The sequence below is a fragment of the Hyperolius riggenbachi genome, chromosome 8 (assembly GCF_040937935.1).
Source record: "Hyperolius riggenbachi isolate aHypRig1 chromosome 8, aHypRig1.pri, whole genome shotgun sequence".
NCBI classification, from domain to species: domain Eukaryota; kingdom Metazoa; phylum Chordata; class Amphibia; order Anura; family Hyperoliidae; genus Hyperolius; species Hyperolius riggenbachi.
Genome location: NC_090653.1, coordinates 1,496,180 through 1,567,853, shown reverse-complemented (window position 1 = coordinate 1,567,853; position 71,674 = coordinate 1,496,180).

Sequence of the window (71,674 nt, the reverse complement as noted above, 5' to 3'; positions counted from 1 at the left end):
AAAATAAACATGTTTCTATGACCCTAGGGTATGACTTCTTTGGGATAGGGACCCCAAACTCATCAGTCCTGAGCCCCCTAGAAGTCAAAACAAAGCCTGAAAATTTGGGGCTGCTCAGCCTTACCATTCGTCAGAAATCTCTGCTTTTGTACCTCAATACATAGGCCCTTATGAAAGCCTATGAGGGATTTTAGCACGTTTGAACCCCCATAACTCTGGTTTGCAGGGTGGTAGAGACCCTACACTTGGATTACAAAAAAGTCAATATCCTTTCTAACTTCCTACCAAATGCTGTGAGCCTCAGACGTTTCTATCGACCATGGCAGCGATTTACGTTTGTTACCAGTAGAAGTGCAAAAATAAACATGTTTCTATGACCCTAGGGTATGACTTCTTTGGGATAGAGATCCCAAACTCATCAGTCCTGAGCCCCCTAAAAGTCACAACAAAGCCTGAAAATTTGGGGCCGCTCAGCCTTACCGTTCGGCAGAAATCTCCACTTTTGTACCTCAAAACATAGGCCCTAATGAAAGCCTATGGGGGATTTTAGCATTTTTGCAACCCCATAACTCTGGTTTGCAGGGTGGTAGGGACCCCACACTTGGAGTACAAGTAAGTCAATATGCCTTCTATCTTCATGCCAAATACTGTGAGTTTTAGATGTTGCTATCAACCATGGCAGCGATTTACGTTTGTCACCAGTACAAGTGCAAAAATACATGTTTTTATGACTCTAGGGTATGAAATCTTTGGGGTAGGGACCCCAAACTCACCATTCCTGAGCCCCCTAAAAATTCCAACAAAGCCTGAAAATTTAGGGTCGCTCAGCCTTACCGTTTCGCAGAAATCTGCACTTTTGTACCCTCAAAACCTAGTCCCCAATGAAAGCCTATGGGAAATTTTTGCACATTTGCACCCCCATAACTCTGATTTGCATGGTGGTAGGAACCCCAAATTTGCAGTGTATGAAGGTTGTCATTTCCTCTACTGACATTCCAAATATCAAAAGTCTGGGATGTTCCTAACAGAAACAGCCTTTATTCATAATTTCCAATTTTGGGGTGCAATATCTCCAGTTCTCGGGGGGCTAGTAACCCCAGATTTTAAATTAATGTCGGACAATCCAGCCTCTACCTATGTACCAAGTTTCAAGAGCTTGGCTCATTCCTAACAGAAACGGCATCCAAAACTAACCCGTCCCCATAGACTTACATTGAGTGGGACGTTGGGACATTTTCTTCGTTTTCCCTATAACCCTGTGGAGCGGGCCAAGCTGGCACAAAATACTTGTAAGAATTTCCTAAGTCCCAACCCTAACCCTAACACTAACTTCAACCCTAACTTCAACCCTAACTTCTGAGTCTAACGCTGAGTCTAACGCTGAGTCTAACGCTGAGTCTAACGCTGAGTTCAACGCTGAGTCCAACGCTGAGTCTAATGCTGAGTCCAACGCTGAGTCCAACGCTGAGTTTAACGCTGAGTCCAACGCTGAGTTAACGCTGAGTCCAACGCTGAGTCTAACGCTGAGTCCAATGCTGAGTCTAACGCTGAGTCCAACGCTGAGTCTAACGCTGAGTTCAACGCTGAGTCCAACGCTGAGTCTAACGCTGAGTCCAACGCTGAGTCTAATGCTGAGTCCAATGCTGAGTCCAACGCTGAGTTTAACGCTGAGTCCAACGCTGAGTTTAACGCTGAGTTAACGCTGAGTCCAACGCTGAGTCTAACGCTGAGTTCAACGCTGAGTCTAACGCTGAGTTCAACGCTGAGTCTAACGCTGAGTTAACGCTGAGTCCAACGCTGAGTCTAACGCTGAGTTCAACGCTGAGTCTAACGCTGAGTTCAACGCTGAGTCTAACGCTGAGTCCAACGCTGAGTCCAACGCTGAGTCCAACGCTGAGTTTAACGCTGAGTCCAACGCTGAGTCTAACGCTGAGTCCAACGCTGAGTCTAATGCTGAGTCCAATGCTGAGTCCAACGCTGAGTTTAACGCTGAGTCCAACGCTGAGTTTAACGCTGAGTTAACGCTGAGTCCAACGCTGAGTCTAACGCTGAGTTCAACGCTGAGTCTAAGGCTGAGTCCAACGCTGAGTCCAACGCTGAGTCCAACGCTGAGTTTAACGCTGAGTCCAACGCTGAGTCCAACGCTGAGTTCAACGCTGAGTCCAACGCTGAGTCCAATGCTGAGTCTAACGCTGAGTCCAACGCTGAGTCTAACGCTGAGTTCAACGCTGAGTCCAACGCTGAGTCTAACGCTGAGTCCAACGCTGAGTCTAATGCTGAGTCCAATGCTGAGTCCAACGCTGAGTTTAACGCTGAGTCCAACGCTGAGTTTAACGCTGAGTTAACGCTGAGTCCAACGCTGAGTCTAACGCTGAGTTCAACGCTGAGTCTAACGCTGAGTTCAACGCTGAGTCTAACGCTGAGTTAACGCTGAGTCCAACGCTGAGTCTAACGCTGAGTTCAACGCTGAGTCTAACGCTGAGTCCAACGCTGAGTCCAACGCTGAGTCCAACGCTGAGTTTAACGCTGAGTCCAACGCTGAGTCTAACGCTGAGTTCAACGCTGAGTCTAACGCTGAGTTCAACGCTGAGTCTAACGCTGAGTTAACGCTGAGTCCAACGCTGAGTCTAACGCTGAGTTCAACGCTGAGTCTAACGCTGAGTCCAACGCTGAGTCCAGCGCTGAGTCCAACGCTGAGTTTAACGCTGAGTCCAACGCTGAGTCTAACGCTGAGTCCAACGCTGAGTCTAATGCTGAGTCCAATGCTGAGTCCAACGCTGAGTTTAACGCTGAGTCCAACGCTGAGTTTAACGCTGAGTTAACGCTGAGTCCAACGCTGAGTCCAACGCTGAGTCCAACGCTGAGTTCAACGCTGAGTCCAACGCTGAGTCCAACGCTGAGTCCAACGCTGAGTTTAACGCTGAGTCCAACGCTGAGTCCAACGCTGAGTTCAACGCTGAGTCCAACGCTGAGTCCAATGCTGAGTCTAACGCTGAGTCCAACGCTGAGTCCAACGCTGAGTCCAACGCTGAGTTTAACGCTGAGTCCAACGCTGAGTTCAACGCTGAGTCTAACGCTGAGTCCAACGCTGAGTCCAACGCTGAGTCCAACGCTGAGTCCAACGCTGAGTTTAACGCTGAGTCCAACGCTGAGTTCAACGCTGAGTCCAACGCTGAGTCCAATGCTGAGTCTAACGCTGAGTCCAACGCTGAGTCTAACGCTGAGTTCAACGCTGAGTCCAACGCTGAGTCTAACGCTGAGTCCAACGCTGAGTCTAATGCTGAGTCCAATGCTGAGTCCAACGCTGAGTTTAACGCTGAGTCCAACGCTGAGTTTAACGCTGAGTTAACGCTGAGTCCAACGCTGAGTCTAACGCTGAGTTCAACGCTGAGTCTAACGCTGAGTTCAACGCTGAGTCTAACGCTGAGTTAACGCTGAGTCCAACGCTGAGTCTAACGCTGAGTTCAACGCTGAGTCTAACGCTGAGTCCAACGCTGAGTCCAACGCTGAGTCCAACGCTGAGTTTAACGCTGAGTCCAACGCTGAGTCCAACGCTGAGTTCAACGCTGAGTTAACGCTGAGTCTAACACTGAGTCTAACGCTGAGTTCAACGCTGAGTCTAACGCTGAGTCTAATGCTGAGTTCAACGCTGAGTCTAAAGCTGAGTCCAATGCTGAGTCTAACGCTGAGTCCAACGCTGAGTCTAACGCTGAGTTCAACGCTGAGTCCAACGCTGAGTCTAACGCTGAGTCCAACGCTGAGTTTAACGCTGAGTCCAACGCTGAGTCTAACGCTGAGTCCAACGCTGAGTCTAATGCTGAGTCCAATGCTGAGTCCAACGCTGAGTCTAATGCTGAGTCCAACGCTGAGTCTAACGCTGAGTTCAACGCTGAGTCTAACGCTGAGTTCAACGCTGAGTCTAACGCTGAGTTAACGCTGAGTCCAACGCTGAGTCTAACGCTGAGTTCAACGCTGAGTTTAACGCTGAGTCCAACGCTGAGTTTAACGCTGAGTCCAACGCTGAGTCCAACGCTGAGTTCAACGCTGAGTTAACGCTGAGTCTAACACTGAGTCTAACGCTGAGTTCAACGCTGAGTCCAATGCTGAGTCTAACGCTGAGTTCAACGCTGAGTCTAACGCTGAGTCCAATGCTGAGTCTAACGCTGAGTCTAACGCTGAGTCTAACGCTGAGTTCAACGCTGAGTCCAACGCTGAGTCTAACGCTGAGTCCAACTCTGAGTCCAATGCTGAGTCTAACGCTGAGTCCAACGCTGAGTTTAACGCTGAGTCCAACGCTGAGTCCAACGCTGAATTAACGCTGAGTTTAACGCTGAGTCTAACGCTGAGTCCAACGCTGAGTCCAACGCTGAGTCCAACGCTGAGTCTAACGCTGAGTCTAATGCTGAGTTCAACGCTGAGTCTAAAGCTGAGTCCAATGCTGAGTCTAACGCTGAGTCCAACGCTGAGTCCAACGCTGAGTCTAACGCTGAGTTCAACGCTGAGTCCAACGCTGAGTCTAACGCTGAGTCCAACGCTGAGTCTAACGCTGAGTCCAACGCTGAGTTTAACGCTGAGTCCAACGCTGAGTCTAACGCTGAGTCCAACGCTGAGTCCAATGCTGAGTCCAACGCTGAGTTTAACGCTGAGTCCAACGCTGAGTTTAACGCTGAGTTAACGCTGAGTCCAACGCTGAGTCTAACGCTGAGTTCAACGCTGAGTCTAACGCTGAGTTCAATGCTGAGTCTAACGCTGAGTTAACGCTGAGTCCAACGCTGAGTCTAACGCTGAGTTCAACGCTGAGTTTAACGCTGAGTCCAACGCTGAGTTTAACGCTGAGTCCAACGCTGAGTCCAACGCTGAGTTCAACGCTGAGTTAACGCTGAGTCTAACACTGAGTCTAACGCTGAGTTCAACGCTGAGTCCAATGCTGAGTCTAACGCTGAGTTCAACGCTGAGTCTAACGCTGAGTCCAATGCTGAGTCTAACGCTGAGTCTAACGCTGAGTTCAACGCTGAGTCCAACGCTGAGTCTAACGCTGAGTCCAACTCTGAGTCCAACGCTGAGTCTAACGCTGAGTCCAACGCTGAGTTTAACGCTAAGTCCAACGCTGAGTCCAACGCTGAATTAACGCTGAGTTTAACGCTGAGTCTAACGCTGAGTCCAACGCTGAGTCCAACGCTGAGTCCAACGCTGAGTCTAACGCTGAGTCTAACGCTGAGTCTAACGCTGAGTTCAACGCTGAGTCCAACGCTGAGTCTAATGCTGAGTCCAACGCTGAGTCCAACGCTGAGTTTAACGCTGAGTCCAACGCTGAGTTTAACGCTGAGTCCAACGCTGAGTCTAACGCTGAGTGTAATGCCGAGTTTAACGCTGACTCTAACGCTGACAGGAAACATGCTCCACAGTGCCACCTCTGTCCCTGAAGGGCTCTAAATCCAGGGATTCCCCTCTAATTAGACAGATACTCAATTCACCCCCTGGTGGCTATAGGCGGTATAGAAAAGCATCAAAACATCACTTTCTTCGTTTTCCCTATAACCCTGTGGAGTGGAGCAAGCTGGCCCAAAATACTTGTAAAAATGTCCGAAGTCCCAACGCTAACATTTCTATCGACCATGGCAGCGATTTACATTTTTCACCAGTAGAAGTGCAAAAATAAACATGTTTCTATGACCCTAGGGTATGACTTCTTTGGGATAGGGACCCCAAACTCATCAGTCCTGAGCCCCCTAGAAGTCAAAACAAAGCCTGAAAATTTGGGGCTGCTCAGCCTTACCATTCGTCAGAAATCTCTGCTTTTGTACCTCAATACATAGGCCCTTATGAAAGCCTATGAGGGATTTTAGCACGTTTGAACCCCCATAACTCTGGTTTGCAGGGTGGTAGAGACCCTACACTTGGATTACAAAAAAGTCAATATCCTTTCTAACTTCCTACCAAATGCTGTGAGCCTCAGACGTTTCTATCGACCATGGCAGCGATTTACGTTTGTTACCAGTAGAAGTGCAAAAATAAACATGTTTCTATGACCCTAGGGTATGACTTCTTTGGGATAGAGATCCCAAACTCATCAGTCCTGAGCCCCCTAAAAGTCACAACAAAGCCTGAAAATTTGGGGCCGCTCAGCCTTACCGTTCGGCAGAAATCTCCACTTTTGTACCTCAAAACATAGGCCCTAATGAAAGCCTATGGGGGATTTTAGCATTTTTGCAACCCCATAACTCTGGTTTGCAGGGTGGTAGGGACCCCACACTTGGAGTACAAGTAAGTCAATATGCCTTCTATCTTCATGCCAAATACTGTGAGTTTCAGATGTTGCTATCAACCATGGCAGCGATTTACGTTTGTCACCAGTACAAGTGCAAAAAAACATGTTTTTATGACTCTAGGGTATGAAATCTTTGGGGTAGGGACCCCAAACTCACCATTCCTGAGCCCCCTAAAAATTCCAACAAAGCCTGAAAATTTAGGGTCGCTCAGCCTTACCGTTTCGCAGAAATCTGCACTTTTGTACCCTCAAAACCTAGTCCCCAATGAAAGCCTATGGGAAATTTTTGCACATTTGCACCCCCATAACTCTGATTTGCATGGTGGTAGGAACCCCAAATTTGCAGTGTATGAAGGTTGTCATTTCCTCTACTGACATTCCAAATATCAAAAGTCTGGGATGTTCCTAACAGAAACAGCCTTTATTCATAATTTCCAATTTTGGGGTGCAATATCTCCAGTTCTCGGGGGGCTAGTAACCCCAGATTTTAAATTAATGTCGGACAATCCAGCCTCTACCTATGTACCAAGTTTCAAGAGCTTGGCTCATTCCTAACAGAAACGGCATCCAAAACTAACCCGTCCCCATAGACTTACATTGAGTGGGACGTTGGGACATTTTCTTCGTTTTCCCTATAACCCTGTGGAGCGGGCCAAGCTGGCACAAAATACTTGTAAGAATTTCCTAAGTCCCAACCCTAACCCTAACACTAACTTCAACCCTAACTTCAACCCTAACTTCTGAGTCTAACGCTGAGTCTAACGCTGAGTCTAACGCTGAGTCTAACGCTGAGTTCAACGCTGAGTCCAACGCTGAGTCTAATGCTGAGTCCAACTCTGAGTCCAACGCTGAGTTTAACGCTGAGTCCAACGCTGAGTTAACGCTGAGTCCAACGCTGAGTCTAACGCTGAGTCCAATGCTGAGTCTAACGCTGAGTCCAACGCTGAGTCTAACGCTGAGTTCAACGCTGAGTCCAACGCTGAGTCTAACGCTGAGTCCAACGCTGAGTCTAATGCTGAGTCCAATGCTGAGTCCAACGCTGAGTTTAACGCTGAGTCCAACGCTGAGTTTAACGCTGAGTTAACGCTGAGTCCAACGCTGAGTCTAACGCTGAGTTCAACGCTGAGTCTAACGCTGAGTTCAACGCTGAGTCTAACGCTGAGTTAACGCTGAGTCCAACGCTGAGTCTAACGCTGAGTTCAACGCTGAGTCTAACGCTGAGTTCAACGCTGAGTCTAACGCTGAGTCCAACGCTGAGTCCAACGCTGAGTCCAACGCTGAGTTTAACGCTGAGTCCAACGCTGAGTCTAACGCTGAGTCCAACGCTGAGTCTAATGCTGAGTCCAATGCTGAGTCCAACGCTGAGTTTAACGCTGAGTCCAACGCTGAGTTTAACGCTGAGTTAACGCTGAGTCCAACGCTGAGTCTAACGCTGAGTTCAACGCTGAGTCTAAGGCTGAGTCCAACGCTGAGTCCAACGCTGAGTCCAACGCTGAGTTTAACGCTGAGTCCAACGCTGAGTCCAACGCTGAGTTCAACGCTGAGTCCAACGCTGAGTCCAATGCTGAGTCTAACGCTGAGTCCAACGCTGAGTCTAACGCTGAGTTCAACGCTGAGTCCAACGCTGAGTCTAACGCTGAGTCCAACGCTGAGTCTAATGCTGAGTCCAATGCTGAGTCCAACGCTGAGTTTAATGCTGAGTCCAACGCTGAGTTTAACGCTGAGTTAACGCTGAGTCCAACGCTGAGTCTAACGCTGAGTTCAACGCTGAGTCTAACGCTGAGTTCAACGCTGAGTCTAACGCTGAGTTAACGCTGAGTCCAACGCTGAGTCTAACGCTGAGTTCAACGCTGAGTCTAACGCTGAGTCCAACGCTGAGTCCAACGCTGAGTCCAACGCTGAGTTTAACGCTGAGTTCAACGCTGAGTCTAACGCTGAGTCCAACGCTGAGTCCAACGCTGAGTCCAACGCTGAGTTTAACGCTGAGTCCAACGCTGAGTCCAACGCTGAGTTCAACGCTGAGTCCAACGCTGAGTCCAACGCTGAGTCCAACGCTGAGTTTAACGCTGAGTCCAACGCTGAGTCCAACGCTGAGTTCAACGCTGAGTCCAACGCTGAGTCCAATGCTGAGTCTAACGCTGAGTCCAACGCTGAGTCCAACGCTGAGTCCAACGCTGAGTTTAACGCTGAGTCCAACGCTGAGTTCAACGCTGAGTCTAACGCTGAGTCCAACGCTGAGTCCAACGCTGAGTCCAACGCTGAGTTTAACGCTGAGTCCAACGCTGAGTCCAACGCTGAGTTCAACGCTGAGTCCAACGCTGAGTCCAATGCTGAGTCTAACGCTGAGTCCAACGCTGAGTCTAACGCTGAGTTCAACGCTGAGTCCAACGCTGAGTCTAACACTGAGTCCAACGCTGAGTCTAATGCTGAGTCCAATGCTGAGTCCAACGCTGAGTTTAACGCTGAGTCCAACGCTGAGTTTAACGCTGAGTTAACGCTGAGTCCAACGCTGAGTCTAACGCTGAGTTCAACGCTGAGTCTAACGCTGAGTTCAACGCTGAGTCTAACGCTGAGTTAACGCTGAGTCCAACGCTGAGTCTAACGCTGAGTTCAACGCTGAGTCTAACGCTGAGTCCAACGCTGAGTCCAACGCTGAGTCCAACGCTGAGTTTAACGCTGAGTCCAACGCTGAGTCCAACGCTGAGTTCAACGCTGAGTTAACGCTGAGTCTAACACTGAGTCTAACGCTGAGTTCAACGCTGAGTCTAACGCTGAGTCTAATGCTGAGTTCAACGCTGAGTCTAAAGCTGAGTCCAATGCTGAGTCTAACGCTGAGTCCAACGCTGAGTCTAACGCTGAGTTCAACGCTGAGTCCAACGCTGAGTCTAACGCTGAGTCCAACGCTGAGTCTAACGCTGAGTCCAACGCTGAGTTTAACGCTGAGTCCAACGCTGAGTCTAACGCTGAGTCCAACGCTGAGTCTAATGCTGAGTCCAATGCTGAGTCCAACGCTGAGTTTAACGCTGAGTCCAACGCTGAGTCTAACGCTGAGTTCAACGCTGAGTCTAACGCTGAGTTCAACGCTGAGTCTAACGCTGAGTTAACGCTGAGTCCAACGCTGAGTCTAACGCTGAGTTCAACGCTGAGTTTAACGCTGAGTCCAACGCTGAGTTTAACGCTGAGTCCAACGCTGAGTCCAACGCTGAGTTCAACGCTGAGTTAACGCTGAGTCTAACACTGAGTCTAACGCTGAGTTCAACGCTGAGTCCAATGCTGAGTCTAACGCTGAGTTCAACGCTGAGTCTAACGCTGAGTCCAATGCTGAGTCTAACGCTGAGTCTAACGCTGAGTCTAACGCTGAGTTCAACGCTGAGTCCAACGCTGAGTCTAACGCTGAGTCCAACTCTGAGTCCAACGCTGAGTCTAACGCTGAGTCCAACGCTGAGTTTAACGCTGAGTCCAACGCTGAGTCCAACGCTGAATTAACGCTGAGTTTAACGCTGAGTCTAACGCTGAGTCCAACGCTGAGTCCAACGCTGAGTCCAACGCTGAGTCTAACGCTGAGTCTAACGCTGAGTCTAACGCTGAGTTCAACGCTGAGTCCAACGCTGAGTCTAATGCTGAGTCCAACGCTGAGTCCAACGCTGAGTTTAACGCTGAGTCCAACGCTGAGTTTAACGCTGAGTCCAACGCTGAGTCTAACGCTGAGTGTAATGCCGAGTTTAACGCTGACTCTAACGCTGACAGGAAACATGCTCCACAGTGCCACCTCTGTCCCTGAAGGGCTCTAAATCCAGGGATTCCCCTCTAATTAGACAGATACTCAATTCACCCCCTGGTGGCTATAGGCGGTATAGAAAAGCATCAAAACATCACTTTCTTCGTTTTCCCTATAACCCTGTGGAGTGGAGCAAGCTGGCCCAAAATACTTGTAAAAATGTCCGAAGTCCCAACGCTAACATTTCTATCGACCATGGCAGCGATTTACATTTTTCACCAGTAGAAGTGCAAAAATAAACATGTTTCTATGACCCTAGGGTATGACTTCTTTGGGATAGGGACCCCAAACTCATCAGTCCTGAGCCCCCTAGAAGTCAAAACAAAGCCTGAAAATTTGGGGCTGCTCAGCCTTACCATTCGTCAGAAATCTCTGCTTTTGTACCTCAATACATAGGCCCTTATGAAAGCCTATGAGGGATTTTAGCACGTTTGAACCCCCATAACTCTGGTTTGCAGGGTAGTAGAGACCCTACACTTGGATTACAAAAAAGTCAATATCCTTTCTAACTTCCTACCAAATGCTGTGAGCCTCAGACGTTTCTATCGACCATGGCAGCGATTTACGTTTGTTACCAGTAGAAGTGCAAAAATAAACATGTTTCTATGACCCTAGGGTATGACTTCTTTGGGATAGAGATCCCAAACTCATCAGTCCTGAGCCCCCTAAAAGTCACAACAAAGCCTGAAAATTTGGGGCCGCTCAGCCTTACCGTTCGGCAGAAATCTCCACTTTTGTACCTCAAAACATAGGCCCTAATGAAAGCCTATGGGGGATTTTAGCATTTTTGCAACCCCATAACTCTGGTTTGCAGGGTGGTAGGGACCCCACACTTGGAGTACAAGTAAGTCAATATGCCTTCTATCTTCATGCCAAATACTGTGAGTTTCAGATGTTGCTATCAACCATGGCAGCGATTTACGTTTGTCACCAGTACAAGTGCAAAAATACATGTTTTTATGACTCTAGGGTATGAAATCTTTGGGGTAGGGACCCCAAACTCACCATTCCTGAGCCCCCTAAAAATTCCAACAAAGCCTGAAAATTTAGGGTCGCTCAGCCTTACCGTTTCGCAGAAATCTGCACTTTTGTACCCTCAAAACCTAGTCCCCAATGAAAGCCTATGGGAAATTTTTGCACATTTGCACCCCCATAACTCTGATTTGCATGGTGGTAGGAACCCCAAATTTGCAGTGTATGAAGGTTGTCATTTCCTCTACTGACATTCCAAATATCAAAAGTCTGGGATGTTCCTAACAGAAACAGCCTTTATTCATAATTTCCAATTTTGGGGTGCAATATCTCCAGTTCTCGGGGGGCTAGTAACCCCAGATTTTAAATTAATGTCGGACAATCCAGCCTCTACCTATGTACCAAGTTTCAAGAGCTTGGCTCATTCCTAACAGAAACGGCATCCAAAACTAACCCGTCCCCATAGACTTACATTGAGTGGGACGTTGGGACATTTTCTTCGTTTTCCCTATAACCCTGTGGAGCGGGCCAAGCTGGCCCAAAATACTTGTAAGAATTTCCTAAGTCCTATTTCAACTCTAACTCTAATGCTGACTCCAATGCTGAGTCTAAAGCTGAGTTTAACGCTGACTCTAACTCTGAGTTTAATGCTGAGTTAACGCTGAGTCTAACGCTGAGTTTAACACTGAGTCTAACGCTGAGTCTAACGCTGATTCTAACGCTGAGTCTTACGCTGAGTCTAATGCTAACCCAAGCCTAACCCAACCCTAACTCTACCCCAACTCTAACCCAACCCTAACCCAACCCTAACCCAACACTAACCCAACCCTAACTCTACCCCAACTCTAAAACAACCCTAACCCAACCCTAACTCTAACACTAACCCAACCCCAACCCAACACTAACCCAACCCTAACTCTACCCCAACTCTAAAACAACCCTAACCCAACCCTAACTCTAACACTAACCCAACCCTAACCCAACACTAACCCAACCCTAACCCAACCCTAACTCTAACACTAACCCAACGCTGAGTCCAACGCTGAGTTCAACGCTGAGTTAACGCTGAGTCCAACGCTGAGTTAACGCTGAGTCTAACGCTGAGTTCAACGCTTAGTCTAACGCTGTGTCTAACGCTGAGTCCAACGCTGAGTTTAACGCTGAGTCTAACGCTGAGTCCAACGCTGAGTCTAATGCTGAGTCCAACGCTGAGTCCAACGCTGAGTCCAACACTGAGTCCAACGCTGAGTTCAACGCTGAGTTTGACACTGAGTCCAACGCTGAGTTTGATGCTGAGTCCAACGCTGAGTTTAACGCTGAGTCCAACGCTGAGTCTAACGCTGAGTCTAACGCTGAGTTTAATGCTGAGTCCAACGCTGAGTCCAACGCTGAGTCTAACGCTGAGTCTAACGCTGAGTCCAACGCTGAGTCTAATGCTGAGTCTAACGCTGAGTCTAACGCTGAGTCCAACGCTGAGTTAACGCTGAGTCTAACACTGAGTCGAACGCTGAGTTCAATGCTGAGTCCAACGCTGAGTTTAACGCTGAGTCTAACGCTGAGTCCAACGCTGAGTCTAACGCTGAGTCCAACGCTGAGTCCAACGCTGAGTCTAACGCTGAGACCAACGCTGAGTTCAACGCTGAGTCCAACGCTGAGTTTAACGCTGAGTCCAACGCTGAGTCCAACGCTGAGTCCAACGCTGAGTTAACGCTGAGTTAACGCTGAGTTTAACGCTGAGTCTAACGCTGAGTCCAACGCTGAGTCCAACGCTGAGTCCAACGCTGAGTTAACGCTGAGTTAACGCTGAGTTTAACGCTGAGTCTAACGCTGAGTCCAACGCTGAGTCCAACGCTGAGTCTAACGCTGAGTGTAATGCCCAGTTTAACGCTGACTCTAACGCTGACAGGAAACATGCTCCACAGTGCCACCTCTGTCCCTGAAGGGCTCTAAATCCAGGGATTCCCCTCTAATTAGACAGATACTCAATTCACCCCCTGGTGGCTATAGGCGGTATAGAAAAGCATCAAAACATCACTTTCTTTGTTTCCCCTATAACCCTGTGGAGTGGAGCAAGCTGGCCCAAAATACTTGTAAAAATGTCCGAAGTCCCAACGCTAACATTTCTATCGACCATGGCAGCGATTTACATTTTTCACCAGTAGAAGTGCAAAAATAAACATGTTTCTATGACCCTAGGGTATGACTTCTTTGGGATAGGGACCCCAAACTCATCAGTCCTGAGCCCCCTAGAAGTCAAAACAAAGCCTGAAAATTTGGGGCTGCTCAGCCTTACCATTCGTCAGAAATCTCTGCTTTTGTACCTCAATACATAGGCCCTTATGAAAGCCTATGAGGGATTTTAGCACTTTTGAACCCCCATAACTCTGGTTTGCAGGGTGGTAGAGACCCTACACTTGGATTACAAAAAAGTCAATATCCTTTCTAACTTCCTACCAAATGCTGTGAGCCTCAGACGTTTCTATCGACCATGGCAGCGATTTACGTTTGTTACCAGTAGAAGTGCAAAAATAAACATGTTTCTATGACCCTAGGGTATGACTTCTTTGGGATAGAGATCCCAAACTCATCAGTCCTGAGCCCCCTAAAAGTCACAACAAAGCCTGAAAATTTGGGGCCGCTCAGCCTTACCGTTCGGCAGAAATCTCCACTTTTGTACCTCAAAACATAGGCCCTAATGAAAGCCTATGGGGGATTTTAGCATTTTTGCAACCCCATAACTCTGGTTTGCAGGGTGGTAGGGACCCCACACTTGGAGTACAAGTAAGTCAATATGCCTTCTATCTTCATGCCAAATACTGTGAGTTTCAGATGTTGCTATCAACCATGGCAGCGATTTACGTTTGTCACCAGTACAAGTGCAAAAAAACATGTTTTTATGACTCTAGGGTATGAAATCTTTGGGGTAGGGACCCCAAACTCACCATTCCTGAGCCCCCTAAAAATTCCAACAAAGCCTGAAAATTTAGGGTCGCTCAGCCTTACCGTTTCGCAGAAATCTGCACTTTTGTACCCTCAAAACCTAGTCCCCAATGAAAGCCTATGGGAAATTTTTGCACATTTGCACCCCCATAACTCTGATTTGCATGGTGGTAGGAACCCCAAATTTGCAGTGTATGAAGGTTGTCATTTCCTCTACTGACATTCCAAATATCAAAAGTCTGGGATGTTCCTAACAGAAACAGCCTTTATTCATAATTTCCAATTTTGGGGTGCAATATCTCCAGTTCTCGGGGGGCTAGTAACCCCAGATTTTAAATTAATGTCGGACAATCCAGCCTCTACCTATGTACCAAGTTTCAAGAGCTTGGCTCATTCCTAACAGAAACGGCATCCAAAACTAACCCGTCCCCATAGACTTACATTGAGTGGGACGTTGGGACATTTTCTTCGTTTTCCCTATAACCCTGTGGAGCGGGCCAAGCTGGCACAAAATACTTGTAAGAATTTCCTAAGTCCCAACCCTAACCCTAACACTAACTTCAACCCTAACTTCAACCCTAACTTCTGAGTCTAACGCTGAGTCTAACGCTGAGTCTAACGCTGAGTCTAACGCTGAGTTCAACGCTGAGTCCAACGCTGAGTCTAATGCTGAGTCCAACGCTGAGTCCAACGCTGAGTTTAACGCTGAGTCCAACGCTGAGTTAACGCTGAGTCCAACGCTGAGTCTAACGCTGAGTCCAATGCTGAGTCTAACGCTGAGTCCAACGCTGAGTCTAACGCTGAGTTCAACGCTGAGTCCAACGCTGAGTCTAACGCTGAGTCCAACGCTGAGTCTAATGCTGAGTCCAATGCTGAGTCCAACGCTGAGTTTAACGCTGAGTCCAACGCTGAGTTTAACGCTGAGTTAACGCTGAGTCCAACGCTGAGTCTAACGCTGAGTTCAACGCTGAGTCTAACGCTGAGTTCAACGCTGAGTCTAACGCTGAGTTAACGCTGAGTCCAACGCTGAGTCTAACGCTGAGTTCAACGCTGAGTCTAACGCTGAGTTCAACGCTGAGTCTAACGCTGAGTCCAACGCTGAGTCCAACGCTGAGTCCAACGCTGAGTTTAACGCTGAGTCCAACGCTGAGTCTAACGCTGAGTCCAACGCTGAGTCTAATGCTGAGTCCAATGCTGAGTCCAACGCTGAGTTTAACGCTGAGTCCAACGCTGAGTTTAACGCTGAGTTAACGCTGAGTCCAACGCTGAGTCCAACGCTGAGTCTAATGCTGAGTCCAATGCTGAGTCCAACGCTGAGTTTAACGCTGAGTCCAACGCTGAGTTTAACGCTGAGTTAACGCTGAGTCCAACGCTGAGTCTAACGCTGAGTTCAACGCTGAGTCTAAGGCTGAGTCCAACGCTGAGTCCAACGCTGAGTCCAACGCTGAGTTTAACGCTGAGTCCAACGCTGAGTCCAACGCTGAGTTCAACGCTGAGTCCAACGCTGAGTCCAATGCTGAGTCTAACGCTGAGTCCAACGCTGAGTCTAACGCTGAGTTCAACGCTGAGTCCAACGCTGAGTCTAACGCTGAGTCCAACGCTGAGTCTAATGCTGAGTCCAATGCTGAGTCCAACGCTGAGTTTAACGCTGAGTCCAACGCTGAGTTTAACGCTGAGTTAACGCTGAGTCCAACGCTGAGTCTAACGCTGAGTCCAACGCTGAGTCTAACGCTGAGTTCAACGCTGAGTCTAACGCTGAGTCCAACGCTGAGTCCAACGCTGAGTCCAACGCTGAGTTTAACGCTGAGTCCAACGCTGAGTCTAACGCTGAGTCCAACGCTGAGTCTAATGCTGAGTCCAATGCTGAGTCCAACGCTGAGTTTAACGCTGAGTCCAACGCTGAGTTTAACGCTGAGTTAACGCTGAGTCCAACGCTGAGTCTAACGCTGAGTTCAACGCTGAGTCTAACGCTGAGTCCAACGCTGAGTCCAACGCTGAGTCCAACGCTGAGTTTAACGCTGAGTCCAACGCTGAGTCCAACGCTGAGTTCAACGCTGAGTCCAACGCTGAGTCCAACGCTGAGTCCAACGCTGAGTTTAACGCTGAGTCCAACGCTGAGTCCAACGCTGAGTTCAACGCTGAGTCCAACGCTGAGTCCAATGCTGAGTCTAACGCTGAGTCCAACGCTGAGTCCAACGCTGAGTCCAACGCTGAGTTTAACGCTGAGTCCAACGCTGAGTTCAACGCTGAGTCTAACGCTGAGTCCAACGCTGAGTCCAACGCTGAGTCCAACGCTGAGTTTAACGCTGAGTCCAACGCTGAGTCCAACGCTGAGTTCAACGCTGAGTCCAACGCTGAGTCCAATGCTGAGTCTAACGCTGAGTCCAACGCTGAGTCTAACGCTGAGTTCAACGCTGAGTCCAACGCTGAGTCTAACGCTGAGTCCAACGCTGAGTCTAATGCTGAGTCCAATGCTGAGTCCAACGCTGAGTTTAACGCTGAGTCCAACGCTGAGTTTAACGCTGAGTTAACGCTGAGTCCAATGCTGAGTCTAACGCTGAGTTCAACGCTGAGTCTAACGCTGAGTTCAACGCTGAGTCTAACGCTGAGTTAACGCTGAGTCCAACGCTGAGTCTAACGCTGAGTTCAACGCTGAGTCTAACGCTGAGTCCAACGCTGAGTCCAACGCTGAGTCCAACGCTGAGTTTAACGCTGAGTCCAACGCTGAGTCCAACGCTGAGTTCAACGCTGAGTTAACGCTGAGTCTAACACTGAGTCTAACGCTGAGTTCAACGCTGAGTCTAACGCTGAGTCTAATGCTGTGTTCAACGCTGAGTCTAAAGCTGAGTCCAATGCTGAGTCTAACGCTGAGTCCAACGCTGAGTCTAACGCTGAGTTCAACGCTGAGTCCAACGCTGAGTCTAACGCTGAGTCCAACGCTGAGTCTAACGCTGAGTCCAACGCTGAGTTTAACGCTGAGTCCAACGCTGAGTCTAACGCTGAGTCCAACGCTGAGTCTAATGCTGAGTCCAATGCTGAGTCCAACGCTGAGTTTAACGCTGAGTCCAACGCTGAGTTTAACGCTGAGTTAACGCTGAGTCCAACGCTGAGTCTAACGCTGAGTTCAACGCTGAGTCTAACGCTGAGTTCAACGCTGAGTCTAACGCTGAGTTAACGCTGAGTCCAACGCTGAGTCTAACGCTGAGTTCAACGCTGAGTTTAACGCTGAGTTCAACGCTGAGTCTAACGCTGAGTTAACGCTGAGTCCAACGCTGAGTCTAACGCTGAGTTCAACGCTGAGTCTAACGCTGAGTTCAACGCTGAGTCTAACGCTGAGTCCAACGCTGAGTCCAACGCTGAGTCCAACGCTGAGTTTAACGCTGAGTCCAACGCTGAGTCTAACGCTGAGTCCAACGCTGAGTCTAATGCTGAGTCCAATGCTGAGTCCAACGCTGAGTTTAACGCTGAGTCCAACGCTGAGTTTAACGCTGAGTTAACGCTGAGTCCAACGCTGAGTCTAACGCTGAGTTCAACGCTGAGTCTAAGGCTGAGTCCAACGCTGAGTCCAACGCTGAGTCCAACGCTGAGTTTAACGCTGAGTCCAACGCTGAGTCCAACGCTGAGTTCAACGCTGAGTCCAACGCTGAGTCCAATGCTGAGTCTAACGCTGAGTCCAACGCTGAGTCTAACGCTGAGTTCAACGCTGAGTCCAACGCTGAGTCTAACGCTGAGTCCAACGCTGAGTCTAATGCTGAGTCCAATGCTGAGTCCAACGCTGAGTTTAACGCTGAGTCCAACGCTGAGTTTAACGCTGAGTTAACGCTGAGTCCAACGCTGAGTCTAACGCTGAGTTCAACGCTGAGTCTAACGCTGAGTTCAACGCTGAGTCTAACGCTGAGTTAACGCTGAGTCCAACGCTGAGTCTAACGCTGAGTTCAACGCTGAGTCTAACGCTGAGTCCAACGCTGAGTCCAACGCTGAGTCCAACGCTGAGTTTAACGCTGAGTCCAACGCTGAGTCTAACGCTGAGTTCAACGCTGAGTCTAACGCTGAGTTCAACGCTGAGTCTAACGCTGAGTTAACGCTGAGTCCAACGCTGAGTCTAACGCTGAGTTCAACGCTGAGTCTAACGCTGAGTCCAACGCTGAGTCCAGCGCTGAGTCCAACGCTGAGTTTAACGCTGAGTCCAACGCTGAGTCTAACGCTGAGTCCAACGCTGAGTCTAATGCTGAGTCCAATGCTGAGTCCAACGCTGAGTTTAACGCTGAGTCCAACGCTGAGTTTAACGCTGAGTTAACGCTGAGTCCAACGCTGAGTCTAACGCTGAGTTCAACGCTGAGTCTAACGCTGAGTCCAACGCTGAGTCCAACGCTGAGTCCAACGCTGAGTTTAACGCTGAGTCCAACGCTGAGTCCAACGCTGAGTTCAACGCTGAGTCCAACGCTGAGTCCAACGCTGAGTCCAACGCTGAGTTTAACGCTGAGTCCAACGCTGAGTCCAACGCTGAGTTCAACGCTGAGTCCAACGCTGAGTCCAATGCTGAGTCTAACGCTGAGTCCAACGCTGAGTCCAACGCTGAGTCCAACGCTGAGTTTAACGCTGAGTCCAACGCTGAGTTCAACGCTGAGTCTAACGCTGAGTCCAACGCTGAGTCCAACGCTGAGTCCAACGCTGAGTTTAACGCTGAGTCCAACGCTGAGTCCAACGCTGAGTTCAACGCTGAGTCCAACGCTGAGTCCAATGCTGAGTCTAACGCTGAGTCCAACGCTGAGTCTAACGCTGAGTTCAACGCTGAGTCCAACGCTGAGTCTAACGCTGAGTCCAACGCTGAGTCTAATGCTGAGTCCAATGCTGAGTCCAACGCTGAGTTTAACGCTGAGTCCAACGCTGAGTTTAACGCTGAGTTAACGCTGAGTCCAACGCTAAGTCTAACGCTGAGTTCAACGCTGAGTCTAACGCTGAGTTCAACGCTGAGTCTAACGCTGAGTTAACGCTGAGTCCAACGCTGAGTCTAACGCTGAGTTCAACGCTGAGTCTAACGCTGAGTCCAACGCTGAGTCCAACGCTGAGTCCAACGCTGAGTTTAACGCTGAGTCCAACGCTGAGTCCAACGCTGAGTTCAACGCTGAGTTAACGCTGAGTCTAACACTGAGTCTAACGCTGAGTTCAACGCTGAGTCTAACGCTGAGTCTAATGCTGAGTTCAACGCTGAGTCTAAAGCTGAGTCCAATGCTGAGTCTAACGCTGAGTCCAACGCTGAGTCTAACGCTGAGTTCAACGCTGAGTCCAACGCTGAGTCTAACGCTGAGTCCAACGCTGAGTCTAACGCTGAGTCCAACGCTGAGTTTAACGCTGAGTCCAACGCTGAGTCTAACGCTGAGTCCAACGCTGAGTCTAATGCTGAGTCCAATGCTGAGTCCAACGCTGAGTTTAACGCTGAGTCCAACGCTGAGTCTAACGCTGAGTTCAACGCTGAGTCTAACGCTGAGTTCAACGCTGAGTCTAACGCTGAGTTAACGCTGAGTCCAACGCTGAGTCTAACGCTGAGTTCAACGCTGAGTTTAACGCTGAGTCCAACGCTGAGTTTAACGCTGAGTCCAACGCTGAGTCCAACGCTGAGTTCAACGCTGAGTTAACGCTGAGTCTAACACTGAGTCTAACGCTGAGTTCAACGCTGAGTCCAATGCTGAGTCTAACGCTGAGTTCAACGCTGAGTCTAACGCTGAGTCCAATGCTGAGTCTAACGCTGAGTCTAACGCTGAGTCTAACGCTGAGTTCAACGCTGAGTCCAACGCTGAGTCTAACGCTGAGTCCAACTCTGAGTCCAACGCTGAGTCTAACGCTGAGTCCAACGCTGAGTTTAACGCTGAGTCCAACGCTGAGTCCAACGCTGAATTAACGCTGAGTTTAACGCTGAGTCTAACGCTGAGTCCAACGCTGAGTCCAACGCTGAGTCCAACGCTGAGTCTAACGCTGAGTCTAATGCTGAGTTCAACGCTGAGTCTAAAGCTGAGTCCAATGCTGAGTCTAACGCTGAGTCCAACGCTGAGTCTAACGCTGAGTTCAACGCTGAGTCCAACGCTGAGTCTAACGCTGAGTCCAACGCTGAGTCTAACGCTGAGTCCAACGCTGAGTTTAACGCTGAGTCCAACGCTGAGTCTAACGCTGAGTCCAACGCTGAGTCTAATGCTGAGTCCAATGCTGAGTCCAACGCTGAGTTTAACGCTGAGTCCAACGCTGAGTTTAACGCTGAGTTAACGCTGAGTCCAACGCTGAGTCTAACGCTGAGTTCAACGCTGAGTCTAACGCTGAGTTCAATGCTGAGTCTAACGCTGAGTTAACGCTGAGTCCAACGCTGAGTCTAACGCTGAGTTCAACGCTGAGTTTAACGCTGAGTCCAACGCTGAGTTTAACGCTGAGTCCAACGCTGAGTCCAACGCTGAGTTCAACGCTGAGTTAACGCTGAGTCTAACACTGAGTCTAACGCTGAGTTCAACGCTGAGTCCAATGCTGAGTCTAACGCTGAGTTCAACGCTGAGTCTAACGCTGAGTCCAATGCTGAGTCTAACGCTGAGTCTAACGCTGAGTCTAACGCTGAGTTCAACGCTGAGTCCAACGCTGAGTCTAACGCTGAGTCCAACTCTGAGTCCAACGCTGAGTCTAACGCTGAGTCCAACGCTGAGTTTAACGCTAAGTCCAACGCTGAGTCCAACGCTGAATTAACGCTGAGTTTAACGCTGAGTCTAACGCTGAGTCTAACGCTGAGTTCAACGCTGAGTCCAACGCTGAGTCTAATGCTGAGTCCAACGCTGAGTCCAACGCTGAGTTTAACGCTGAGTCCAACGCTGAGTTTAACGCTGAGTCCAACGCTGAGTCTAACGCTGAGTGTAATGCCGAGTTTAACGCTGACTCTAACGCTGACAGGAAACATGCTCCACAGTGCCACCTCTGTCCCTGAAGGGCTCTAAATCCAGGGATTCCCCTCTAATTAGACAGATACTCAATTCACCCCCTGGTGGCTATAGGCGGTATAGAAAAGCATCAAAACATCACTTTCTTCGTTTTCCCTATAACCCTGTGGAGTGGAGCAAGCTGGCCCAAAATACTTGTAAAAATGTCCGAAGTCCCAACGCTAACATTTCTATCGACCATGGCAGCGATTTACATTTTTCACCAGTAGAAGTGCAAAAATAAACATGTTTCTATGACCCTAGGGTATGACTTCTTTGGGATAGGGACCCCAAACTCATCAGTCCTGAGCCCCCTAGAAGTCAAAACAAAGCCTGAAAATTTGGGGCTGCTCAGCCTTACCATTCGTCAGAAATCTCTGCTTTTGTACCTCAATACATAGGCCCTTATGAAAGCCTATGAGGGATTTTAGCACGTTTGAACCCCCATAACTCTGGTTTGCAGGGTGGTAGAGACCCTACACTTGGATTACAAAAAAGTCAATATCCTTTCTAACTTCCTACCAAATGCTGTGAGCCTCAGACGTTTCTATCGACCATGGCAGCGATTTACGTTTGTTACCAGTAGAAGTGCAAAAATAAACATGTTTCTATGACCCTAGGGTATGACTTCTTTGGGATAGAGATCCCAAACTCATCAGTCCTGAGCCCCCTAAAAGTCACAACAAAGCCTGAAAATTTGGGGCCGCTCAGCCTTACCGTTCGGCAGAAATCTCCACTTTTGTACCTCAAAACATAGGCCCTAATGAAAGCCTATGGGGGATTTTAGCATTTTTGCAACCCCATAACTCTGGTTTGCAGGGTGGTAGGGACCCCACACTTGGAGTACAAGTAAGTCAATATGCCTTCTATCTTCATGCCAAATACTGTGAGTTTCAGATGTTGCTATCAACCATGGCAGCGATTTACGTTTGTCACCAGTACAAGTGCAAAAAAACATGTTTTTATGACTCTAGGATATGAAATCTTTGGGGTAGGGACCCCAAACTCACCATTCCTGAGCCCCCTAAAAATTCCAACAAAGCCTGAAAATTTAGGGTCGCTCAGCCTTACCGTTTCGCAGAAATCTGCACTTTTGTACCCTCAAAACCTAGTCCCCAATGAAAGCCTATGGGAAATTTTTGCACATTTGCACCCCCATAACTCTGATTTGCATGGTGGTAGGAACCCCAAATTTGCAGTGTATGAAGGTTGTCATTTCCTCTACTGACATTCCAAATATCAAAAGTCTGGGATGTTCCTAACAGAAACAGCCTTTATTCATAATTTCCAATTTTGGGGTGCAATATCTCCAGTTCTCGGGGGGCTAGTAACCCCAGATTTTAAATTAATGTCGGACAATCCAGCCTCTACCTATGTACCAAGTTTCAAGAGCTTGGCTCATTCCTAACAGAAACGGCATCCAAAACTAACCCGTCCCCATAGACTTACATTGAGTGGGACGTTGGGACATTTTCTTCGTTTTCCCTATAACCCTGTGGAGCGGGCCAAGCTGGCACAAAATACTTGTAAGAATTTCCTAAGTCCCAACCCTAACCCTAACACTAACTTCAACCCTAACTTCAACCCTAACTTCTGAGTCTAACGCTGAGTCTAACGCTGAGTCTAACGCTGAGTCTAACGCTGAGTTCAACGCTGAGTCCAACGCTGAGTCTAATGCTGAGTCCAACGCTGAGTCCAACGCTGAGTTTAACGCTGAGTCCAACGCTGAGTTAACGCTGAGTCCAACGCTGAGTCTAACGCTGAGTCCAATGCTGAGTCTAACGCTGAGTCCAACGCTGAGTCTAACGCTGAGTTCAACGCTGAGTCCAACGCTGAGTCTAACGCTGAGTCCAACGCTGAGTCTAATGCTGAGTCCAACGCTGAGTTTAACGCTGAGTCCAACGCTGAGTTTAACGCTGAGTTAACGCTGAGTCCAACGCTGAGTCTAACGCTGAGTTCAACGCTGAGTCTAACGCTGAGTTCAACGCTGAGTCTAACGCTGAGTTAACGCTGAGTCCAACGCTGAGTCTAACGCTGAGTTCAACGCTGAGTCTAACGCTGAGTTCAACGCTGAGTCTAACGCTGAGTCCAACGCTGAGTCCAACGCTGAGTCCAACGCTGAGTTTAACGCTGAGTCCAACGCTGAGTCTAACGCTGAGTCCAACGCTGAGTCTAATGCTGAGTCCAATGCTGAGTCCAACGCTGAGTTTAACGCTGAGTCCAACGCTGAGTTTAACGCTGAGTTAACGCTGAGTCCAACGCTGAGTCTAACGCTGAGTTCAACGCTGAGTCTAAGGCTGAGTCCAACGCTGAGTCCAACGCTGAGTCCAACGCTGAGTTTAACGCTGAGTCCAACGCTGAGTCCAACGCTGAGTTCAACGCTGAGTCCAACGCTGAGTCCAATGCTGAGTCTAACGCTGAGTCCAACGCTGAGTCTAACGCTGAGTTCAACGCTGAGTCCAACGCTGAGTCTAACGCTGAGTCCAACGCTGAGTCTAATGCTGAGTCCAATGCTGAGTCCAACGCTGAGTTTAACGCTGAGTCCAACGCTGAGTTTAACGCTGAGTTAACGCTGAGTCCAACGCTGAGTCTAACGCTGAGTTCAACGCTGAGTCTAACGCTGAGTTCAACGCTGAGTCTAACGCTGAGTTAACGCTGAGTCCAACGCTGAGTCTAACGCTGAGTTCAACGCTGAGTCTAACGCTGAGTCCAACGCTGAGTCCAACGCTGAGTCCAACGCTGAGTTTAACGCTGAGTCCAACGCTGAGTCTAACGCTGAGTTCAACGCTGAGTCTAACGCTGAGTTCAACGCTGAGTCTAACGCTGAGTTAACGCTGAGTCCAACGCTGAGTCTAACGCTGAGTTCAACGCTGAGTCTAACGCTGAGTCCAACGCTGAGTCCAACGCTGAGTCCAACGCTGAGTTTAACGCTGAGTCCAACGCTGAGTCTAACGCTGAGTCCAACGCTGAGTCTAATGCTGAGTCCAATGCTGAGTCCAACGCTGAGTTTAACGCTGAGTCCAACGCTGAGTTTAACGCTGAGTTAACGCTGAGTCCAACGCTGAGTCTAACGCTGAGTTCAACGCTGAGTCTAACGCTGAGTCCAACGCTGAGTCCAACGCTGAGTCCAACGCTGAGTTTAACGCTGAGTCCAACGCTGAGTCCAACGCTGAGTTCAACGCTGAGTCCAACGCTGAGTCCAACGCTGAGTCCAACGCTGAGTTTAACGCTGAGTCCAACGCTGAGTCCAACGCTGAGTTCAACGCTGAGTCCAACGCTGAGTCCAATGCTGAGTCTAACGCTGAGTCCAACGCTGAGTCCAACGCTGAGTCCAACGCTGAGTTTAACGCTGAGTCCAACGCTGAGTTCAACGCTGAGTCTAACGCTGAGTCCAACGCTGAGTCCAACGCTGAGTCCAACGCTGAGTTTAACGCTGAGTCCAACGCTGAGTCCAACGCTGAGTTCAACGCTGAGTCCAACGCTGAGTCCAATGCTGAGTCTAACGCTGAGTCCAACGCTGAGTCTAACGCTGAGTTCAACGCTGAGTCCAACGCTGAGTCTAACGCTGAGTCCAACGCTGAGTCTAATGCTGAGTCCAATGCTGAGTCCAACGCTGAGTTTAACGCTGAGTCCAACGCTGAGTTTAACGCTGAGTTAACGCTGAGTCCAACGCTGAGTCTAACGCTGAGTTCAACGCTGAGTCTAACGCTGAGTTCAACGCTGAGTCTAACGCTGAGTTAACGCTGAGTCCAACGCTGAGTCTAACGCTGAGTTCAACGCTGAGTCTAACGCTGAGTCCAACGCTGAGTCCAACGCTGAGTCCAACGCTGAGTTTAACGCTGAGTCCAACGCTGAGTCCAACGCTGAGTTCAACGCTGAGTTAACGCTGAGTCTAACACTGAGTCTAACGCTGAGTTCAACGCTGAGTCTAACGCTGAGTCTAATGCTGTGTTCAACGCTGAGTCTAAAGCTGAGTCCAATGCTGAGTCTAACGCTGAGTCCAACGCTGAGTTTAACGCTGAGTCCAACGCTGAGTCTAACGCTGAGTCCAACGCTGAGTCTAATGCTGAGTCCAATGCTGAGTCCAACGCTGAGTTTAACGCTGAGTCCAACGCTGAGTTTAACGCTGAGTTAACGCTGAGTCCAACGCTGAGTCTAACGCTGAGTTCAACGCTGAGTCTAACGCTGAGTTCAACGCTGAGTCTAACGCTGAGTTAACGCTGAGTCCAACGCTGAGTCTAACGCTGAGTTCAACGCTGAGTTTAACGCTGAGTCCAACGCTGAGTTTAACGCTGAGTCCAACGCTGAGTCCAACGCTGAGTTCAACGCTGAGTTAACGCTGAGTCTAACACTGAGTCTAACGCTGAGTTCAACGCTGAGTCCAATGCTGAGTCTAACGCTGAGTTCAACGCTGAGTCTAACGCTGAGTCCAATGCTGAGTCTAACGCTGAGTCTAACGCTGAGTCTAACGCTGAGTTCAACGCTGAGTCCAACGCTGAGTCTAACGCTGAGTCCAACTCTGAGTCCAACGCTGAGTCTAACGCTGAGTCCAACGCTGAGTTTAACGCTGAGTCCAACGCTGAGTCCAACGCTGAATTAACGCTGAGTTTAACGCTGAGTCTAACGCTGAGTCCAACGCTGAGTCCAACGCTGAGTCCAACGCTGAGTCTAACGCTGAGTCTAACGCTGAGTCTAACGCTGAGTTCAACGCTGAGTCCAACGCTGAGTCTAATGCTGAGTCCAACGCTGAGTCCAACGCTGAGTTTAACGCTGAGTCCAACGCTGAGTTTAACGCTGAGTCCAACGCTGAGTCTAACGCTGAGTGTAATGCCGAGTTTAACGCTGACTCTAACGCTGACAGGAAACATGCTCCACAGTGCCACCTCTGTCCCTGAAGGGCTCTAAATCCAGGGATTCCCCTCTAATTAGACAGATACTCAATTCACCCCCTGGTGGCTATAGGCGGTATAGAAAAGCATCAAAACATCACTTTCTTCGTTTTCCCTATAACCCTGTGGAGTGGAGCAAGCTGGCCCAAAATACTTGTAAAAATGTCCGAAGTCCCAACGCTAACATTTCTATCGACCATGGCAGCGATTTACATTTTTCACCAGTAGAAGTGCAAAAATAAACATGTTTCTATGACCCTAGGGTATGACTTCTTTGGGATAGGGACCCCAAACTCATCAGTCCTGAGCCCCCTAGAAGTCAAAACAAAGCCTGAAAATTTGGGGCTGCTCAGCCTTACCATTCGTCAGAAATCTCTGCTTTTGTACCTCAATACATAGGCCCTTATGAAAGCCTATGAGGGATTTTAGCACGTTTGAACCCCCATAACTCTGGTTTGCAGGGTGGTAGAGACCCTACACTTGGATTACAAAAAAGTCAATATCCTTTCTAACTTCCTACCAAATGCTGTGAGCCTCAGACGTTTCTATCGACCATGGCAGCGATTTACGTTTGTTACCAGTAGAAGTGCAAAAATAAACATGTTTCTATGACCCTAGGGTATGACTTCTTTGGGATAGAGATCCCAAACTCATCAGTCCTGAGCCCCCTAAAAGTCACAACAAAGCCTGAAAATTTGGGGCCGCTCAGCCTTACCGTTCGGCAGAAATCTCCACTTTTGTACCTCAAAACATAGGCCCTAATGAAAGCCTATGGGGGATTTTAGCATTTTTGCAACCCCATAACTCTGGTTTGCAGGGTGGTAGGGACCCCACACTTGGAGTACAAGTAAGTCAATATGCCTTCTATCTTCATGCCAAATACTGTGAGTTTTAGATGTTGCTATCAACCATGGCAGCGATTTACGTTTGTCACCAGTACAAGTGCAAAAATACATGTTTTTATGACTCTAGGGTATGAAATCTTTGGGGTAGGGACCCCAAACTCACCATTCCTGAGCCCCCTAAAAATTCCAACAAAGCCTGAAAATTTAGGGTCGCTCAGCCTTACCGTTTCGCAGAAATCTGCACTTTTGTACCCTCAAAACCTAGTCCCCAATGAAAGCCTATGGGAAATTTTTGCACATTTGCACCCCCATAACTCTGATTTGCATGGTGGTAGGAACCCCAAATTTGCAGTGTATGAAGGTTGTCATTTCCTCTACTGACATTCCAAATATCAAAAGTCTGGGATGTTCCTAACAGAAACAGCCTTTATTCATAATTTCCAATTTTGGGGTGCAATATCTCCAGTTCTCGGGGGGCTAGTAACCCCAGATTTTAAATTAATGTCGGACAATCCAGCCTCTACCTATGTACCAAGTTTCAAGAGCTTGGCTCATTCCTAACAGAAACGGCATCCAAAACTAACCCGTCCCCATAGACTTACATTGAGTGGGACGTTGGGACATTTTCTTCGTTTTCCCTATAACCCTGTGGAGCGGGCCAAGCTGGCACAAAATACTTGTAAGAATTTCCTAAGTCCCAACCCTAACCCTAACACTAACTTCAACCCTAACTTCAACCCTAACTTCTGAGTCTAACGCTGAGTCTAACGCTGAGTCTAACGCTGAGTCTAACGCTGAGTTCAACGCTGAGTCCAACGCTGAGTCTAATGCTGAGTCCAACGCTGAGTCCAACGCTGAGTTTAACGCTGAGTCCAACGCTGAGTTAACGCTGAGTCCAACGCTGAGTCTAACGCTGAGTCCAATGCTGAGTCTAACGCTGAGTCCAACGCTGAGTCTAACGCTGAGTTCAACGCTGAGTCCAACGCTGAGTCTAACGCTGAGTCCAACGCTGAGTCTAATGCTGAGTCCAATGCTGAGTCCAACGCTGAGTTTAACGCTGAGTCCAACGCTGAGTTTAACGCTGAGTTAACGCTGAGTCCAACGCTGAGTCTAACGCTGAGTTCAACGCTGAGTCTAACGCTGAGTTCAACGCTGAGTCTAACGCTGAGTTAACGCTGAGTCCAACGCTGAGTCTAACGCTGAGTTCAACGCTGAGTCTAACGCTGAGTTCAACGCTGAGTCTAACGCTGAGTCCAACGCTGAGTCCAACGCTGAGTCCAACGCTGAGTTTAACGCTGAGTTTAACGCTGAGTCCAACGCTGAGTCTAACGCTGAGTCCAACGCTGAGTCTAATGCTGAGTCCAATGCTGAGTCCAACGCTGAGTTTAACGCTGAGTCCAACGCTGAGTTTAACGCTGAGTTAACGCTGAGTCCAACGCTGAGTCTAACGCTGAGTTCAACGCTGAGTCTAAGGCTGAGTCCAACGCTGAGTCCAACGCTGAGTCCAACGCTGAGTTTAACGCTGAGTCCAACGCTGAGTCCAACGCTGAGTTCAACGCTGAGTCCAACGCTGAGTCCAATGCTGAGTCTAACGCTGAGTCCAACGCTGAGTCTAACGCTGAGTTCAACGCTGAGTCCAACGCTGAGTCTAACGCTGAGTCCAACGCTGAGTCTAATGCTGAGTCCAATGCTGAGTCCAACGCTGAGTTTAACGCTGAGTCCAACGCTGAGTTTAACGCTGAGTTAACGCTGAGTCCAACGCTGAGTCTAACGCTGAGTTCAACGCTGAGTCTAACGCTGAGTTCAACGCTGAGTCTAACGCTGAGTTAACGCTGAGTCCAACGCTGAGTCTAACGCTGAGTTCAACGCTGAGTCTAACGCTGAGTCCAACGCTGAGTCCAACGCTGAGTCCAACGCTGAGTTTAACGCTGAGTCCAACGCTGAGTCTAACGCTGAGTTCAACGCTGAGTCTAACGCTGAGTTCAACGCTGAGTCTAACGCTGAGTTAACGCTGAGTCCAACGCTGAGTCTAACGCTCAGTTCAACGCTGAGTCTAACGCTGAGTCCAACGCTGAGTCCAGCGCTGAGTCCAACGCTGAGTTTAACGCTGAGTCCAACGCTGAGTCTAACGCTGAGTCCAACGCTGAGTCTAATGCTGAGTCCAATGCTGAGTCCAACGCTGAGTTTAACGCTGAGTCCAACGCTGAGTTTAACGCTGAGTTAACGCTGAGTCCAACGCTGAGTCTAACGCTGAGTTCAACGCTGAGTCTAACGCTGAGTCCAACGCTGAGTCCAACGCTGAGTCCAACGCTGAGTTTAACGCTGAGTCCAACGCTGAGTCCAACGCTGAGTTCAACGCTGAGTCCAACGCTGAGTCCAACGCTGAGTCCAACGCTGAGTTTAACGCTGAGTCCAACGCTGAGTCCAACGCTGAGTTCAACGCTGAGTCCAACGCTGAGTCCAATGCTGAGTCTAACGCTGAGTCCAACGCTGAGTCCAACGCTGAGTCCAACGCTGAGTTTAACGCTGAGTCCAACGCTGAGTTCAACGCTGAGTCTAACGCTGAGTCCAACGCTGAGTCCAACGCTGAGTCCAACGCTGAGTTTAACGCTGAGTCCAACGCTGAGTCCAACGCTGAGTTCAACGCTGAGTCCAACGCTGAGTCCAATGCTGAGTCTAACGCTGAGTCCAACGCTGAGTCTAACGCTGAGTTCAACGCTGAGTCCAACGCTGAGTCTAACGCTGAGTCCAACGCTGAGTCTAATGCTGAGTCCAATGCTGAGTCCAACGCTGAGTTTAACGCTGAGTCCAACGCTGAGTTTAACGCTGAGTTAACGCTGAGTCCAACGCTGAGTCTAACGCTGAGTTCAACGCTGAGTCTAACGCTGAGTTCAACGCTGAGTCTAACGCTGAGTTAACGCTGAGTCTAACGCTGAGTCCAACGCTGAGTCCAACGCTGAGTCCAACGCTGAGTTTAACGCTGAGTCCAACGCTGAGTCCAACGCTGAGTTCAACGCTGAGTTAACGCTGAGTCTAACACTGAGTCTAACGCTGAGTTCAACGCTGAGTCTAACGCTGAGTCTAATGCTGAGTTCAACGCTGAGTCTAAAGCTGAGTCCAATGCTGAGTCTAACGCTGAGTCCAACGCTGAGTCTAACGCTGAGTTCAACGCTGAGTCCAACGCTGAGTCTAACGCTGAGTCCAACGCTGAGTCTAACGCTGAGTCTAACGCTCAGTTCAACGCTGAGTCCAACGCTGAGTCTAACGCTGAGTCCAACGCTGAGTCTAACGCTGAGTCCAACGCTGAGTTTAACGCTGAGTCCAACGCTGAGTCTAACGCTGAGTCCAACGCTGAGTCTAATGCTGAGTCCAATGCTGAGTCCAACGCTGAGTTTAACGCTGAGTCCAACGCTGAGTTTAACGCTGAGTTAACGCTGAGTCCAACGCTGAGTCTAACGCTGAGTTCAACGCTGAGTCTAACGCTGAGTTCAACGCTGAGTCTAACGCTGAGTTAACGCTGAGTCCAACGCTGAGTCTAACGCTGAGTTCAACGCTGAGTTTAACGCTGAGTCCAACGCTGAGTTTAACGCTGAGTCCAACGCTGAGTCCAACGCTGAGTTCAACGCTGAGTTAACGCTGAGTCTAACACTGAGTCTAACGCTGAGTTCAACGCTGAGTCCAATGCTGAGTCTAACGCTGAGTTCAACGCTGAGTCTAACGCTGAGTCCAATGCTGAGTCTAACGCTGAGTCTAACGCTGAGTCTAACGCTGAGTTCAACGCTGAGTCCAACGCTGAGTCTAACGCTGAGTCCAACTCTGAGTCCAACGCTGAGTCTAACGCTGAGTCCAACGCTGAGTTTAACGCTGAGTCCAACGCTGAGTCCAACGCTGAATTAACGCTGAGTTTAACGCTGAGTCTAACGCTGAGTCCAACGCTGAGTCCAACGCTGAGTCTAACGCTGAGTCTAACGCTGAGTCTAACGCTGAGTTCAACGCTGAGTCCAACGCTGAGTCTAATGCTGAGTCCAACGCTGAGTCCAACGCTGAGTTTAACGCTGAGTCCAACGCTGAGTTTAACGCTGAGTCCAACGCTGAGTCTAACGCTGAGTGTAATGCCGAGTTTAACGCTGACTCTAACGCTGACAGGAAACATGCTCCACAGTGCCACCTCTGTCCCTGAAGGGCTCTAAATCCAGGGATTCCCCTCTAATTAGACAGATACTCAATTCACCCCCTGGTGGCTATAGGCGGTATAGAAAAGCATCAAAACATCACTTTCTTCGTTTTCCCTATAACCCTGTGGAGTGGAGCAAGCTGGCCCAAAATACTTGTAAAAATGTCCGAAGTCCCAACGCTAACATTTCTATCGACCATGGCAGCGATTTACATTTTTCACCAGTAGAAGTGCAAAAATAAACATGTTTCTATGACCCTAGGGTATGACTTCTTTGGGATAGGGACCCCAAACTCATCAGTCCTGAGCCCCCTAGAAGTCAAAACAAAGCCTGAAAATTTGGGGCTGCTCAGCCTTACCATTCGTCAGAAATCTCTGCTTTTGTACCTCAATACATAGGCCCTTATGAAAGCCTATGAGGGATTTTAGCACGTTTGAACCCCCATAACTCTGGTTTGCAGGGTGGTAGAGACCCTACACTTGGATTACAAAAAAGTCAATATCCTTTCTAACTTCCTACCAAATGCTGTGAGCCTCAGACGTTTCTATCGACCATGGCAGCGATTTACGTTTGTTACCAGTAGAAGTGCAAAAATAAACATGTTTCTATGACCCTAGGGTATGACTTCTTTGGGATAGAGATCCCAAACTCATCAGTCCTGAGCCCCCTAAAAGTCACAACAAAGCCTGAAAATTTGGGGCCGCTCAGCCTTACCGTTCGGCAGAAATCTCCACTTTTGTACCTCAAAACATAGGCCCTAATGAAAGCCTATGGGGGATTTTAGCATTTTTGCAACCCCATAACTCTGGTTTGCAGGGTGGTAGGGACCCCACACTTGGAGTACAAGTAAGTCAATATGCCTTCTATCTTCATGCCAAATACTGTGAGTTTCAGATGTTGCTATCAACCATGGCAGCGATTTACGTTTGTCACCAGTACAAGTGCAAAAAAACATGTTTTTATGACTCTAGGGTATGAAATCTTTGGGGTAGGGACCCCAAACTCACCATTCCTGAGCCCCCTAAAAATTCCAACAAAGCCTGAAAATTTAGGGTCGCTCAGCCTTACCGTTTCGCAGAAATCTGCACTTTTGTACCCTCAAAACCTAGTCCCCAATGAAAGCCTATGGGAAATTTTTGCACATTTGCACCCCCATAACTCTGATTTGCATGGTGGTAGGAACCCCAAATTTGCAGTGTATGAAGGTTGTCATTTCCTCTACTGACATTCCAAATATCAAAAGTCTGGGATGTTCCTAACAGAAACAGCCTTTATTCATAATTTCCAATTTTGGGGTGCAATATCTCCAGTTCTCGGGGGGCTAGTAACCCCAGATTTTAAATTAATGTCGGACAATCCAGCCTCTACCTATGTACCAAGTTTCAAGAGCTTGGCTCATTCCTAACAGAAACGGCATCCAAAACTAACCCGTCCCCATAGACTTACATTGAGTGGGACGTTGGGACATTTTCTTCGTTTTCCCTATAACCCTGTGGAGCGGGCCAAGCTGGCACAAAATACTTGTAAGAATTTCCTAAGTCCCAACCCTAACCCTAACACTAACTTCAACCCTAACTTCAACCCTAACTTCTGAGTCTAACGCTGAGTCTAACGCTGAGTCTAACGCTGAGTCTAACGCTGAGTTCAACGCTGAGTCCAACGCTGAGTCTAATGCTGAGTCCAACGCTGAGTCCAACGCTGAGTTTAACGCTGAGTCCAACGCTGAGTTAACGCTGAGTCCAACGCTGAGTCTAACGCTGAGTCCAATGCTGAGTCTAACGCTGAGTCCAACGCTGAGTCTAACGCTGAGTTCAACGCTGAGTCCAACGCTGAGTCTAACGCTGAGTCCAACGCTGAGTCTAATGCTGAGTCCAATGCTGAGTCCAATGCTGAGTTTAACGCTGAGTCCAACGCTGAGTTTAACGCTGAGTTAACGCTGAGTCCAACGCTGAGTCTAACGCTGAGTTCAACGCTGAGTCTAACGCTGAGTTCAACGCTGAGTCTAACGCTGAGTTAACGCTGAGTCCAACGCTGAGTCTAACGCTGAGTTCAACGCTGAGTCTAACGCTGAGTTCAACGCTGAGTCTAACGCTGAGTCCAACGCTGAGTCCAACGCTGAGTCCAACGCTGAGTTTAACGCTGAGTCCAACGCTGAGTCTAACGCTGAGTCCAACGCTGAGTCTAATGCTGAGTCCAATGCTGAGTCCAACGCTGAGTTTAACGCTGAGTCCAACGCTGAGTTTAACGCTGAGTTAACGCTGAGTCCAACGCTGAGTCTAACGCTGAGTTCAACGCTGAGTCTAAGGCTGAGTCCAACGCTGAGTCCAACGCTGAGTCTAACGCTGAGTCCAACGCTGAGTCCAACGCTGAGTCCAACGCTGAGTTTAACGCTGAGTCCAACGCTGAGTCTAACGCTGAGTTCAACGCTGAGTCTAACGCTGAGTTCAACGCTGAGTCTAACGCTGAGTTAACGCTGAGTCCAACGCTGAGTCTAACGCTGAGTTCAACGCTGAGTCTAACGCTGAGTCCAACGCTGAGTCCAGCGCTGAGTCCAACGCTGAGTCCAGCGCTGAGTCCAACGCTGAGTTTAACGCTGAGTCCAACGCTGAGTCTAACGCTGAGTCCAACGCTGAGTCTAATGCTGAGTCCAATGCTGAGTCCAACGCTGAGTTTAACGCTGAGTCCAACGCTGAGTTTAACGCTGAGTTAACGCTGAGTCCAACGCTGAGTCTAACGCTGAGTTCAACGCTGAGTCTAACGCTGAGTCCAACGCTGAGTCCAACGCTGAGTCCAACGCTGAGTTTAACGCTGAGTCCAACGCTGAGTCCAACGCTGAGTTCAACGCTGAGTCCAACGCTGAGTCCAACGCTGAGTCCAACGCTGAGTTTAACGCTGAGTCCAACGCTGAGTCCAACGCTGAGTTCAACGCTGAGTCCAACGCTGAGTCCAATGCTGAGTCCAACGCTGAGTCCAACGCTGAGTCCAACGCTGAGTCCAACGCTGAGTTTAACGCTGAGTCCAACGCTGAGTTCAACGCTAAGTCTAACGCTGAGTCCAACGCTGAGTCCAACGCTGAGTCCAACGCTGAGTTTAACGCTGAGTCCAACGCTGAGTCCAACGCTGAGTTCAACGCTGAGTCCAACGCTGAGTCCAATGCTGAGTCTAACGCTGAGTCCAACGCTGAGTCTAACGCTGAGTTCAACGCTGAGTCCAACGCTGAGTCTAACGCTGAGTCCAACGCTGAGTCTAATGCTGAGTCCAATGCTGAGTCCAACGCTGAGTTTAACGCTGAGTCCAACGCTGAGTTTAACGCTGAGTTAACGCTGAGTCCAACGCTGAGTCTAACGCTGAGTTCAACGCTGAGTCTAACGCTGAGTTCAACGCTGAGTCTAACGCTGAGTTAACGCTGAGTCCAACGCTGAGTCTAACGCTGAGTTCAACGCTGAGTCTAACGCTGAGTCCAACGCTGAGTCCAACGCTGAGTCCAACGCTGAGTTTAACGCTGAGTCCAACGCTGAGTCCAACGCTGAGTTCAACGCTGAGTTAACGCTGAGTCTAACACTGAGTCTAACGCTGAGTTCAACGCTGAGTCTAACGCTGAGTCTAATGCTGAGTTCAACGCTGAGTCTAAAGCTGAGTCCAATGCTGAGTCTAACGCTGAGTCCAACGCTGAGTCTAACGCTGAGTTCAACGCTGAGTCCAACGCTGAGTCTAACGCTGAGTCCAACGCTGAGTCTAACGCTGAGTCCAACGCTGAGTTTAACGCTGAGTCCAACGCTGAGTCTAACGCTGAGTCCAACGCTGAGTCTAATGCTGAGTCCAATGCTGAGTCCAACGCTGAGTTTAACGCTGAGTCCAACGCTGAGTTTAACGCTGAGTTAACGCTGAGTCCAACGCTGAGTCTAACGCTGAGTTCAACGCTGAGTCTAACGCTGAGTTCAACGCTGAGTCTAACGCTGAGTTAACGCTGAGTCCAACGCTGAGTCTAACGCTGAGTTCAACGCTGAGTTTAACGCTGAGTCCAACGCTGAGTTTAACGCTGAGTCCAACGCTGAGTCCAACGCTGAGTTCAACGCTGAGTTAACGCTGAGTCTAACACTGAGTCTAACGCTGAGTTCAACGCTGAGTCCAATGCTGAGTCTAACGCTGAGTTCAACGCTGAGTCTAACGCTGAGTCCAATGCTGAGTCTAACGCTGAGTCTAACGCTGAGTCTAACGCTGAGTCCAACGCTGAGTCCAACGCTGAGTCTAACGCTGAGTCCAACTCTGAGTCCAACGCTGAGTCTAACGCTGAGTCCAACGCTGAGTTTAACGCTGAGTCCAACGCTGAGTCCAACGCTGAATTAACGCTGAGTTTAACGCTGAGTCTAACGCTGAGTCCAACGCTGAGTCCAACGCTGAGTCCAACGCTGAGTCTAACGCTGAGTCTAACGCTGAGTCTAACGCTGAGTTCAACGCTGAGTCCAACGCTGAGTCTAATGCTGAGTCCAACGCTGAGTCCAACGCTGAGTTTAACGCTGAGTCCAACGCTGAGTTTAACGCTGAGTCCAACGCTGAGTCTAACGCTGAGTGTAATGCCGAGTTTAACGCTGACTCTAACGCTGACAGGAAACATGCTCCACAGTGCCACCTCTGTCCCTGAAGGGCTCTAAATCCAGGGATTCCCCTCTAATTAGACAGATACTCAATTCACCCCCTGGTGGCTATAGGCGGTATAGAAAAGCATCAAAACATCACTTTCTTCGTTTTCCCTATAACCCTGTGGAGTGGAGCAAGCTGGCCCAAAATACTTGTAAAAATGTCCGAAGTCCCAACGCTAACATTTCTATCGACCATGGCAGCGATTTACATTTTTCACCAGTAGAAGTGCAAAAATAAACATGTTTCTATGACCCTAGGGTATGACTTCTTTGGGATAGGGACCCCAAACTCATCAGTCCTGAGCCCCCTAGAAGTCAAAACAAAGCCTGAAAATTTGGGGCTGCTCAGCCTTACCATTCGTCAGAAATCTCTGCTTTTGTACCTCAATACATAGGCCCTTATGAAAGCCTATGAGGGATTTTAGCACGTTTGAACCCCCATAACTCTGGTTTGCAGGGTGGTAGAGACCCTACACTTGGATTACAAAAAAGTCAATATCCTTTCTAACTTCCTACCAAATGCTGTGAGCCTCAGACGTTTCTATCGACCATGGCAGCGATTTACGTTTGTTACCAGTAGAAGTGCAAAAATAAACATGTTTCTATGACCCTAGGGTATGACTTCTTTGGGATAGAGATCCCAAACTCATCAGTCCTGAGCCCCCTAAAAGTCACAACAAAGCCTGAAAATTTGGGGCCGCTCAGCCTTACCGTTCGGCAGAAATCTCCACTTTTGTACCTCAAAACATAGGCCCTAATGAAAGCCTATGGGGGATTTTAGCATTTTTGCAACCCCATAACTCTGGTTTGCAGGGTGGTAGGGACCCCACACTTGGAGTACAAGTAAGTCAATATGCCTTCTATCTTCCTGCCAAATACTGTGAGTTTCAGATGTTGCTATCAACCATGGCAGCGATTTACGTTTGTCACCAGTACAAGTGCAAAAATACATGTTTTTATGACTCTAGGGTATGAAATCTTTGGGGTAGGGACCCCAAACTCACCATTCCTGAGCCCCCTAAAAATTCCAACAAAGCCTGAAAATTTAGGGTCGCTCAGCCTTACCGTTTCGCAGAAATCTGCACTTTTGTACCCTCAAAACCTAGTCCCCAATGAAAGCCTATGGGAAATTTTTGCACATTTGCACCCCCATAACTCTGATTTGCATGGTGGTAGGAACCCCAAATTTGCAGTGTATGAAGGTTGTCATTTCCTCTACTGACATTCCAAATATCAAAAGTCTGGGATGTTCCTAACAGAAACAGCCTTTATTCATAATTTCCAATTTTGGGGTGCAATATCTCCAGTTCTCGGGGGGCTAGTAACCCCAGATTTTAAATTAATGTCGGACAATCCAGCCTCTACCTATGTACCAAGTTTCAAGAGCTTGGCTCATTCCTAACAGAAACGGCATCCAAAACTAACCCGTCCCCATAGACTTACATTGAGTGGGACGTTGGGACATTTTCTTCGTTTTCCCTATAACCCTGTGGAGCGGGCCAAGCTGGCACAAAATACTTGTAAGAATTTCCTAAGTCCCAACCCTAACCCTAACACTAACTTCAACCCTAACTTCAACCCTAACTTCTGAGTCTAACGCTGAGTCTAACGCTGAGTCTAACGCTGAGTCTAACGCTGAGTTCAACGCTGAGTCCAACGCTGAGTCTAATGCTGAGTCCAACGCTGAGTCCAACGCTGAGTTTAACGCTGAGTCCAACGCTGAGTTAACGCTGAGTCCAACGCTGAGTCTAACGCTGAGTCCAATGCTGAGTCTAACGCTGAGTCCAACGCTGAGTCTAACGCTGAGTTCAACGCTGAGTCCAACGCTGAGTCTAACGCTGAGTCCAACGCTGAGTCTAATGCTGAGTCCAATGCTGAGTCCAACGCTGAGTTTAACGCTGAGTCCAACGCTGAGTTTAACGCTGAGTTAACGCTGAGTCCAACGCTGAGTCTAACGCTGAGTTCAACGCTGAGTCTAACGCTGAGTTCAACGCTGAGTCTAACGCTGAGTTAACGCTGAGTCCAACGCTGAGTCTAACGCTGAGTTCAACGCTGAGTCTAACGCTGAGTTCAACGCTGAGTCTAACGCTGAGTCCAACGCTGAGTCCAACGCTGAGTCCAACGCTGAGTTTAACGCTGAGTCCAACGCTGAGTCTAACGCTGAGTCCAACGCTGAGTCTAATGCTGAGTCCAATGCTGAGTCCAACGCTGAGTTTAACGCTGAGTCCAACGCTGAGTTTAACGCTGAGTTAACGCTGAGTCCAACGCTGAGTCCAACGCTGAGTCTAATGCTGAGTCCAATGCTGAGTCCAACGCTGAGTTTAACGCTGAGTCCAACGCTGAGTTTAACGCTGAGTTAACGCTGAGTCCAACGCTGAGTCTAACGCTGAGTTCAACGCTGAGTCTAAGGCTGAGTCCAACGCTGAGTCCAACGCTGAGTCCAACGCTGAGTTTAACGCTGAGTCCAACGCTGAGTCCAACGCTGAGTTCAACGCTGAGTCCAACGCTGAGTCCAATGCTGAGTCTAACGCTGAGTCCAACGCTGAGTCTAACGCTGAGTTCAACGCTGAGTCCAATGCTGAGTCTAACGCTGAGTCCAACGCTGAGTCTAATGCTGAGTCCAATGCTGAGTCCAACGCTGAGTTTAACGCTGAGTCCAACGCTGAGTTTAACGCTGAGTTAACGCTGAGTCCAACGCTGAGTCTAACGCTGAGTCCAACGCTGAGTCTAACGCTGAGTTCAACGCTGAGTCTAACGCTGAGTCCAACGCTGAGTCCAACGCTGAGTCCAACGCTGAGTTTAACGCTGAGTCCAACGCTGAGTCTAACGCTGAGTCCAACGCTGAGTCTAATGCTGAGTCCAATGCTGAGTCCAACGCTGAGTTTAACGCTGAGTCCAACGCTGAGTTTAACGCTGAGTTAACGCTGAGTCCAACGCTGAGTCTAACGCTGAGTTCAACGCTGAGTCTAACGCTGAGTCCAACGCTGAGTCCAACGCTGAGTCCAACGCTGAGTTTAACGCTGAGTCCAACGCTGAGTCCAACGCTGAGTTCAACGCTGAGTCCAACGCTGAGTCCAACGCTGAGTCCAACGCTGAGTTTAACGCTGAGTCCAACGCTGAGTCCAACGCTGAGTTCAACGCTGAGTCCAACGCTGAGTCCAATGCTGAGTCTAACGCTGAGTCCAACGCTGAGTCCAACGCTGAGTCCAACGCTGAGTTTAACGCTGAGTCCAACGCTGAGTTCAACGCTGAGTCTAACGCTGAGTCCAACGCTGAGTCCAACGCTGAGTCCAACGCTGAGTTTAACGCTGAGTCCAACGCTGAGTCCAACGCTGAGTTCAACGCTGAGTCCAACGCTGAGTCCAATGCTGAGTCTAACGCTGAGTCCAACGCTGAGTCTAACGCTGAGTTCAACGCTGAGTCCAACGCTGAGTCTAACGCTGAGTCCAACGCTGAGTCTAATGCTGAGTCCAATGCTGAGTCCAACGCTGAGTTTAACGCTGAGTCCAACGCTGAGTTTAACGCTGAGTTAACGCTGAGTCCAATGCTGAGTCTAACGCTGAGTTCAACGCTGAGTCTAACGCTGAGTTCAACGCTGAGTCTAACGCTGAGTTAACGCTGAGTCCAACGCTGAGTCTAACGCTGAGTTCAACGCTGAGTCTAACGCTGAGTCCAACGCTGAGTCCAACGCTGAGTCCAACGCTGAGTTTAACGCTGAGTCCAACGCTGAGTCCAACGCTGAGTTCAACGCTGAGTTAACGCTGAGTCTAACACTGAGTCTAACGCTGAGTTCAACGCTGAGTCTAACGCTGAGTCTAATGCTGTGTTCAACGCTGAGTCTAAAGCTGAGTCCAATGCTGAGTCTAACGCTGAGTCCAACGCTGAGTCTAACGCTGAGTTCAACGCTGAGTCCAACGCTGAGTCTAACGCTGAGTCCAACGCTGAGTCTAACGCTGAGTCCAACGCTGAGTTTAACGCTGAGTCCAACGCTGAGTCTAACGCTGAGTCCAACGCTGAGTCTAATGCTGAGTCCAATGCTGAGTCCAACGCTGAGTTTAACGCTGAGTCCAACGCTGAGTTTAACGCTGAGTTAACGCTGAGTCCAACGCTGAGTCTAACGCTGAGTTCAACGCTGAGTCTAACGCTGAGTTCAACGCTGAGTCTAACGCTGAGTTAACGCTGAGTCCAACGCTGAGTCTAACGCTGAGTTCAACGCTGAGTTTAACGCTGAGTCCAACGCTGAGTTTAACGCTGAGTCCAACGCTGAGTCCAACGCTGAGTTCAACGCTGAGTTAACGCTGAGTCTAACACTGAGTCTAACGCTGAGTTCAACGCTGAGTCCAATGCTGAGTCTAACGCTGAGTTCAACGCTGAGTCTAACGCTGAGTCCAATGCTGAGTCTAACGCTGAGTCTAACGCTGAGTCTAATGCTGAGTTCAACGCTGAGTCCAACGCTGAGTCTAACGCTGAGTCCAACTCTGAGTCCAACGCTGAGTCTAACGCTGAGTCCAACGCTGAGTTTAACGCTGAGTCCAACGCTGAGTCCAACGCTGAATTAACGCTGAGTTTAACGCTGAGTCTAACGCTGAGTCCAACGCTGAGTCCAACGCTGAGTCCAACGCTGAGTCTAACGCTGAGTCTAACGCTGAGTCTAACGCTGAGTTCAACGCTGAGTCCAACGCTGAGTCTAATGCTGAGTCCAACGCTGAGTCCAACGCTGAGTTTAACGCTGAGTCCAACGCTGAGTTTAACGCTGAGTCCAACGCTGAGTCTAACGCTGAGTGTAATGCCGAGTTTAACGCTGACTCTAACGCTGACAGGAAACATGCTCCACAGTGCCACCTCTGTCCCTGAAGGGCTCTAAATCCAGGGATTCCCCTCTAATTAGACAGATACTCAATTCACCCCCTGGTGGCTATAGGCGGTATAGAAAAGCATCAAAACATCACTTTCTTCGTTTTCCCTATAACCCTGTGGAGTGGAGCAAGCTGGCCCAAAATACTTGTAAAAATGTCCGAAGTCCCAACGCTAACATTTCTATCGACCATGGCAGCGATTTACATTTTTCACCAGTAGAAGTGCAAAAATAAACATGTTTCTATGACCCTAGGGTATGACTTCTTTGGGATAGGGACCCCAAACTCATCAGTCCTGAGCCCCCTAGAAGTCAAAACAAAGCCTGAAAATTTGGGGCTGCTCAGCCTTACCATTCGTCAGAAATCTCTGCTTTTGTACCTCAATACATAGGCCCTTATGAAAGCCTATGAGGGATTTTAGCACGTTTGAACCCCCATAACTCTGGTTTGCAGGGTGGTAGAGACCCTACACTTGGATTACAAAAAAGTCAATATCCTTTCTAACTTCCTACCAAATGCTGTGAGCCTCAGACGTTTCTATCGACCATGGCAGCGATTTACGTTTGTTACCAGTAGAAGTGCAAAAATAAACATGTTTCTATGACCCTAGGGTATGACTTCTTTGGGATAGAGATCCCAAACTCATCAGTCCTGAGCCCCCTAAAAGTCACAACAAAGCCTGAAAATTTGGGGCCGCTCAGCCTTACCGTTCGGCAGAAATCTCCACTTTTGTACCTCAAAACATAGGCCCTAATGAAAGCCTATGGGGGATTTTAGCATTTTTGCAACCCCATAACTCTGGTTTGCAGGGTGGTAGGGACCCCACACTTGGAGTACAAGTAAGTCAATATGCCTTCTATCTTCATGCCAAATACTGTGAGTTTCAGATGTTGCTATCAACCATGGCAGCGATTTACGTTTGTCACCAGTACAAGTGCAAAAAAACATGTTTTTATGACTCTAGGGTATGAAATCTTTGGGGTAGGGACCCCAAACTCACCATTCCTGAGCCCCCTAAAAATTCCAACAAAGCCTGAAAATTTAGGGTCGCTCAGCCTTACCGTTTCGCAGAAATCTGCACTTTTGTACCCTCAAAACCTAGTCCCCAATGAAAGCCTATGGGAAATTTTTGCACATTTGCACCCCCATAACTCTGATTTGCATGGTGGTAGGAACCCCAAATTTGCAGTGTATGAAGGTTGTCATTTCCTCTACTGACATTCCAAATATCAAAAGTCTGGGATGTTCCTAACAGAAACAGCCTTTATTCATAATTTCCAATTTTGGGGTGCAATATCTCCAGTTCTCGGGGGGCTAGTAACCCCAGATTTTAAATTAATGTCGGACAATCCAGCCTCTACCTATGTACCAAGTTTCAAGAGCTTGGCTCATTCCTAACAGAAACGGCATCCAAAACTAACCCGTCCCCATAGACTTACATTGAGTGGGACGTTGGGACATTTTCTTCGTTTTCCCTATAACCCTGTGGAGCGGGCCAAGCTGGCACAAAATACTTGTAAGAATTTCCTAAGTCCCAACCCTAACCCTAACACTAACTTCAACCCTAACTTCAACCCTAACTTCTGAGTCTAACGCTGAGTCTAACGCTGAGTCTAACGCTGAGTCTAACGCTGAGTTCAACGCTGAGTCCAACGCTGAGTCTAATGCTGAGTCCAACTCTGAGTCCAACGCTGAGTTTAACGCTGAGTCCAACGCTGAGTTAACGCTGAGTCCAACGCTGAGTCTAACGCTGAGTCCAATGCTGAGTCTAACGCTGAGTCCAACGCTGAGTCTAACGCTGAGTTCAACGCTGAGTCCAACGCTGAGTCTAACGCTGAGTCCAACGCTGAGTCTAATGCTGAGTCCAATGCTGAGTCCAACGCTGAGTTTAACGCTGAGTCCAACGCTGAGTTTAACGCTGAGTTAACGCTGAGTCCAACGCTGAGTCTAACGCTGAGTTCAACGCTGAGTCTAACGCTGAGTTCAACGCTGAGTCTAACGCTGAGTTAACGCTGAGTCCAACGCTGAGTCTAACGCTGAGTTCAACGCTGAGTCTAACGCTGAGTTCAACGCTGAGTCTAACGCTGAGTCCAACGCTGAGTCCAACGCTGAGTCCAACGCTGAGTTTAACGCTGAGTCCAACGCTGAGTCTAACGCTGAGTCCAACGCTGAGTCTAATGCTGAGTCCAATGCTGAGTCCAACGCTGAGTTTAACGCTGAGTCCAACGCTGAGTTTAACGCTGAGTTAACGCTGAGTCCAACGCTGAGTCTAACGCTGAGTTCAACGCTGAGTCTAAGGCTGAGTCCAACGCTGAGTCCAACGCTGAGTCCAACGCTGAGTTTAACGCTGAGTCCAACGCTGAGTCCAACGCTGAGTTCAACGCTGAGTCCAACGCTGAGTCCAACGCTGAGTCTAACGCTGAGTCCAACGCTGAGTCTAATGCTGAGTCCAATGCTGAGTCCAACGCTGAGTTTAATGCTGAGTCCAACGCTGAGTTTAACGCTGAGTTAACGCTGAGTCCAACGCTGAGTCTAACGCTGAGTTCAACGCTGAGTCTAACGCTGAGTTCAACGCTGAGTCTAACGCTGAGTTAACGCTGAGTCCAACGCTGAGTCTAACGCTGAGTTCAACGCTGAGTCTAACGCTGAGTCCAACGCTGAGTCCAACGCTGAGTCCAACGCTGAGTTTAACGCTGAGTTCAACGCTGAGTCTAACGCTGAGTCCAACGCTGAGTCCAACGCTGAGTCCAACGCTGAGTTTAACGCTGAGTCCAACGCTGAGTTTAACGCTGAGTCCAACGCTGAGTCCAACGCTGAGTTCAACGCTGAGTCCAACGCTGAGTCCAACGCTGAGTCCAACGCTGAGTCCAACGCTGAGTTTAACGCTGAGTCCAACGCTGAGTCCAACGCTGAGTTCAACGCTGAGTCCAACGCTGAGTCCAATGCTGAGTCTAACGCTGAGTCCAACGCTGAGTCCAACGCTGAGTCCAACGCTGAGTTTAACGCTGAGTCCAACGCTGAGTTCAACGCTGAGTCTAACGCTGAGTCCAACGCTGAGTCCAACGCTGAGTCCAACGCTGAGTTTAACGCTGAGTCCAACGCTGAGTCCAACGCTGAGTTCAACGCTGAGTCCAACGCTGAGTCCAATGCTGAGTCTAACGCTGAGTCCAACGCTGAGTCTAACGCTGAGTTCAACGCTGAGTCCAACGCTGAGTCTAACGCTGAGTCCAACGCTGAGTCTAATGCTGAGTCCAATGCTGAGTCCAACGCTGAGTTTAACGCTGAGTCCAACGCTGAGTTTAACGCTGAGTTAACGCTGAGTCCAACGCTGAGTCTAACGCTGAGTTCAACGCTGAGTCTAACGCTGAGTTCAACGCTGAGTCTAACGCTGAGTTAACGCTGAGTCCAACGCTGAGTCTAACGCTGAGTTCAACGCTGAGTCTAACGCTGAGTCCAACGCTGAGTCCAACGCTGAGTCCAACGCTGAGTTTAACGCTGAGTCCAACGCTGAGTCCAACGCTGAGTTCAACGCTGAGTTAACGCTGAGTCTAACACTGAGTCTAACGCTGAGTTCAACGCTGAGTCTAACGCTGAGTCTAATGCTGAGTTCAACGCTGAGTCTAAAGCTGAGTCCAATGCTGAGTCTAACGCTGAGTCCAACGCTGAGTCTAACGCTGAGTTCAACGCTGAGTCCAACGCTGAGTCTAACGCTGAGTCCAACGCTGAGTCTAACGCTGAGTCCAACGCTGAGTTTAACGCTGAGTCCAACGCTGAGTCTAACGCTGAGTCCAACGCTGAGTCTAATGCTGAGTCCAATGCTGAGTCCAACGCTGAGTTTAACGCTGAGTCCAACGCTGAGTCTAACGCTGAGTTCAACGCTGAGTCTAACGCTGAGTTCAACGCTGAGTCTAACGCTGAGTTAACGCTGAGTCCAACGCTGAGTCTAACGCTGAGTTCAACGCTGAGTTTAACGCTGAGTCCAACGCTGAGTTTAACGCTGAGTCCAACGCTGAGTCCAACGCTGAGTTCAACGCTGAGTTAACGCTGAGTCTAACACTGAGTCTAACGCTGAGTTCAACGCTGAGTCCAATGCTGAGTCTAACGCTGAGTTCAACGCTGAGTCTAACGCTGAGTCCAATGCTGAGTCTAACGCTGAGTCTAACGCTGAGTCTAACGCTGAGTTCAACGCTGAGTCCAACGCTGAGTCTAACGCTGAGTCCAACTCTGAGTCCAACGCTGAGTCTAACGCTGAGTCCAACGCTGAGTTTAACGCTGAGTCCAACGCTGAGTCCAACGCTGAATTAACGCTGAGTTTAACGCTGAGTCTAACGCTGAGTCCAACGCTGAGTCCAACGCTGAGTCCAACGCTGAGTCTAACGCTGAGTCTAACGCTGAGTTCAACGCTGAGTCCAACGCTGAGTCTAATGCTGAGTCCAACGCTGAGTCCAACGCTGAGTTTAACGCTGAGTCCAACGCTGAGTTTAACGCTGAGTCCAACGCTGAGTCTAACGCTGAGTGTAATGCCGAGTTTAACGCTGACTCTAACGCTGACAGGAAACATGCTCCACAGTGCCACCTCTGTCCCTGAAGGGCTCTAAATCCAGGGATTCCCCTCTAATTAGACAGATACTCAATTCACCCCCTGGTGGCTATAGGCGGTATAGAAAAGCATCAAAACATCACTTTCTTCGTTTTCCCTATAACCCTGTGGAGTGGAGCAAGCTGGCCCAAAATACTTGTAAAAATGTCCGAAGTCCCAACGCTAACATTTCTATCGACCATGGCAGCGATTTACATTTTTCACCAGTAGAAGTGCAAAAATAAACATGTTTCTATGACCCTAGGGTATGACTTCTTTGGGATAGGGACCCCAAACTCATCAGTCCTGAGCCCCCTAGAAGTCAAAACAAAGCCTGAAAATTTGGGGCTGCTCAGCCTTACCATTCGTCAGAAATCTCTGCTTTTGTACCTCAATACATAGGCCCTTATGAAAGCCTATGAGGGATTTTAGCACGTTTGAACCCCCATAACTCTGGTTTGCAGGGTAGTAGAGACCCTACACTTGGATTACAAAAAAGTCAATATCCTTTCTAACTTCCTACCAAATGCTGTGAGCCTCAGACGTTTCTATCGACCATGGCAGCGATTTACGTTTGTTACCAGTAGAAGTGCAAAAATAAACATGTTTCTATGACCCTAGGGTATGACTTCTTTGGGATAGAGATCCCAAACTCATCAGTCCTGAGCCCCCTAAAAGTCACAACAAAGCCTGAAAATTTGGGGCCGCTCAGCCTTACCGTTCGGCAGAAATCTCCACTTTTGTACCTCAAAACATAGGCCCTAATGAAAGCCTATGGGGGATTTTAGCATTTTTGCAACCCCATAACTCTGGTTTGCAGGGTGGTAGGGACCCCACACTTGGAGTACAAGTAAGTCAATATGCCTTCTATCTTCATGCCAAATACTGTGAGTTTCAGATGTTGCTATCAACCATGGCAGCGATTTACGTTTGTCACCAGTACAAGTGCAAAAATACATGTTTTTATGACTCTAGGGTATGAAATCTTTGGGGTAGGGACCCCAAACTCACCATTCCTGAGCCCCCTAAAAATTCCAACAAAGCCTGAAAATTTAGGGTCGCTCAGCCTTACCGTTTCGCAGAAATCTGCACTTTTGTACCCTCAAAACCTAGTCCCCAATGAAAGCCTATGGGAAATTTTTGCACATTTGCACCCCCATAACTCTGATTTGCATGGTGGTAGGAACCCCAAATTTGCAGTGTATGAAGGTTGTCATTTCCTCTACTGACATTCCAAATATCAAAAGTCTGGGATGTTCCTAACAGAAACAGCCTTTATTCATAATTTCCAATTTTGGGGTGCAATATCTCCAGTTCTCGGGGGGCTAGTAACCCCAGATTTTAAATTAATGTCGGACAATCCAGCCTCTACCTATGTACCAAGTTTCAAGAGCTTGGCTCATTCCTAACAGAAACGGCATCCAAAACTAACCCGTCCCCATAGACTTACATTGAGTGGGACGTTGGGACATTTTCTTCGTTTTCCCTATAACCCTGTGGAGCGGGCCAAGCTGGCACAAAATACTTGTAAGAATTTCCTAAGTCCCAACCCTAACCCTAACACTAACTTCAACCCTAACTTCAACCCTAACTTCTGAGTCTAACGCTGAGTCTAACGCTGAGTCTAACGCTGAGTCTAACGCTGAGTTCAACGCTGAGTCCAACGCTGAGTCTAATGCTGAGTCCAACGCTGAGTCCAACGCTGAGTTTAACGCTGAGTCCAACGCTGAGTTAACGCTGAGTCCAACGCTGAGTCTAACGCTGAGTCCAATGCTGAGTCTAACGCTGAGTTAACGCTGAGTCCAACGCTGAGTCTAACGCTGAGTTCAACGCTGAGTCTAACGCTGAGTCCAACGCTGAGTCCAACGCTGAGTCCAACGCTGAGTTTAATGCTGAGTCCAACGCTGAGTCTAACGCTGAGTTCAACGCTGAGTCTAACGCTGAGTTCAACGCTGAGTCTAACGCTGAGTTAACGCTGAGTCCAACGCTGAGTCTAACGCTGAGTTCAACGCTGAGTCTAACGCTGAGTCCAACGCTGAGTCCAGCGCTGAGTCTAACGCTGAGTCCAACGCTGAGTCTAACGCTGAGTCCAACGCTGAGTCTAATGCTGAGTCCAATGCTGAGTCCAACGCTGAGTTTAACGCTGAGTCCAACGCTGAGTTTAACGCTGAGTTAACGCTGAGTCCAACGCTGAGTCTAACGCTGAGTTCAACGCTGAGTCTAACGCTGAGTCCAACGCTGAGTCCAACGCTGAGTCCAACGCTGAGTTTAACGCTGAGTCCAACGCTGAGTCCAACACTGAGTTCAACGCTGAGTCCAACGCTGAGTCCAACGCTGAGTCCAACGCTGAGTTTAACGCTGAGTCCAACGCTGAGTCCAACGCTGAGTTCAACGCTGAGTCCAACGCTGAGTCCAATGCTGAGTCTAACGCTGAGTCCAACGCTGAGTCCAACGCTGAGTCCAACGCTGAGTTTAACGCTGAGTCCAACGCTGAGTCCAACGCTGAGTTCAACGCTGAGTCCAACGCTGAGTCCAATGCTGAGTCTAACGCTGAGTCCAACGCTGAGTCCAACGCTGAGTCCAACGCTGAGTTTAACGCTGAGTCCAACGCTGAGTTCAACGCTGAGTCTAACGCTGAGTCCAACGCTGAGTCCAACGCTGAGTCCAACGCTGAGTTTAACGCTGAGTCCAACGCTGAGTCCAACGCTGAGTTCAACGCTGAGTCCAACGCTGAGTCCAATGCTGAGTCTAACGCTGAGTCCAACGCTGAGTCTAACGCTGAGTCCAACGCTGAGTCTAATGCTGAGTCCAATGCTGAGTCCAACGCTGAGTTTAACGCTGAGTCCAACGCTGAGTTTAACGCTGAGTTAACGCTGAGTCCAACGCTGAGTCTAACGCTGAGTTCAACGCTGAGTCTAACGCTGAGTTCAACGCTGAGTCTAACGCTGAGTTAACGCTGAGTCCAACGCTGAGTCTAACGCTGAGTTCAACGCTGAGTCTAACGCTGAGTCCAACGCTGAGTCCAACGCTGAGTCCAACGCTGAGTTTAACGCTGAGTCCAACGCTGAGTCCAACGCTGAGTTCAACGCTGAGTTAACGCTGAGTCTAACACTGAGTCTAACGCTGAGTTCAACGCTGAGTCTAACGCTGAGTCTAATGCTGAGTTCAACGCTGAGTCTAAAGCTGAGTCCAATGCTGAGTCTAACGCTGAGTCCAACGCTGAGTCTAACGCTGAGTTCAACGCTGAGTCCAACGCTGAGTCTAACGCTGAGTCCAACGCTGAGTCTAACGCTGAGTCCAACGCTGAGTTTAACGCTGAGTCCAACGCTGAGTCTAACGCTGAGTCCAACGCTGAGTCTAATGCTGAGTCCAATGCTGAGTCCAACGCTGAGTTTAACGCTGAGTCCAACGCTGAGTTTAACGCTGAGTTAACGCTGAGTCCAACGCTGAGTCTAACGCTGAGTTCAACGCTGAGTCTAACGCTGAGTTCAACGCTGAGTCTAACGCTGAGTTAACGCTGAGTCCAACGCTGAGTCTAACGCTGAGTTCAACGCTGAGTTTAACGCTGAGTCCAACGCTGAGTTTAACGCTGAGTCCAACGCTGAGTCCAACGCTGAGTTCAACGCTGAGTTAACGCTGAGTCTAACACTGAGTCTAACGCTGAGTTCAACGCTGAGTCCAATGCTGAGTCTAACGCTGAGTTCAACGCTGAGTCTAACGCTGAGTCCAATGCTGAGTCTAACGCTGAGTCTAACGCTGAGTCTAACGCTGAGTTCAACGCTGAGTCCAACGCTGAGTCTAACGCTGAGTCCAACTCTGAGTCCAACGCTGAGTCTAACGCTGAGTCCAACGCTGAGTTTAACGCTGAGTCCAACGCTGAGTCCAACGCTGAATTAACGCTGAGTTTAACGCTGAGTCTAACGCTGAGTCCAACGCTGAGTCCAACGCTGAGTCTAACGCTGAGTCTAACGCTGAGTTCAACGCTGAGTCCAACGCTGAGTCTAATGCTGAGTCCAACGCTGAGTCCAACGCTGAGTTTAACGCTGAGTCCAACGCTGAGTTTAACGCTGAGTCCAACGCTGAGTCTAACGCTGAGTGTAATGCCGAGTTTAACGCTGACTCTAACGCTGACAGGAAACATGCTCCACAGTGCCACCTCTGTTCCTGAAGGGCTCTAAATCCAGGGATTCCCCTCTAATTAGACAGATACTCAATTCACCCCCTGGTGGCTATAGGCGGTATAGAAAAGCATCAAAACATCACTTTCTTCGTTTTCCCTATAACCCTGTGGAGTGGAGCAAGCTGGCCCAAAATACTTGTAAAAATGTCCGAAGTCCCAACGCTAACATTTCTATCGACCATGGCAGCGATTTACATTTTTCACCAGTAGAAGTGCAAAAATAAACATGTTTCTATGACCCTAGGGTATGACTTCTTTGGGATAGGGACCCCAAACTCATCAGTCCTGAGCCCCCTAGAAGTCAAAACAAAGCCTGAAAATTTGGGGCTGCTCAGCCTTACCATTCGTCAGAAATCTCTGCTTTTGTACCTCAATACATAGGCCCTTATGAAAGCCTATGAGGGATTTTAGCACGTTTGAACCCCCATAACTCTGGTTTGCAGGGTGGTAGAGACCCTACACTTGGATTACAAAAAAGTCAATATCCTTTCTAACTTCCTACCAAATGCTGTGAGCCTCAGACGTTTCTATCGACCATGGCAGCGATTTACGTTTGTTACCAGTAGAAGTGCAAAAATAAACATGTTTCTATGACCCTAGGGTATGACTTCTTTGGGATAGAGATCCCAAACTCATCAGTCCTGAGCCCCCTAAAAGTCACAACAAAGCCTGAAAATTTGGGGCCGCTCAGCCTTACCGTTCGGCAGAAATCTCCACTTTTGTACCTCAAAACATAGGCCCTAATGAAAGCCTATGGGGGATTTTAGCATTTTTGCAACCCCATAACTCTGGTTTGCAGGGTGGTAGGGACCCCACACTTGGAGTACAAGTAAGTCAATATGCCTTCTATCTTCATGCCAAATACTGTGAGTTTCAGATGTTGCTATCAACCATGGCAGCGATTTACGTTTGTCACCAGTACAAGTGCAAAAATACATGTTTTTATGACTCTAGGGTATGAAATCTTTGGGGTAGGGACCCCAAACTCACCATTTCTGAGCCCCCTAAAAATTCCAACAAAGCCTGAAAATTTAGGGTCGCTCAGCCTTACCGTTTCGCAGAAATCTGCACTTTTGTACCCTCAAAACCTAGTCCCCAATGAAAGCCTATGGGAAATTTTTGCACATTTGCACCCCCATAACTCTGATTTGCATGGTGGTAGGAACCCCAAATTTGCAGTGTATGAAGGTTGTCATTTCCTCTACTGACATTCCAAATATCAAAAGTCTGGGATGTTCCTAACAGAAACAGCCTTTATTCATAATTTCCAATTTTGGGGTGCAATATCTCCAGTTCTCGGGGGGCTAGTAACCCCAGATTTTAAATTAATGTCGGACAATCCAGCCTCTACCTATGTACCAAGTTTCAAGAGCTTGGCTCATTCCTAACAGAAACGGCATCCAAAACTAACCCGTCCCCATAGACTTACATTGAGTGGGACGTTGGGACATTTTCTTCGTTTTCCCTATAACCCTAACCCTAACCCTAACCCTAACCCTAACCCTAACCCTAACCCTAACTTCAACCCTAACCTCTACCCTATCTTCAACCCTAACCTTCAACCCTAACCTTCAACCCTAACCTCAACCCAAACTTCAACCTGTCTTACATGACAAGTCAGGGTTAAGCATAAATCCTGTTTGCAGAGTCCTAGGGGCCCCAAATTCGGAGGGTATGTAGCTCTATATGTCTTCTACCAGCATGCCGAATATCAAGAGCCTAGCTGGTTCCTAAAAGCGAAGGCCTTCAACCCAAACTTCCCTTTTGGGGTGCGATATCTCCGATTCTTGGGGGGCTAATGTCACACCGATTATGCCCATATATAGCCAGGAACCCATGCTACACACACCAGAAATTTGGGGTCTCTGGGGCAAAGGGCCCCAGAGATACAGCCTCCCAATGAGGGGGTAACCTGGATCAGAAAACATGCTCCACAGTGCCCCCTCTGTCCGTCAATCCTTTAATTCCCCTCTAATTAGACAGATACTCAATTCACCCCCTGGTGGCCATAGGCGGTATAGAAAAGCATCAAAGCATCACTTCTTTCGTTTCCCCTATAACCCTGTGGAGCGGGCCAAGCTGGCACAAAATACTTGTAAGAATTTCCTAAGTCCCAATCCTAACCTCAACCCTAACCTCTACCCTGACCCTCAACCCTAACCCGAACTTCAACCCTAACCTTCAACCCTAACTTCAACCCTAACCTTCAACCCTAACCTCAACCCTAACCCTAACTTCAACCCTAACCTTAACCCTAACCTTCAACCCTAACTTCAACCCTAACCTTCAACCCTAACCTCAACCCTAACCCTAACTTCAACCCTAACCTCTACCCTATCTTCAACCCTAACCTTCAACCCTAACCTTCAACCCTAACCTCAACCCAAACTTCAACCTGTCTTACATGACAAGTCAGGGTTAAGCATAAATCCTGTTTGCAGAGTCCTAGGGGCCCCAAATTCGGAGGGTATGTAGCTCTATATGTCTTCTACCAGCATGCCGAATATCAAGAGCCTAGCTGGTTCCTAAAAGCGAAGGCCTTCAACCCAAACTTCCCTTTTGGGGTGCGATATCTCCGATTCTTGGGGGGCTAATGTCACACCGATTATGCCCATATATAGCCAGGAACCCATGCTACACACACCAGAAATTTGGGGTCTCTGGGGCAAAGGGCCCCAGAGATACAGCCTCCCAATGAGGGCGGTAACCAGGATTAGGAAACGTGCTCCACAGTGCCACCCGGTGGCCATAGGCGGTATAGAAAAGCATCAAAGCATCACTTCTTTCGTTTCCCCTATAACCCTGTGGAGCGGGCCAAGCTGGCACAAAATACTTGTAAGAATTTCCTAAGTCCCAATCCTAACCTCAACCCTAACCTCTACCCTGACCCTCAACCCTAACCCGAACTTCAACCCTAACCTTCAACCCTAACTTCAACCCTAACCTTCAACCCTAACCTCAACCCTAACCCTAACTTCAACCCTAACCTTAACCCTAACCTTCAACCCTAACTTCAACCCTAACCTTCAACCCTAACCTCAACCCTAACCCTAACTTCAACCCTAACCTCTACCCTATCTTCAACCCTAACCTTCAACCCTAACCTTCAACCCTAACCTCAACCCAAACTTCAACCTGTCTTACATGACAAGTTAGGGTTAAGCATAAATCCTGTTTGCAGAGTCCTAGGGGCCCCAAATTCGGAGGGTATGTAGCTCTATATGTCTTCTACCAGCATGCCGAATATCAAGAGCCTAGCTGGTTCCTAAAAGCGAAGGCCTTCAACCCAAACTTCCCTTTTGGGGTGCGATATCTCCGATTCTTGGGGGGCTAATGTCACACCGATTATGCCCATATATAGCCAGGAACCCATGCTACACACACCAGAAATTTGGGGTCTCTGGGGCAAAGGGCCCCAGAGATACAGCCTCCCAATGAGGGCGGTAACCAGGATTAGGAAACGTGCTCCACAGTGCCACCCGGTGGCCATAGGCGGTATAGAAAAGCATCAAAGCATCACTTCTTTCGTTTCCCCTATAACCCTGTGGAGCGGGCCAAGCTGGCACAAAATACTTGTAAGAATTTCCTAAGTCCCAATCCTAACCTCAACCCTAACCTCTACCCTGACCCTCAACCCTAACCCGAACTTCAACCCTAACCTTCAACCCTAACTTCAACCCTAACCTTCAACCCTAACCTCAACCCTAACCCTAACTTCAACCCTAACCTTAACCCTAACCTTCAACCCTAACCTTCAACCCTAACCTCAACCCTAACCCTAACTTCAACCCTAACCTCTACCCTATCTTCAACCCTAACCTTCAACCCTAACCTTCAACCCTAACCTCAACCCAAACTTCAACCTGTCTTACATGACAAGTTAGGGTTAAGCATAAATCCTGTTTGCAGAGTCCTAGGGGCCCCAAATTCGGAGGGTATGTAGCTCTATATGTCTTCTACCAGCATGCCGAATATCAAGAGCCTAGCTGGTTCCTAAAAGCGAAGGCCTTCAACCCAAACTTCCCTTTTGGGGTGCGATATCTCCGATTCTTGGGGGGCTAATGTCACACCGATTATGCCCATATATAGCCAGGAACCCATGCTACACACACCAGAAATTTGGGGTCTCTGGGGCAAAGGGTCCCAGAGATACAGCCTCCCAATGAGGGCGGTAACCAGGATTAGGAAACGTGCTCCACAGTGCCACCCGGTGGCCATAGGCGGTATAGAAAAGCATCAAAGCATCACTTCTTTCGTTTCCCCTATAACCCTAACCCTAACCCTAACCCTAACCCTAACCCTAACCCTAACCCCTAACCCTAACCCTAACCCTAACCCTAACCCTAACCCTAACCCTAACCCTAACCCTAACCCTAACCCCTAACCCTAACCCTAACCCTAACCCTAACCCTAACCCTAACCCTAACCCTTTTGTACCTCAAAACATAGTCCCTAATGAAAGCCTATAGAGGATTTTAGCACTTTTGAACCCCCATAACTCTAGTTTGCAGGGTGGTAGGGACCCTACACTTGGAGTACAAAACAGTCAATATGCCTTCTAACTTCATGCCAAATGCTGTGAGCCTCAGACATTTCTATCGACCATGGCAGCGATTTACGTTTGTCACCGGTACAAGTTCAAATACAAACATGTTTTTATGTCCCTAGGGTATGACTTCTATGGGATAGGGACCCCAAACTCATCAGTCCTGAGCCCCCTAAAAGTCCCAACAAAGCGTGAAAATTTGGGGTCACTCAACCTTACCGTTCAGCAGAAATCTCCGCTTTTGTACCTCAAAACATATGCCCTAATGAAAGCCTATGGAGGGTTTTAGCACATTTGAACCCCCATAACTCTGGTTTGCAGGGTGGTAGAGACCCTACACTTGGAGTACAAAACAGTCAATATGCCTTCTAACTTCATGCCAAATGCTGTAAGCCTCAGACGTTTCTATCGACCATGGCAGCGATTTACGTGTGTCACTGGTACAAGTGCAAAAATAAACATCTTTTTATGTCCCTAGGGTATGACTTCTTTGGGATAGGGACCCCAAACTCATCAGTCCTGAGCCCCATAAAAGTCCAAACAAATCCTGAAAATTTGGGGTCGCTCAGCTATACCGTTCGGCAGAAATCTCTGCTTTTGTATCTCAAAACATAGGCCCTTATGAAAGCCTATAGAGGATTTTAGCACTTTTGAACCCCCATAACTCTAGTTTGCAGGGTGGCAGGGACCATACACTTGGAGTACAAAACAGTCAATATGCCTTCTAACTTCATGCCAAATTATGTGAACCTCAGACGTTTATATCGACCATGGCAGCGATTTACGTTTGTCACCAGTACAAGTGCAAAAATAACCATGTTTTTATGATCCTAACGTATGACTGCTTTGGGATAGGGACCCCAAACTCACCAGTCCTGAGCCCCCTAAAAGTCCCTACAATGCTAGAAAATTTTAGAATGCTGAGCCAATGCCCTTGGAAAAAATTTGAGATTTTGAAAAGTGAAATAGGGAGCCCAATGAAAGCCTATGGGGGATTTTAGCAAATTTGCACCCCCGTAACTTTGGTTTGCAGAGATGTAGAGAGCCCAAAATTGGAGTGCAAGTACAACAATATGCTTTCTACCTGCCTGCCGTATGTCATGAGCTTTACACTTTTCTAATGGCCGTGGCTGTGATTTATGTTTGTTAGAGTCGCCACCATTAACATTGCCAAAATAAACAGGTTTTTGTGACCCTAGACTATGACTTCTTTGGCCTAGGGGACCAAAACTCACCAGTCCTGAGCCCCCTAAAAGTCAAAACAAAGCCTGAAAATTTGGGGCTGCTCAGCCTTATCATTCGTCAGAAATCTCTGCTTTTGTACCTCAATACATAGGCCCTTATGAAAGCCTATGGGGGATTTTAGCACTTTTGAACCCCCATAACTCTGGTTTGCAGGGTGGTAGAGACCCTACACTTGGATTACAAAAAAGTCAATATCCTTTCTAACTTCCTACCAAATGCTGTGAGCCTCAGACGTTTCTATCGACCATGGCAGCGATTTACGTTTGTTACCAGTACAAGTGCAAAAATAAACATGTTTTTATGACCCTAGGGTATGACTTCTTTGGGATAGAGATCTCAAACTCATCAGTCCTGAGCCCCCTAAAAGTCACAACAAAGCCTGAAAATTTGGGGCCGCTCAGCCTTACCGTTCGGCAGAAATCTCCACTTTTGTACCTCAAAGTATAGGCCCTAATGAAAGCCTATGGGGGATTTTAGCATTTTTGCAACCCCATAACTCTGGTTTACAGGGTGGTAGGGACCCCACACTTGGAGTACAAGTAAGTCAATATGCCTTCTATCTTCATGCCAAATACTGTGAGTTTCAGATGTTGCTATCAACCATGGCAGCGATTTACGTTTGTCACCAGTACAAGTGCAAAAATACATGTTTTTATGACCCTAGGGTATGAAATCTTTGGGGTAGGGACCCCAAACTCACCATTCCTGAGCCCCCTAAAAATTCCAACAAAGCCTGAAAATTTAGGGTCGCTCAGCCTTATCGTTTCGCAGAAATCTGCACTTTTGTACCCTCAAAACCTAGTCCCCAATGAAAGCCTATGGGAAATTTTTGCACATTTGCACCCCCATAACTCTGATTTGCATGGTGGTAGGAACCCCAAATTTGCAGTGTATGAAGGTTGTCATTTCCTCTACTGACATTCCAAATATCAAAAGTCTGGGATGTTCCTAACAGAAACAGCCTTTATTCATAATTTCCAATTTTGGGGTGCAATATCTCCAGTTCTCGGGGGGCTAGTAACCCCAGATTTTAAATTAATGTCGGACAATCCAGCCTCTACCTATGTACCAAGTTTCAAGAGCTTGGCTCATTCCTAACAGAAACGGCATCCAAAACTAACCCGTCCCCATAGACTTACATTGAGTGGGACGTTGGGACATTTTCTTCGTTTTCCCTATAACCCTGTGGAGCGGGCCAAGCTGGCACAAAATACTTGTAAGAATTTCCTAAGTCCCAACCCTAACCCTAACACTAACTTCAACCCTAACTTCAACCCTAACTTCTGAGTCTAACGCTGAGTCTAACGCTGAGTCTAACGCTGAGTCTAACGCTGAGTTTAACGCTGAGTCCAACGCTGAGTCTAATGCTGAGTCCAACGCTGAGTCCAACGCTGAGTTTAACGCTGAGTCCAACGCTGAGTTAACGCTGAGTCCAATGCTGAGTCTAACGCTGAGTCCAACGCTGAGTCTAACGCTGAGTTCAACGCTGAGTCCAACGCTGAGTCTAACGCTGAGTCCAACGCTGAGTCTAATGCTGAGTCCAATGCTGAGTCCAACGCTGAGTTTAACGCTGAGTCCAACGCTGAGTTTAACGCTGAGTTAACGCTGAGTCCAACGCTGAGTCTAACGCTGAGTTCAACGCTGAGTCTAACGCTGAGTTCAACGCTGAGTCTAACGCTGAGTTAACGCTGAGTCCAACGCTGAGTCTAACGCTGAGTTCAACGCTGAGTCTAACGCTGAGTCCAACGCTGAGTCCAACGCTGAGTCCAACGCTGAGTTTAACGCTGAGTCCAACGCTGAGTCTAACGCTGAGTCCAACGCTGAGTCTAATGCTGAGTCCAATGCTGAGTCCAACGCTGAGTTTAACGCTGAGTCCAACGCTGAGTTTAACGCTGAGTTAACGCTGAGTCCAACGCTGAGTCTAACGCTGAGTTCAACGCTGAGTCTAAGGCTGAGTCCAACGCTGAGTCCAACGCTGAGTCCAACGCTGAGTTTAACGCTGAGTCCAACGCTGAGTCCAACGCTGAGTTCAACGCTGAGTCCAACGCTGAGTCCAATGCTGAGTCTAACGCTGAGTCCAACGCTGAGTCTAACGCTGAGTCCAACGCTGAGTCTAACGCTGAGTCCAACGCTGAGTTTAACGCTGAGTTAACGCTGAGTCCAACGCTGAGTCTAACGCTGAGTTCAACGCTGAGTCTAACGCTGAGTTCAACGCTGAGTCTAACGCTGAGTTAACGCTGAGTCCAACGCTGAGTCTAACGCTGAGTTCAACGCTGAGTCTAACGCTGAGTCCAACGCTGAGTCCAACGCTGAGTCCAACGCTGAGTTTAACGCTGAGTCCAACGCTGAGTCTAACGCTGAGTTCAACGCTGAGTCTAACGCTGAGTTCAACGCTGAGTCTAACGCTGAGTTAACGCTGAGTCCAACGCTGAGTCTAACGCTGAGTTCAACGCTGAGTCTAACGCTGAGTCCAACGCTGAGTCCAGCGCTGAGTCCAACGCTGAGTTTAACGCTGAGTCCAACGCTGAGTCTAACGCTGAGTCCAACGCTGAGTCTAATGCTGAGTCCAATGCTGAGTCCAACGCTGAGTTTAACGCTGAGTCCAACGCTGAGTTTAACGCTGAGTTAACGCTGAGTCCAACGCTGAGTCTAACGCTGAGTTCATCGCTGAGTCTAACGCTGAGTCCAACGCTGAGTCCAACGCTGAGTCCAACGCTGAGTTTAACGCTGAGTCCAACGCTGAGTCCAACGCTGAGTTCAACGCTGAGTCCAACGCTGAGTCCAACGCTGAGTCCAACGCTGAGTTTAACGCTGAGTCCAACGCTGAGTCCAACGCTGAGTTCAACGCTGAGTCCAACGCTGAGTCCAATGCTGAGTCTAACGCTGAGTCCAACGCTGAGTCCAACGCTGAGTCCAACGCTGAGTTTAACGCTGAGTCCAACGCTGAGTTCAACGCTGAGTCTAACGCTGAGTCCAACGCTGAGTCCAACGCTGAGTCCAACGCTGAGTTTAACGCTGAGTCCAACGCTGAGTCCAACGCTGAGTTCAACGCTGAGTCCAACGCTGAGTCCAATGCTGAGTCTAACGCTGAGTCCAACGCTGAGTCTAACGCTGAGTTCAACGCTGAGTCCAACGCTGAGTCTAACGCTGAGTCCAACGCTGAGTCTAATGCTGAGTCCAATGCTGAGTCCAACGCTGAGTTTAACGCTGAGTCCAACGCTGAGTCTAACGCTGAGTTCAACGCTGAGTCTAACGCTGAGTTCAACGCTGAGTCTAACGCTGAGTTAACGCTGAGTCCAACGCTGAGTCTAACGCTGAGTTCAACGCTGAGTCTAACGCTGAGTCCAACGCTGAGTCCAACGCTGAGTTTAACGCTGAGTCCAACGCTGAGTCCAACGCTGAGTTCAACGCTGAGTTAACGCTGAGTCTAACACTGAGTCTAACGCTGAGTTCAACGCTGAGTCTAACGCTGAGTCTAATGCTGAGTTCAACGCTGAGTCTAAAGCTGAGTCCAATGCTGAGTCTAACGCTGAGTCCAACGCTGAGTCTAACGCTGAGTTCAACGCTGAGTCCAACGCTGAGTCTAACGCTGAGTCCAACGCTGAGTCTAACGCTGAGTCCAACGCTGAGTTTAACGCTGAGTCCAACGCTGAGTCTAACGCTGAGTCCAACGCTGAGTTTAACGCTGAGTCCAACGCTGAGTCCAACGCTGAGTTCAACGCTGAGTCCAACGCTGAGTCCAATGCTGAGTCTAACGCTGAGTCCAACGCTGAGTCTAACGCTGAGTCCAACGCTGAGTCTAACGCTGAGTCCAACGCTGAGTTTAACGCTGAGTTAACGCTGAGTCCAACGCTGAGTCTAACGCTGAGTTCAACGCTGAGTCTAACGCTGAGTTCAACGCTGAGTCTAACGCTGAGTTAACGCTGAGTCCAACGCTGAGTCTAACGCTGAGTTCAACGCTGAGTCTAACGCTGAGTCCAACGCTGAGTCCAACGCTGAGTCCAACGCTGAGTTTAACGCTGAGTCCAACGCTGAGTCTAACGCTGAGTTCAACGCTGAGTCTAACGCTGAGTTCAACGCTGAGTCTAACGCTGAGTTAACGCTGAGTCCAACGCTGAGTCTAACGCTGAGTTCAACGCTGAGTCTAACGCTGAGTCCAACGCTGAGTCCAGCGCTGAGTCCAACGCTGAGTTTAACGCTGAGTCCAACGCTGAGTCTAACGCTGAGTCCAACGCTGAGTCTAATGCTGAGTCCAATGCTGAGTCCAACGCTGAGTTTAACGCTGAGTCCAACGCTGAGTTTAACGCTGAGTTAACGCTGAGTCCAACGCTGAGTCTAACGCTGAGTTCATCGCTGAGTCTAACGCTGAGTCCAACGCTGAGTCCAACGCTGAGTCCAACGCTGAGTTTAACGCTGAGTCCAACGCTGAGTCCAACGCTGAGTTCAACGCTGAGTCCAACGCTGAGTCCAACGCTGAGTCCAACGCTGAGTTTAACGCTGAGTCCAACGCTGAGTCCAACGCTGAGTTCAACGCTGAGTCCAACGCTGAGTCCAATGCTGAGTCTAACGCTGAGTCCAACGCTGAGTCCAACGCTGAGTCCAACGCTGAGTTTAACGCTGAGTCCAACGCTGAGTTCAACGCTGAGTCTAACGCTGAGTCCAACGCTGAGTCCAACGCTGAGTCCAACGCTGAGTTTAACGCTGAGTCCAACGCTGAGTCCAACGCTGAGTTCAACGCTGAGTCCAACGCTGAGTCCAATGCTGAGTCTAACGCTGAGTCCAACGCTGAGTCTAACGCTGAGTTCAACGCTGAGTCCAACGCTGAGTCTAACGCTGAGTCCAACGCTGAGTCTAATGCTGAGTCCAATGCTGAGTCCAACGCTGAGTTTAACGCTGAGTCCAACGCTGAGTCTAACGCTGAGTTCAACGCTGAGTCTAACGCTGAGTTCAACGCTGAGTCTAACGCTGAGTTAACGCTGAGTCCAACGCTGAGTCTAACGCTGAGTTCAACGCTGAGTCTAACGCTGAGTCCAACGCTGAGTCCAACGCTGAGTTTAACGCTGAGTCCAACGCTGAGTCCAACGCTGAGTTCAACGCTGAGTTAACGCTGAGTCTAACACTGAGTCTAACGCTGAGTTCAACGCTGAGTCTAACGCTGAGTCTAATGCTGAGTTCAACGCTGAGTCTAAAGCTGAGTCCAATGCTGAGTCTAACGCTGAGTCCAACGCTGAGTCTAACGCTGAGTTCAACGCTGAGTCCAACGCTGAGTCTAACGCTGAGTCCAACGCTGAGTCTAACGCTGAGTCCAACGCTGAGTTTAACGCTGAGTCCAACGCTGAGTCTAACGCTGAGTCCAACGCTGAGTCTAATGCTGAGTCCAATGCTGAGTCCAACGCTGAGTTTAACGCTGAGTCCAACGCTGAGTTTAACGCTGAGTTAACGCTGAGTCCAACGCTGAGTCTAACGCTGAGTTCAACGCTGAGTCTAACGCTGAGTTCAACGCTGAGTCTAACGCTGAGTTAACGCTGAGTCCAACGCTGAGTCTAACGCTGAGTTCAACGCTGAGTTTAACGCTGAGTCCAACGCTGAGTTTAACGCTGAGTCCAACGCTGAGTCCAACGCTGAGTTCAACGCTGAGTTAACGCTGAGTCTAACACTGAGTCTAACGCTGAGTTCAACGCTGAGTCCAATGCTGAGTCTAACGCTGAGTTCAACGCTGAGTCTAACGCTGAGTCCAATGCTGAGTCTAACGCTGAGTCTAACGCTGAGTCTAACGCTGAGTTCAACGCTGAGTCCAACGCTGAGTCTAACGCTGAGTCCAACTCTGAGTCCAACGCTGAGTCTAACGCTGAGTTCAACGCTGAGTCTAAGGCTGAGTCCAACGCTGAGTCCAACGCTGAGTCCAACGCTGAGTTTAACGCTGAGTCCAACGCTGAGTCCAACGCTGAGTTCAACGCTGAGTCCAACGCTGAGTCCAATGCTGAGTCTAACGCTGAGTCCAACGCTGAGTCTAACGCTGAGTCCAACGCTGAGTCTAACGCTGAGTCCAACGCTGAGTTTAACGCTGAGTTAACGCTGAGTCCAACGCTGAGTCTAACGCTGAGTTCAACGCTGAGTCTAACGCTGAGTTCAACGCTGAGTCTAACGCTGAGTTAACGCTGAGTCCAACGCTGAGTCTAACGCTGAGTTCAACGCTGAGTCTAACGCTGAGTCCAACGCTGAGTCCAACGCTGAGTCCAACGCTGAGTTTAACGCTGAGTCCAACGCTGAGTCTAACGCTGAGTTCAACGCTGAGTCTAACGCTGAGTTCAACGCTGAGTCTAACGCTGAGTTAACGCTGAGTCCAACGCTGAGTCTAACGCTGAGTTCAACGCTGAGTCTAACGCTGAGTCCAACGCTGAGTCCAGCGCTGAGTCCAACGCTGAGTTTAACGCTGAGTCCAACGCTGAGTCTAACGCTGAGTCCAACGCTGAGTCTAATGCTGAGTCCAATGCTGAGTCCAACGCTGAGTTTAACGCTGAGTCCAACGCTGAGTTTAACGCTGAGTTAACGCTGAGTCCAACGCTGAGTCTAACGCTGAGTTCAACGCTGAGTCTAACGCTGAGTCCAACGCTGAGTCCAACGCTGAGTCCAACGCTGAGTTTAACGCTGAGTCCAACGCTGAGTCCAACGCTGAGTTCAACGCTGAGTCCAACGCTGAGTCCAACGCTGAGTCCAACGCTGAGTTTAACGCTGAGTCCAACGCTGAGTCCAACGCTGAGTTCAACGCTGAGTCCAACGCTGAGTCCAATGCTGAGTCTAACGCTGAGTCCAACGCTGAGTCCAACGCTGAGTCCAACGCTGAGTTTAACGCTGAGTCCAACGCTGAGTTCAACGCTGAGTCTAACGCTGAGTCCAACGCTGAGTCCAACGCTGAGTCCAACGCTGAGTTTAACGCTGAGTCCAACGCTGAGTCCAACGCTGAGTTCAACGCTGAGTCCAACGCTGAGTCCAATGCTGAGTCTAACGCTGAGTCCAACGCTGAGTCTAACGCTGAGTTCAACGCTGAGTCCAACGCTGAGTCTAACGCTGAGTCCAACGCTGAGTCTAATGCTGAGTCCAATGCTGAGTCCAACGCTGAGTTTAACGCTGAGTCCAACGCTGAGTTTAACGCTGAGTTAACGCTGAGTCCAACGCTGAGTCTAACGCTGAGTTCAACGCTGAGTCTAACGCTGAGTTCAACGCTGAGTCTAACGCTGAGTTAACGCTGAGTCCAACGCTGAGTCTAACGCTGAGTTCAACGCTGAGTCTAACGCTGAGTCCAACGCTGAGTCCAACGCTGAGTTTAACGCTGAGTCCAACGCTGAGTCCAACGCTGAGTTCAACGCTGAGTTAACGCTGAGTCTAACACTGAGTCTAACGCTGAGTTCAACGCTGAGTCTAACGCTGAGTCTAATGCTGAGTTCAACGCTGAGTCTAAAGCTGAGTCCAATGCTGAGTCTAACGCTGAGTCCAACGCTGAGTCTAACGCTGAGTTCAACGCTGAGTCCAACGCTGAGTCTAACGCTGAGTCCAACGCTGAGTCTAACGCTGAGTCCAACGCTGAGTTTAACGCTGAGTCCAACGCTGAGTCTAACGCTGAGTCCAACGCTGAGTCTAATGCTGAGTCCAATGCTGAGTCCAACGCTGAGTTTAACGCTGAGTCCAACGCTGAGTTTAACGCTGAGTTAACGCTGAGTCCAACGCTGAGTTCAACGCTGAGTCTAACGCTGAGTCTAACGCTGAGTTCAACGCTGAGTCTAACGCTGAGTTAACGCTGAGTCCAACGCTGAGTCTAACGCTGAGTTCAACGCTGAGTTTAACGCTGAGTCCAACGCTGAGTTTAACGCTGAGTCCAACGCTGAGTCCAACGCTGAGTTCAACGCTGAGTTAACGCTGAGTCTAACACTGAGTCTAACGCTGAGTTCAACGCTGAGTCCAATGCTGAGTCTAACGCTGAGTTCAACGCTGAGTCTAACGCTGAGTCCAATGCTGAGTCTAACGCTGAGTCTAACGCTGAGTCTAACGCTGAGTTCAACGCTGAGTCCAACGCTGAGTCTAACGCTGAGTACAACTCTGAGTCCAACGCTGAGTCTAACGCTGAGTTCAACGCTGAGTCTAAGGCTGAGTCCAACGCTGAGTCCAACGCTGAGTCCAACGCTGAGTTTAACGCTGAGTCCAACGCTGAGTCCAACGCTGAGTTCAACGCTGAGTCCAACGCTGAGTCCAATGCTGAGTCTAACGCTGAGTCCAACGCTGAGTCTAACGCTGAGTCCAACGCTGAGTCTAACGCTGAGTCCAACGCTGAGTTTAACGCTGAGTTAACGCTGAGTCCAACGCTGAGTCTAACGCTGAGTTCAACGCTGAGTCTAACGCTGAGTTCAACGCTGAGTCTAACGCTGAGTTAACGCTGAGTCCAACGCTGAGTCTAACGCTGAGTTCAACGCTGAGTCTAACGCTGAGTCCAACGCTGAGTCCAACGCTGAGTCCAACGCTGAGTTTAACGCTGAGTCCAACGCTGAGTCTAACGCTGAGTTCAACGCTGAGTCTAACGCTGAGTTCAACGCTGAGTCTAACGCTGAGTTAACGCTGAGTCCAACGCTGAGTCTAACGCTGAGTTCAACGCTGAGTCTAACGCTGAGTCCAACGCTGAGTCCAGCGCTGAGTCCAACGCTGAGTTTAACGCTGAGTCCAACGCTGAGTCTAACGCTGAGTCCAACGCTGAGTCTAATGCTGAGTCCAATGCTGAGTCCAACGCTGAGTTTAACGCTGAGTCCAACGCTGAGTCCAACGCTGAGTTTAACGCTGAGTTAACGCTGAGTCCAACGCTGAGTCTAACGCTGAGTCCAACGCTGAGTCCAGCGCTGAGTCCAACGCTGAGTTTAACGCTGAGTCCAACGCTGAGTCTAACGCTGAGTCCAACGCTGAGTCTAATGCTGAGTCCAATGCTGAGTCCAACGCTGAGTTTAACGCTGAGTCCAACGCTGAGTTTAACGCTGAGTTAACGCTGAGTCCAACGCTGAGTCTAACGCTGAGTTCAACGCTGAGTCTAACGCTGAGTCCAACGCTGAGTCCAACGCTGAGTCCAACGCTGAGTTTAACGCTGAGTCCAACGCTGAGTCCAACGCTGAGTTCAACGCTGAGTCCAACGCTGAGTCCAACGCTGAGTCCAACGCTGAGTTTAACGCTGAGTCCAACGCTGAGTCCAACGCTGAGTTCAACGCTGAGTCCAACGCTGAGTCCAATGCTGAGTCTAACGCTGAGTCCAACGCTGAGTCCAACGCTGAGTTTAACGCTGAGTCCAACGCTGAGTTCAACGCTGAGTCTAACGCTGAGTCCAACGCTGAGTCCAACGCTGAGTCCAACGCTGAGTTTAACGCTGAGTCCAACGCTGAGTCCAACGCTGAGTTCAACGCTGAGTCCAACGCTGAGTCCAATGCTGAGTCTAACGCTGAGTCCAACGCTGAGTCTAACGCTGAGTTCAACGCTGAGTCCAACGCTGAGTCTAACGCTGAGTCCAACGCTGAGTCTAATGCTGAGTCCAATGCTGAGTCCAACGCTGAGTTTAACGCTGAGTCCAACGCTGAGTTTAACGCTGAGTTAACGCTGAGTCCAACGCTGAGTCTAACGCTGAGTTCAACGCTGAGTCTAACGCTGAGTTCAACGCTGAGTCTAACGCTGAGTTCAACGCTGAGTCTAACGCTGAGTTAACGCTGAGTCCAACGCTGAGTCTAACGCTGAGTTCAACGCTGAGTCTAACGCTGAGTCCAACGCTGAGTCCAACGCTGAGTTTAACGCTGAGTCCAACGCTGAGTCCAACGCTGAGTTCAACGCTGAGTTAACGCTGAGTCTAACACTGAGTCTAACGCTGAGTTCAACGCTGAGTCTAACGCTGAGTCTAATGCTGAGTTCAACGCTGAGTCTAAAGCTGAGTCCAATGCTGAGTCTAACGCTGAGTCCAACGCTGAGTCTAACGCTGAGTTCAACGCTGAGTCCAACGCTGAGTCTAACGCTGAGTCCAACGCTGAGTCTAACGCTGAGTCCAACGCTGAGTTTAACGCTGAGTCCAACGCTGAGTCTAACGCTGAGTCCAACGCTGAGTCTAATGCTGAGTCCAATGCTGAGTCCAACGCTGAGTTTAACGCTGAGTCCAACGCTGAGTTTAACGCTGAGTTAACGCTGAGTCCAACGCTGAGTCTAACGCTGAGTTCAACGCTGAGTCTAACGCTGAGTTCAACGCTGAGTCTAACGCTGAGTTAACGCTGAGTCCAACGCTGAGTCTAACGCTGAGTTCAACGCTGAGTTTAACGCTGAGTCCAACGCTGAGTTTAACGCTGAGTCCAACGCTGAGTCCAACGCTGAGTTCAACGCTGAGTTAACGCTGAGTCTAACACTGAGTCTAACGCTGAGTTCAACGCTGAGTCCAATGCTGAGTCTAACGCTGAGTTCAACGCTGAGTCTAACGCTGAGTCCAATGCTGAGTCTAACGCTGAGTCTAACGCTGAGTCTAACGCTGAGTTCAACGCTGAGTCCAACGCTGAGTCTAACGCTGAGTCCAACTCTGAGTCCAACGCTGAGTCTAACGCTGAGTCCAACGCTGAGTTTAACGCTGAGTCCAACGCTGAGTCCAACGCTGAATTAACGCTGAGTTTAACGCTGAGTCTAACGCTGAGTCCAACGCTGAGTCCAACGCTGAGTCCAACGCTGAGTCTAACGCTGAGTCTAACGCTGAGTCTAACGCTGAGTTCAACGCTGAGTCCAACGCTGAGTCTAATGCTGAGTCCAACGCTGAGTCCAACGCTGAGTTTAACGCTGAGTCCAACGCTGAGTTTAACGCTGAGTCCAACGCTGAGTCTAACGCTGAGTGTAATGCCGAGTTTAACGCTGACTCTAACGCTGACAGGAAACATGCTCCACAGTGCCACCTCTGTCCCTGAAGGGCTCTAAATCCAGGGATTCCCCTCTAATTAGACAGATACTCAATTCACCCCCTGGTGGCTATAGGCGGTATAGAAAAGCATCAAAACATCACTTTCTTCGTTTTCCCTATAACCCTGTGGAGTGGAGCAAGCTGGCCCAAAATACTTGTAAAAATGTCCGAAGTCCCAACGCTAACATTTCTATCGACCATGGCAGCGATTTACATTTTTCACCAGTAGAAGTGCAAAAATAAACATGTTTCTATGACCCTAGGGTATGACTTCTTTGGGATAGGGACCCCAAACTCATCAGTCCTGAGCCCCCTAGAAGTCAAAACAAAGCCTGAAAATTTGGGGCTGCTCAGCCTTACCATTCGTCAGAAATCTCTGCTTTTGTACCTCAATACATAGGCCCTTATGAAAGCCTATGAGGGATTTTAGCACGTTTGAACCCCCATAACTCTGGTTTGCAGGGTGGTAGAGACCCTACACTTGGAGTACAAAAAAGTCAATATCCTTTCTAACTTCCTACCAAATGCTGTGAGCCTCAGACGTTTCTATCGACCATGGCAGCGATTTACGTTTGTTACCAGTAGAAGTGCAAAAATAAACATGTTTCTATGACCCTAGGGTATGACTTCTTTGGGATAGAGATCCCAAACTCATCAGTCCTGAGCCCCCTAAAAGTCACAACAAAGCCTGAAAATTTGGGGCCGCTCAGCCTTACCGTTCGGCAGAAATCTCCACTTTTGTACCTCAAAACATAGGCCCTAATGAAAGCCTATGGGGGATTTTAGCATTTTTGCAACCCCATAACTCTGGTTTGCAGGGTGGTAGGGACCCCACACTTGGAGTACAAGTAAGTCAATATGCCTTCTATCTTCATGCCAAATACTGTGAGTTTTAGATGTTGCTATCAACCATGGCAGCGATTTACGTTTGTCACCAGTACAAGTGCAAAAATACATGTTTTTATGACTCTAGGGTATGAAATCTTTGGGGTAGGGACCCCAAACTCACCATTCCTGAGCCCCCTAAAAATTCCAACAAAGCCTGAAAATTTAGGGTCGCTCAGCCTTACCGTTTCGCAGAAATCTGCACTTTTGTACCCTCAAAACCTAGTCCCCAATGAAAGCCTATGGGAAATTTTTGCACATTTGCACCCCCATAACTCTGATTTGCATGGTGGTAGGAACCCCAAATTTGCAGTGTATGAAGGTTGTCATTTCCTCTACTGACATTCCAAATATCAAAAGTCTGGGATGTTCCTAACAGAAACAGCCTTTATTCATAATTTCCAATTTTGGGGTGCAATATCTCCAGTTCTCGGGGGGCTAGTAACCCCAGATTTTAAATTAATGTCGGACAATCCAGCCTCTACCTATGTACCAAGTTTCAAGAGCTTGGCTCATTCCTAACAGAAACGGCATCCAAAACTAACCCGTCCCCATAGACTTACATTGAGTGGGACGTTGGGACATTTTCTTCGTTTTCCCTATAACCCTGTGGAGCGGGCCAAGCTGGCACAAAATACTTGTAAGAATTTCCTAAGTCCCAACCCTAACCCTAACACTAACTTCAACCCTAACTTCAACCCTAACTTCTGAGTCTAACGCTGAGTCTAACGCTGAGTCTAACGCTGAGTCTAACGCTGAGTTCAACGCTGAGTCCAACGCTGAGTCTAATGCTGAGTCCAACGCTGAGTCCAACGCTGAGTTTAACGCTGAGTCCAACGCTGAGTTAACGCTGAGTCCAACGCTGAGTCTAACGCTGAGTCCAATGCTGAGTCTAACGCTGAGTCCAACGCTGAGTCTAACGCTGAGTTCAACGCTGAGTCCAACGCTGAGTCTAACGCTGAGTCCAACGCTGAGTCTAATGCTGAGTCCAATGCTGAGTCCAACGCTGAGTTTAACGCTGAGTCCAACGCTGAGTTTAACGCTGAGTTAACGCTGAGTCCAACGCTGAGTCTAACGCTGAGTTCAACGCTGAGTCTAACGCTGAGTCCAACTCTGAGTCCAACGCTGAGTCTAACGCTGAGTCCAACGCTGAGTTTAACGCTGAGTCCAACGCTGAGTCCAACGCTGAATTAACGCTGAGTTTAACGCTGAGTCTAACGCTGAGTCCAACGCTGAGTCCAACGCTGAGTCCAACGCTGAGTCTAACGCTGAGTCTAACGCTGAGTCTAACGCTGAGTTCAACGCTGAGTCCAACGCTGAGTCTAATGCTGAGTCCAACGCTGAGTCCAACGCTGAGTTTAACGCTGAGTCCAACGCTGAGTTTAACGCTGAGTCCAACGCTGAGTCTAACGCTGAGTGTAATGCCGAGTTTAACGCTGACTCTAACGCTGACAGGAAACATGCTCCACAGTGCCACCTCTGTCCCTGAAGGGCTCTAAATCCAGGGATTCCCCTCTAATTAGACAGATACTCAATTCACCCCCTGGTGGCTATAGGCGGTATAGAAAAGCATCAAAACATCACTTTCTTCGTTTTCCCTATAACCCTGTGGAGTGGAGCAAGCTGGCCCAAAATACTTGTAAAAATGTCCGAAGTCCCAACGCTAACATTTCTATCGACCATGGCAGCGATTTACATTTTTCACCAGTAGAAGTGCAAAAATAAACATGTTTCTATGACCCTAGGGTATGACTTCTTTGGGATAGGGACCCCAAACTCATCAGTCCTGAGCCCCCTAGAAGTCAAAACAAAGCCTGAAAATTTGGGGCTGCTCAGCCTTACCATTCGTCAGAAATCTCTGCTTTTGTACCTCAATACATAGGCCCTTATGAAAGCCTATGAGGGATTTTAGCACGTTTGAACCCCCATAACTCTGGTTTGCAGGGTGGTAGAGACCCTACACTTGGATTACAAAAAAGTCAATATCCTTTCTAACTTCCTACCAAATGCTGTGAGCCTCAGACGTTTCTATCGACCATGGCAGCGATTTACGTTTGTTACCAGTAGAAGTGCAAAAATAAACATGTTTCTATGACCCTAGGGTATGACTTCTTTGGGATAGAGATCCCAAACTCATCAGTCCTGAGCCCCCTAAAAGTCACAACAAAGCCTGAAAATTTGGGGCCGCTCAGCCTTACCGTTCGGCAGAAATCTCCACTTTTGTACCTCAAAACATAGGCCCTAATGAAAGCCTATGGGGGATTTTAGCATTTTTGCAACCCCATAACTCTGGTTTGCAGGGTGGTAGGGACCCCACACTTGGAGTACAAGTAAGTCAATATGCCTTCTATCTTCATGCCAAATACTGTGAGTTTTAGATGTTGCTATCAACCATGGCAGCGATTTACGTTTGTCACCAGTACAAGTGCAAAAATACATGTTTTTATGACTCTAGGGTATGAAATCTTTGGGGTAGGGACCCCAAACTCACCATTCCTGAGCCCCCTAAAAATTCCAACAAAGCCTGAAAATTTAGGGTCGCTCAGCCTTACCGTTTCGCAGAAATCTGCACTTTTGTACCCTCAAAACCTAGTCCCCAATGAAAGCCTATGGGAAATTTTTGCACATTTGCACCCCCATAACTCTGATTTGCATGGTGGTAGGAACCCCAAATTTGCAGTGTATGAAGGTTGTCATTTCCTCTACTGACATTCCAAATATCAAAAGTCTGGGATGTTCCTAACAGAAACAGCCTTTATTCATAATTTCCAATTTTGGGGTGCAATATCTCCAGTTCTCGGGGGGCTAGTAACCCCAGATTTTAAATTAATGTCGGACAATCCAGCCTCTACCTATGTACCAAGTTTCAAGAGCTTGGCTCATTCCTAACAGAAACGGCATCCAAAACTAACCCGTCCCCATAGACTTACATTGAGTGGGACGTTGGGACATTTTCTTCGTTTTCCCTATAACCCTGTGGAGCGGGCCAAGCTGGCACAAAATACTTGTAAGAATTTCCTAAGTCCCAACCCTAACCCTAACACTAACTTCAACCCTAACTTCAACCCTAACTTCTGAGTCTAACGCTGAGTCTAACGCTGAGTCTAACGCTGAGTCTAACGCTGAGTTCAACGCTGAGTCCAACGCTGAGTCTAATGCTGAGTCCAACGCTGAGTCCAACGCTGAGTTTAACGCTGAGTCCAACGCTGAGTTAACGCTGAGTCCAACGCTGAGTCTAACGCTGAGTCCAATGCTGAGTCTAACGCTGAGTCCAACGCTGAGTCTAACGCTGAGTTCAACGCTGAGTCCAACGCTGAGTCTAACGCTGAGTCCAACGCTGAGTCTAATGCTGAGTCCAATGCTGAGTCCAACGCTGAGTTTAACGCTGAGTCCAACGCTGAGTTTAACGCTGAGTTAACGCTGAGTCCAACGCTGAGTCTAACGCTGAGTTCAACGCTGAGTCTAACGCTGAGTTCAACGCTGAGTCTAACGCTGAGTTAACGCTGAGTCCAACGCTGAGTCTAACGCTGAGTTCAACGCTGAGTCTAACGCTGAGTTCAACGCTGAGTCTAACGCTGAGTCCAACGCTGAGTCCAACGCTGAGTCCAACGCTGAGTTTAACGCTGAGTCCAACGCTGAGTCCAACGCTGAGTCTAACGCTGAGTCCAACGCTGAGTCTAATGCTGAGTCCAATGCTGAGTCCAACGCTGAGTTTAACGCTGAGTCCAACGCTGAGTTTAACGCTGAGTTAAACGCTGAGTCCAACGCTGAGTCTAACGCTGAGTTCAACGCTGAGTCTAAGGCTGAGTCCAACGCTGAGTCCAACGCTGAGTTTAACGCTGAGTCCAACGCTGAGTCCAACGCTGAGTTCAACGCTGAGTCCAACGCTGAGTCCAATGCTGAGTCTAACGCTGAGTCCAACGCTGAGTCTAACGCTGAGTTCAACGCTGAGTCCAACGCTGAGTCTAACGCTGAGTCCAACGCTGAGTCTAATGCTGAGTCCAATGCTGAGTCCAACGCTGAGTTTAACGCTGAGTCCAACGCTGAGTTTAACGCTGAGTTAACGCTGAGTCCAACGCTGAGTCTAACGCTGAGTTCAACGCTGAGTCTAACGCTGAGTTCAACGCTGAGTCTAACGCTGAGTTAACGCTGAGTCCAACGCTGAGTCTAACGCTGAGTTCAACGCTGAGTCTAACGCTGAGTCCAACGCTGAGTCCAACGCTGAGTCCAACGCTGAGTTTAACGCTGAGTCCAACGCTGAGTCTAACGCTGAGTTCAACGCTGAGTCTAACGCTGAGTTCAACGCTGAGTCTAACGCTGAGTTAACGCTGAGTCCAACGCTGAGTCTAACGCTGAGTCCAACGCTGAGTCTAACGCTGAGTTCAACGCTGAGTCTAACGCTGAGTCCAACGCTGAGTCCAGCGCTGAGTCCAACGCTGAGTTTAACGCTGAGTCCAACGCTGAGTCTAACGCTGAGTCCAACGCTGAGTCTAATGCTGAGTCCAATGCTGAGTCCAACGCTGAGTTTAACGCTGAGTCCAACGCTGAGTTTAACGCTGAGTTAACGCTGAGTCCAACGCTGAGTCTAACGCTGAGTTCAACGCTGAGTCTAACGCTGAGTCCAACGCTGAGTCCAACGCTGAGTCCAACGCTGAGTTTAACGCTGAGTCCAACGCTGAGTCCAACGCTGAGTTCAACGCTGAGTCCAACGCTGAGTCCAACGCTGAGTCCAACGCTGAGTTTAACGCTGAGTCCAACGCTGAGTCCAACGCTGAGTTCAACGCTGAGTCCAACGCTGAGTCCAACGCTGAATTAACGCTGAGTTTAACGCTGAGTCTAACGCTGAGTCCAACGCTGAGTCCAACGCTGAGTCCAACGCTGAGTCTAACGCTGAGTCTAACGCTGAGTCTAACGCTGAGTTCAACGCTGAGTCCAACGCTGAGTCTAATGCTGAGTCCAACGCTGAGTCCAACGCTGA